This window comes from Triticum dicoccoides, chromosome 1A (assembly GCF_002162155.2).
Source record: "Triticum dicoccoides isolate Atlit2015 ecotype Zavitan chromosome 1A, WEW_v2.0, whole genome shotgun sequence".
Classification (NCBI taxonomy): domain Eukaryota; kingdom Viridiplantae; phylum Streptophyta; class Magnoliopsida; order Poales; family Poaceae; genus Triticum; species Triticum dicoccoides.
In genome coordinates, this window is record NC_041380.1 from 449,647,805 (window position 1) to 449,713,477 (window position 65,673).

Below are 65,673 nucleotides of genomic sequence, written 5' to 3' on the forward strand. Positions count from 1 at the left end.
TATTGGGCTTTATTATCCACTTTTATATTATTTTTGGGACTAACCTATTAACCGGAGGCCCAGCCCAGATTTGTTGTTTTATGCCTATTTCAGTGTTTCGAGGAAAAGGAATATCAAACGAAGTCGAAACGGAACGAAATCAACTGGAGAAGTTATTTTTGGAAGGAAACCCACCTGATGGACTTGGACCCCACATCAGAAGATACGGGAGGTGCTCACAAGGGTGGGGGGCGCGCCCACCCCCCTAGGGCGCGCCCCCTACCTCGTGGGGCCCCCGAAGCTCCACTGACGTACCCCTTGCACCCATATATACCTACGTATCGTAAAACTTCCAGAACAGAGATTAGATCTGGAGTTCCGCTGCCGCAAGCCTCTATAGCCACCAAAAACCTCTCGGGACCCTGTTCTGGCGCCCTGCCGGAGGGGGGAACCCTCACCGGTGGCCATCTTCATCATCCCGGCGCTCTCCATGACGAGGAGGGAGTAGTTCACCCTCAGGGCTGAGGGTATGTACCAGTAGCTATGTGTTTGATCTCTCTCTCTCTCGTGTTCTTGATTTGGCACGATCTTGATGTATCGCGAGCTTTGCTATTATAGTTGGATCTTATGTTTCTTCTCCCCCTCTACTCTCTTGTAATGGATTGAGTTTTCCCCTTGAAGTAATCTTATCGGATTGAGTCTTTAAAGATTTGAGCACACTTGATGTATGTCTTGTCGTGCGTATCTGTGGTGACAATGGGATATCACGTGATTCACTTGATGTATGTTTTGGTGATCAACTTGCGGGTTCCGCCCATGAACCTATGCATAGGGGTTGGCACACGTTTTCGTCGTGATTCTCCGGTAGAAACTTTGGGGCACTCTTTGAGGTTCTATGTGTTGGTTTGAGTAGATGAATTGAGATTGTGTGATGCATATCGTATAATCATACCCACGTATACTTGAGGTGACATTGGAGTATCTAGGTGACATTAGGGTTTTGTTTGATTTGTGTCTTAAGGTGTTATTCTAGTATGAACTCTAGGGCTGTTTGTGATACTTATAGGAATAGCCCAACGGATTGATTGGAAAGAATAACTTTGAGGTGGTTTCGTACCCTACCATAATCTCCTCGTTTGTTCTCCGCTATTAGTGACTTTGGAGTGACTCTTTGTTGCATGTTGAGGGATAGTTATGTGCTCCAATTATGTTATCATCGTTGAGAGGACTTGCACTAGTGAAAGTATGAACCCTAGGCCTTGTTTCCTATCATTGCAATACCGTTTACGCTCACTTTTACCACTTGTTACCTTGCTGTTTTTATATTTTCAGATTACAAAAACCTATATCTACCATCCATATTGCACTTGTATCACCATCTCTTTGCCGAACTAGTGCACCTATACAATTTACCATTGTATTGGGTGTGTTGGGGACACAAGAGACTCTTTGTTGTTTGGTTGCAGGGTTGCTTGAGAGAGACCATCTTCATCCTACGCCTCCCACGGATTGATAAACCTTAGGTCATCCACTTGAGGGAAATTTGCTACTGTCCTACAAACCTCTGCACTTGGAGGCCCAACAACGTCTACAAGAAGAAGGTTGTGTAGTAGACATCAAACATCACCCCCCCCAGTCTATTTCTTTTTATTCAAATTCATTTGAATTTACAGAACACTTCAAACAGTTATAACTCTTCAACCATAAGTCCAAATGAATTGATTCTTTTTGCATTGTGTTCTTTAATAAGAAATCTAGCAGCTCACCAAAGATGAGATTTTTCTGAGCTGTTTAGAATTTCTGGTGATTTTCAGAAGTGTTCTTGATATTTGCCTTTTGTGTTTAAATTTATTTTTCAGAGGGTGAGGCTTGTCTTGAGGATCACCAGAAGGCTTGTGAACCTCATCTGCACTAAGGCAAGCCACAGCAACATTTTCATGGTGTCATTTCAATATTTGTGATTTTCTTACTTGAATGAGATGATTAATCCATGCATTTAAATAATTATTGAGTTATTTGTATTCTGTTAAATATTGGTTAGTTGTTATGCTTGATTTACAGAATGATTGAAACTAGTTTAGTGGATAAAGCAAGTTAAGATTTATATGGTGATGTTAGAAATAATTTTGTTATGCATGTTAGTAATTATTTAAAGCTTTGTTTTTGCCTTCATAAATTGATAAAAATTTGTTCGAAAATATTATGTTAAATACTTGTTTAATCATATTACTTGTCTTACAGAATGTTTGAACCCAACTTAGTGATAAAGAAATTAAGAGTTGTTGATAGTGAATTTTTTTTGTCAAGTATATGAGAAATTTATCGGAGTTACTTTCTTGCATAAGAAATTAATAAAACTTGTTGCAAAATATTTTGGTTAAGTTATGAGTCATTTTGAGCAGTAGAGTAATATGAGCTGTTGACGTTTATGCTCGGTGTGTATATGGATGACATCGGTCATTTTTATCATTATATGATGCATGTGTTGTTTTGCATTTCATGGCATGCTATGACACCGGTCATTTTTAGTTTAAAGTTGAACCTGAATATAACTCAACTTGAATATACCGTTGACTGGGTCATGGTGCCGCTGAATCGAGTTTCTTTCCAGTGCAACCACATTTGCCTTTGTGGTAAGGCCTTGATTCGGTCCATTGACATGGCTCTGGTCGGTGCCTCCAACTAGGGAAGGTTATGTCGTGCTTGCCCTGGCCCGGTAAGCAGGCATAACCTTGTGTGCTCGTTGATGAGATTATGGTACCGAGTCCCCGAGTGGGAGTGCTTTGACCACGACGGTGGTCGGGGTGTCTTTGGTAGACACGGGGCCACCCAGGACTAGCCCGTTGGGGATTTGGGTCGGAGTGGCCGGGAGAGTGCTATGGCAATGGAAGGGTTTTGTCGGAATGCCGTTGGTCCACCCGAATGGAAGTGCGAGGCCATGGGTTCCGTGGTCTGGGTACAGTGTGCTACCTCTGTAGCGTGTGTAATCTATCGATAGCCGAGTCCATGGTCACGGACACCTCGTAGTAGGTCCCACCATGAGTCAATGTTTAATAAAAATTGCACACTAAGCTATGAACTTTGCATTGTTGATGGATGGCAGAAAGTCCATCGAGGCATTTGGGACCAAATGATGGTCTTGGTTGTGATCGCCGTAAGGATCACGAGTTGTTCTTGAGAAAGACCACTTTGGTGGTGTGTTTGTGATCCAGAGATGATCACAGTTGGTAAGCTGTCCCGAGGGACGTTCGAGCATGATCACAACATGTTGACATATAGTGTTGCATTATTAATAATTGGTTAAATATCATGATATTGTTGGTCATTATGATTATGTATGTTGTGAGCTTGCAAGTACATTCAATGTACTGACCTGGCGTGTCATGCCAGATTTCAGGAAAGTATCGTTGGAGAGGAGCGTTGTTCGAGTCTAGATCGTGTCCACATCAGTGTCCCTATGATATGGAGCTTCTGCCACGATGTTATTCCGTTGCCACGTAGTTGTTCGGATCGAGGCCCCTTTATGTTTACTAAATAATGTACATATTGTTCAGCCGCACCGAGTGTGCCGCTTGGCCTCGACAGCTGTTGTAATGTAAACTCTGTTTTGCTAGCATCAATAAAGCGGTTGTTTTTCTGTACCAAGATATTGTGTGTTGCCAGAAGACATGGTGTCTGGGCTGGCAATGCATGGTAAACCGGTCGCTCTGAGTCGGGGTGCCACAGAATTTTAATGCGTTCCTAGAGAAAGCTAAGTTGAAAGATGATGGTAGCAACTACATGGACTGGGTCCGTAACTTGAGGATTAGCCTCATTGCTGCATAGAAGAATTACGTCCTGGAAGCACCGCTAGGTGCCAGGCCTGTTGTAGATGCCGCCGATGACGTTAAGAACTTCTGGCAGAGTAAAGCTGATGACTACTCGATAGTTCAGTGTGCCATGCTTTACGGCTTAGAACCGGGACTTGAACGTCATGGAGCATATGAGATGTTCCAGGAGTTGAAGTTAATATTTCAAGTAAATGCCCAGATTGAGAGATATGAAGTCTCCAATAATTTCTACAGCTGCAAAATGGAGGAGAATAGTTCTGTCAGTGAGCATATACTCAAAATGTCTGGGTATCATAATCACTTGACTCAGCTGGGAGTTAATCTTCCAGTTGATAGTGTCATTGACAGAGTTCTTCAATCACTGTCACCAAGCTACAAGAGCTTCATGATGAACTATAATATGCAAGGGATGGATAAGACAATTCCCGAGCTCTTTGTGATGCTAAAGGCTGCGGAGGTAGAAATCGAGAAGGAGCATCAAGTGTTGATGGTCAACAAGACCACCAGTTTCAAGAAAAAGGGTAAAGGGAATAAGGGGAACTTTAAGAAGAACAACAAGCAAGTTGCTGCTCAAGTGAAGAAGCCCAAGTCTAGACCTAAGCCTGAGACTGAGTGCTTCTACTGCAAAGGGACTAGTCACTGGAAGCGGAACTGCCCCAAGTATTTGGCGGATAAAAAGGATGGCAAGGTGAACAAAGGTATATGTGATATACATGTTATTTATGTGTACCTTACTAATGCTCGCAGTAGTGCCTGGGTATTTGATACTGGTTCTATTGCTAATATTTGAGACTCGAAACAGGGACTATGGATTAAGCGAAGATTGGCTAAGGACGAGGTGACGATGCGCGTGGGAAATGGTTCCAAAGTCGATGTGATCGTCGTTGGCACGCTACCTCTACATCTACCTTCGGGATTAGTTTTAGACCTGAATAATTGTTATTTGGTACCAGCGTTAAGCATGAACATTATATCTGGATCTTGTTTGATGTGAGACGGTTATTCATTTAAATGCGAGAATAATGGTTATTCTATTTATATGAGTAATATCTTTTATGGTCATGCACCCTTGAAGAATGGTCTATTTTTGTTGAATCTCGATAGTAGTGACACACATATTCATAATATTGAAGCCAAAAGATGCAGAGTTGATAATGATCATGCAATTTATTTGTGGCACTGTCGTTTGGGTCATATTGGTGTGAAGCGCATAAAGAAACTCCATTCTGATGGACTTTTGGAATCACTTGGTACTTCCGAACCATGCCTCATGGGCAAGATGACTAAAACTCCATTCTCCCGAACAATGGAGCGAGCAATAGATTTATTGGAAATCATACATACTGATATATGTGGTCCGATGAATATTGAGGCTCGCGGTGGATATCGTTATTTTCTGACCTTCACAGATGATTTGAGCAGATATGGGTATATCTACTTGATGAAACATAAGTCTGAAACATTTGAAAAGTTCAAAGAATTTCAGAGTGAAGTGGAAAATCATCGTAACAAGAAAATAAAGTTTCTGCGATCTGATCGTGGAGGAGAATATTTGAGTTACGAGTTTAGTCTTCATTTGAAACAATGCAGAATAGTTTCGCAACTCATGCCACCCGGAACACCACAGCGTAATGGTGTGTCCGAACATCGTAACTGCACTTTATTAGATATGGTGCGATGTATGATGTCTCTTACTGACTTACCGCTATCGTTTTGGGTTATGCTTTAGAGACGGATGCATTCACGTTAAATAGGGCACCATCTAAATCTGTTGAGACGACACCTTATGAACTGTGGTTTGGCAAGAAACCCAAGTTGTCGTTTCTTAAAGTTTGGGGCTGTGACGCTTATGTGAAAAAGCTTCAACCTGATAAGCTCGAACCCAAATCGGAGAAATGTGTCTTCATAGGATACCCAAAGGAGACTGATGGGTACACCTTCTATCACAGATCTGAAGGCAAGACATTCGTTGCTAAGATGGATCCTTTCTAGAGAAGGAGTTTCTCTCAAAAGAAGTGAGTGGGAGGAAAGTATAACTTGATGAGGTAACTGTACCTGCTCCCTTATTGGAAAGTAGTTCATCACATAAATCAGTTCTTGTGACTCCTACACCAAATAGTGAGGAAGCTGATGATGATGATCATGTAAACTCAGATAAAGTTGCTACGGAACCTCGTAGGTCAACCAGAGTAAGATCTGCACCAGAGTGGTACGGTAATCCGGTTCTGGAGGTCATGTTACTTGACCATGACGAACCTATGAACTATGAGGAAGCGATGATGAGCCTAGATTCCGTGAAATGGCTTGAGGCCATGAAACCTGAGATGGGATCCATGTATGAGAACAAAGTGTGGACTTTGGTTGACTTGCCCGTTGATCCGCAAGCCATAGAGAATAAATGGATCTTCAAGAAGAAGACTGACGCTGACGGTAATGTTACTGTCTACAAAGTTGGACTTTTTGTGAAAGGTTTTCGACAAGTTCAAGGAGTTGACTACGATGGGACCTTCTCACCCATAGCGATGCTTAAGTCCGTCTGAATCATGTTAGCAATTGCTGCATTTTATGATTATGAAATTTGGCAAATGGAAGTAAAAATTGCATTCCTGAATGGATTTCTGGAAGAAGAGTTGTATATGATGCAACCAGAAGGTTTTATCGATCCAAAGGATACTAACAAAGTGTGCAAGCTCCAGCGATCCATTTATGGACTGGTGCAAGCATCTCGGAGTTGAAATAAACGTTTTGATAGTGTGATCAAAGCATATGGTTTTATACAGACTTTTGGAGAAGCCTGTATTTAGAAGAAAGTGAGTGGGAGCTCTGTAGCATTTCTAATATTATATGTGGATGACATATGTTGATTGGAAATGATATAGAATTTCTGGATAGCATAAAAGGATACTTGAACAAGAGTTTTTCAATGAAAGACCTAGGTGAAGCTGCTTATATATTGGGCATCAAGATCTATAGAGATAGATCAAGACGCTTAATTGGACTTTCACAAAGCACATACCTTGATAAAGTTTTAAAGATGTTCAAAATGGATCAAGCAAAGAAAGGGTTCTTGCCTGTGTTACAAGGTGTGAAGTTGAGTCAGACTCAATGCCCGACCACTGCAGAAGATAGAGAGAAAATGAAAGTTATTCCCTATGCTTCAGCCATAGGTTCTATCATGTATGCAATGATGTGTACCAGACCTGATGTGTGCCTTGCTATTAGTTTAGCAGGGAGGTACCAGAGTAATCCAGGAGTGGATCACTGGACAGCGGTCAAAAACATCCTGAAATACCTCAAGAGGACTAAGGATATGTTTGTCATTTATGGAGGTGACAAAGAGCTCGTCATAAAGGGTTACGTCGATGCAAGCTTTGACACGGATCCGGATGACTCTAAGTCACAAACCGGATACGTATTTATATTGAACAGTGGAGCTGCCAGTTGGTGTAGTTCCAAGCAAAGCATTGTGGCGGGATCTACGCATGAAGCGGAGTACATAGCTGCTTCGGAAGCAGCAAATGAAGGAGTCTGGAGGAAGGAGTTCATATGCAATCTAGGTGTCATACCTAGTGCATCGGGTCCAATGAATTTTTTTTGTGACAATACTGATGCAATTGCCTTGGCAAAGGAATCCAGATTTCACAAGAGAACCAAGCACATCAAGAGACACTTCAATTCCATCCGCGGTCAAGTCAAGGAGGGAGACATAGATATTTTCAAGAGACATACGGATCTGAATGTTGCAGACCCGTTGACTAAGCCTCTCTCACGAGCAAAACATGATTAGCACCAAGGCTCCATGGGTGTTAGAATCATTGTTGTGTAATCTAGATTATTGACTCTAGTGCAAGTGGGAGACCGAAGGAAATATGCCCTAGAGGCAATAATAAAGTTGTTATTTATATTTCCTTATATCATGATAAATGTTTATTATTCATGCTAGAATTGTATTAACCGGAAACTTAGTACATGTGTGAATACATAGACAAATAGAGTGTCACTAGTATGCCTCTACTTGACTAGCTCGTTGAATCAAAGATGGTTAAGTTTCCTAGCCATAGACATGAGTTGTCATTTGATTGACGGGATGACATCATTAGAGAATGATGTGATTGACTTGACCCATCCGTTAGCTTAGCACGATGATCGTTTAGTTTGTTGCTATTGCTTTCTTCATGACTTATACATGTTCTTATGACTATGAGATTATGCAACTCCCGAATACCGCAGGAACACTTAGTGTGCTATCAAACGTCACAACGTAACTGGGTGATTATAAAGATGCTCTACAGGTGTCTCCGATGGTGTTTGTTGAGTTGGCATAGATCGAGATTAGGATTTGTCACTCCGATTGTCGGAGAGGTATCTCTAGGCCCTCTTGGTAATGCACATCACTATAAGCCTTGCAAGGAATGTGACTAATAAGTTAGTTACGGGATGATGCATTATGGAACGAGTAAAGAGACTTGCCGGTAACGAGATTGAACTAGGTATTGAGATATCGACGATCGAATCTCGAGCAAGTAACATACCGATGACAAAGGGAACAACGTATGTTTTTATGCGGTTTGACCGATAAAGATCTTCGTAGAATATGTAGGAGCCAATATGAGCATCCAGGTTCCGCTATTGGTTATTGACCGGAGAAGTGTCTTGGTCATCTCTACATAGTTCTCGAACCCGTAGGGTTCGCACGCTTAACGTTCGATGACTATCGGTATTATGAGTTTATGTGCTTTGATGTACCGAAGGTAGTTCGGAGTCCCGGATGTGATCACGGACATGACGAGGAGTCTCGAAATGGTCGAGACATAAATATTGATATATTGGACGACTATATTCGGACACCGGAAATGTTCCGGAGAAGTTTCGGATAAAACCGGAGTGCTGGAGGGTTACCGGAACCCCCCGGGGCAACTAATGGGCCACATGGGCCTTAGTGGAGAGAGAGGGGCGGCTAGGGCAGGCCGTGCGCCCCATCCCCCTTGGGTCCGAATTGGACTATGGAAGGGGGGTGCAGCGCCCCCCTTTTCCTTCTCCCTCTCTCCCTCTCCATCCTTCCCCCTCTCTTTCCTTGTTGGAAACCTACTAGGAATAGGATTCTTGGTAGGAATCCCTCTTGGGGGCGCGCCCTAGGGGCCGGCCGGCCTCCCCCTTGCTCCTTTATATACGGGGGCAGGGGGCACCCTAGAACATAGAAGTTGACATTTGTCTTAGCCGTGTGCGGTGCCCCCCTCCACAGATTTCCACCTCGGTCATATCGTTGTAATGCTTAGGCGAAGCCCTGCGTCGGTAACTTCATCATCACCGTCATCACGCCGTCGTGCTGACGAAACTCTCCCTCGGCATCAGCTGGATCAAGAGTACGAGGGACGTCACTGAGCTGAACGTGTGCAGATCGCGGAGGTGTCGTGCGTTCGGTACTTGATCGGTTAGATCGCGAAGACGTTCGACTACATCAACCGCGTTACTTAACGCTTCCGCTTTCGGTCTACGAGGGTACGTGGACACACTCTCCCGCTCGTTGCTATGCATCACATAGATAGATCTTGCGTGATCGTAGGTAAAGTTTTTGAAATACTGCGTTCCCCAACACCCACCTAGCATGGAAGATACTGACAGCCCCCAGTCGTTACATGAGCGATGTGGGCATACAAAACAGATTATCATTTGAAGGTTTAGAATTTGGCACATGCAAATTTACTTGGAACGGCAGGTAAATACCGCATATAGGTAGGTAATGGTGGACTCATTTGGAACAACTTTGGGTTTAAGGAAGTGGATACACAAGCAATATTCCCGCTTAGTACAAGTAAAGGCTAGCAAAAAGATTGAGAAGCAGTATTCTCGCGATCTAGTGCTGAGGCCGAGTATCATGGTGTGGCCAATGCCGTTGCTGAGTGCACGTGGCTTCGGCAGCTTCTTCATGAGCTTGGTTATCCTGTTCACAAAGCCATTGTGGTCTATTGCGACAACGTCTCTGCGGTCTACCTCTTCGCCAACCCGGCTCATCATCGTCGGACCAAGCATATTGAGTTGGATATTCATTTCGTTCGCGAGCAGGTTGCTCTTGGGAAGATTCTAGTTCTTCATGTTCCCACGACGCATCAATTCGCCGACATCATGACCAAAGGCTTGCCGACGTCCATCTTTGAGGAGTTCCGGTTCAGTCTTTGCATCGCCAGGCATGACGCTTCGACTGCGCGCGGGGGAGGAGGATTGTATTTATTCCGTGTGTATACGTACATGTATTCGGTATAGTTGTCCCGCTTGTATCCCAAGTCTGTTCTCCGTGTAAGTGTTATATATGGGCACCCATGAGGTGAATACAATTCCCTTGCATCAAATATTTGTTCTACAGGTTGGACGGTTTTTTTTTTGAAAAAACGATGGGATGTAAAAACCTGCGTGATGGGACGTGGGATGAAATAAATCAGACGATAATAAAACCAATGTATCAGACTACCAACTGAGATTTTAGGAGTGGAGAAAAGAGAAAGGACGATGGGAGATCCTAACTTGGTTGTCGGTTGCTAAGGCAGGTAATTATGCAGCACATACATTGAGTATATGTTGGTGTATACCTACCAAGAAATAATGTGCGATACTGTCTGAACATCACTATATATATACAAGTATCAAAAGTTATCACCAGTCTCTTGCGCTTTGGTTTGCCAATTCTTGAAGGAACGCGCAAAAAAGTAAAGAAGCAGCAAGAGAAAGTAAGCTGTAGGGGAGACAAGCCAAAAATGAAAGAGAAAAGTGGTAGTGGTAAATTAGTACACTACTGAAGAGAAATCTTCTATAGGAATAGGAGAAGTTGGGGAAGAATCAACTGTTTGCGTGCAGAGTTAGGAAATGGCGTTCCAGCTTCGTCTAACCAATTGAATGTAAGGTGCAGAGTTAGGAAATCGCATCGGTTATAGTCGACGACTGGTGGGTTTAGTAGTTGCGCAATGCGCAGAGGTCAGGAGAGTGGTCGACTCTGCCCGGCATTACGCACGTGGCAGACGTCCTCGCCCAGCAGAGCTCGGGAGTCGGGACCCTGGAGCGTGCTCGACGATGTCCACCGCAACCCCTCGGCTCTGCAGTCCAGATGGATAATGTGTACTATTTGTTAGGAATTAATTAATTAGGTTAATTAACTATTAATCACTGCTATGTCGGTGCCACTTTTGGCAACTGCCTCCTTTTGTAACCGCCTTGTAAACTGGGTATAAATACCCCAATCTTCAATCAATAGAATAACTGTTCATTCCCATCATTCGCTCCTCCCTCCCTCTCTCGCTTTACTTTAACACGTTATCAGCACGCCTCTTCCAGAGAGCAAATAGGCCAAGAACTCGACGGCATCAGCGTCCCTGGCCATCGGCCTGATACACGGCTGTGGCGGCGACTCCCTCCGGCGCCAGGGAAACAAGGACCCTCGGCCTCGACAGCCCTCCAGGCTCCAGCGGCGCATCGGCGCAACGACGCTCCCCTCGGCCTGGCTCCTCTCGGCACGAACGCCTAAAACAGCCATAAGAGAAATCGATCAGGAAACACTAATTCCATTTAGTAATTAAGTATTTGTTTTCTTCCCGTGATCTCGAAATTAACTGCATTTTCTGCACCACATAGTGCATCGCTTCATCCGAGCATGTGAGCATGGCGAGATGAATAGGTGGCTGAAGCATCAACCGGAAGAAATCCTTGATCAGGAAGAGAAAGCTTCAATCAAGAACGTATCATCCAGTCATGCAAAGGGAAGAAGAAGGTACCATGTCTTTTTCTAATTTCTTGAACTGGAACTAGCGGCCACTGCTGCTCGCCGTCTCGCCGTCTCGCCATCACTGTAGCGGCAACAACCTCGTCGAGGACGCTCGCAGAAGCATCAGTCCTCCGGGCGCGGCAGACACCACAGCCACGACACGCCGCTCCTCCGAGCGGCCCTCGGCCCAGCTCTCCACAGCGCAGCCGCATCACGTGGTGGAGGTGGCCCGCGCTCAAGTCCGAGCAACGGCGGCGTCCTCGCGTACAAGGTTTGGTGGCGCCTGTATCCTCTCCCTGGCCCGGCGAGCCCTCGTGTCCGCCGCCGACGGCGGTAATTTTCCCCTCAGGAACCGCACGAGAAGAAGATTGGGGCAACCTTATCCATTCTGGCGATTTTCAGTTCGGTTCTCCAACTTCTTAGTATTCACATATTAGTATCTATAGTACATCTTCAGGCCACAGACTTTACTGTACTTTACGTCTGTGCAACTGGGATTTCTGAAATAATTTTTCAGGCCCTAACAACTACAGATTAGCCCAACATACTTTCTTCTTGGATCCTCAGATCTAATTATTATGGAGTTCAATCTATGTATCGTATTTACTATATGTAAATGATTATTCTAGACAAATTTTCTAGAATCTGTTACATGTTAAATCTGTTTGTTTTTCAAGCAATCCATATAACATGTTTATTTTAGTGAAACAATTATGTTTTGCAATTTAATTTGTTTCTCTATCTTGCAAATCTTGACGTAAATTCGAAACAAGGATTACGAGGTGTCATACTTAATATGACTACATAAAAAAATTGTGAATCACAAGGTATTGATGGCATCTACTGCACAATTTGCAGATTATCCATCACTACTATGAGGTCTACGTCTTGTCATTTTGATAGGATGACTACCTTCGATGTGTTCTTCCAAATATAAATGTGACTAGCCCAAATTTTATTTGTGAATCACAATGTATTGGTGGCATCTACTGCACCACTTGCAGATTATCCACCACCACTTTGAGGTCTACATCTTGTCTTTTTAACAAGATGACTACCTCCTAGGGCTCTTCCAAATATTAATATTATATGTGACTACCTCAAGATATCATAAGGTAATACTGGCATCTACTGCAAATTTTGCAGACTATCCACTATTACTACATGGTCTACATCATGTCATTTGATAGATGATTACCTTCAAAGTGATTTCATACATTTTGCATAACATAAGGTAATAGAATTATGAACATCTACTGACAAAAGTCGGACTATGTTTCTATTACTGTGAGATCTACACCACATCCGGTGATTATCTTCAAAGTGTTATTCTATATAAATTGAGGTCTACACATATGAGTGTATAGCATCAGCTATCATAAAATTTGCTCCTTTGAAGCAATTACTGTTGTTCACTAAAATTATTTACTATCATAGTAAAATAATAATAATAATGATCTTACATGTTAAAATGGCATTTTTCTTCCAGTATCAATTATTTAAGCATCATTTTGCTTGAATAAGTTGTGGAAAATTACACAAATATTACTATTTGTGATGATATTGTGGTCCATACATCAAGGTGGAGACCATAATTTATAGCAAAGATTGAGTGTCTGAAACACTTTTACAAGATCCACATCATTTTTTTGGTTGTTATTTTGTAGTGACTAACCCCCTGTTCTAAAAATGCCATGGCTATTCTCTTGATAGCTAAATATGTACATATTCATTTTATATGTCGCAAACTTCACTTAGTTCTCAAACTAAGTACATTATGGAGGAGTATTTATTCACTTTGAATATTTTCCTTAAGAGAAATACGCTGCCATGAGCACATCACGAATGATCACCCATTCGTTTTTCAAGACCTCAAGTATATTGCATCTCACAACTCTGTCACTTAATCAACTTCAAGTTGAGTTCTGGTGATCAAATATTTTCCTATATATAGATCTAGTTGAAAACCCCTTAATGCACTTTACATCCTCTTAAGATGGTACTACCTTTTTTTATGTTCAAGAAACATGGAATTTCTTAAAATCATCAGATTCACCCAATGGGTGCTATACCATAATTTAAAATTCATGCTAGTATCGAGAATAGTATGCAAGTTAGTTGTCACAAAATAGAACTATGAGGAATTCGAAGTAAAGTGGAGGCTAATAGACAACCAAAGACAGAATTATCTCTTAATAAGAATCGGTCATTTTCAAATGATCAAAAGACAACTCTCAAGTTTATCAGATGCGTGGCTATATAAATATTGTACCTATGATTACCAAACCCTCAAACATATGGTCGAACCACATCACAAATTTATTAAAAGGAAAATAAGTTCAATGGGATAAATTTGAAAATTTGCAAATAACAACCAGATTCTGGTAAAGAATTGTTCTCAGAATCTTCATCAGAAGGAGGACCAAAATCTAGTGCAGAAAATGGAGGATGAACTCATTTGCACTCAATAATATCAGAGACCTTAGGTAATCTCCTAATTATTCCCAAAAATAGCATTAACTTGTACTTGCACTACTACATGTAGCAGGATATTCAATATCCCATCACTTGGATACAATATTTAATAAATTTGATAGCATGGTTAAATTCATACTTAGTATTGTTGCGTACGAAATAATTTTCTAAATATTAATAAATTAAATGTCTATTTTGATAGACTTATCCATCCTGGTTTGGGGATGATTAGAAAATTATTGACAATTCTGTTGGTCACAACTTAACAAGTTGCAAAATATCCCAAATCATCAGATTTTATGCGCACTACATGTGCCTTAGGGGAAATCAGTTTTAAGGCACTCTCACCTTAAAATTCTAAATGAGCCACTCAATCTTCCTTGAATACATTAAGAAGACATATGTGGATTAGTTAACCATTATGTGGAATTATTTAGATACTTCATGGTACTCATAGGAACATTTATAAAATGATTTCAAGTGTGTCTCTTATCACACACAAACATGCATGATCTTACTAAATAAATTGCTCAACTTATCAAAGTAGGAGCAAATTCTCCTGAAAACAGGATCGAAAAACCCATTCGAATGGACAATGTCATTGAAATCATTTCACAAGCAATGTCCGATTATATTTTTGTACTCTATGTACATACCCAGAATGGTTTAACTAAATTTCTTATCAAAGATAGTGAAATGAATTACATGACCAATCTTAAAGAATTGTAAATTTACCAGCCTCTTGCTGGACACATACGGCCTTACACACCGTAAGTATGATCTAAATCATACCAACTGCATTTCATACTACTTTTCCCTTGTAGTAACTACGTGGAAATCAACAAAGTATTTCCCATCTGCGATAATTCGGTTACATACCGATATCACCACTCCAGCATACATCAATGGGCACTCACAGAAAATCGGGGATCTATGTGAGGAATAATAATTTATCCGTCAATCAAAATTATTCATAGTCCGTACACTGATTGCATCAGCAATAAGGATATTTTCGGCATTAGGGGGAGATAAGTACCACAAAGAATGCCGAAAAAATAAATTAGAAATGTTATTGACATTCAATCCTTATATCCATGTCTCAAAGAATCTGAACTAGAAGTTTAGAGAATTATATATTTGCAACACATTGCAAATCTGCCACATACATTTACTGATGACAAGGTGTTACTAAATTATATATTCCTGCAGTAAAGTGTCAGAAGAGTGGAGGTACCTGATAAACCACTCTTCTCCCCAAATGAGAGCAAGAGGGGAGAAAATCTGACAATATGAGATATAACTTCTCATATGCTTTCGCGGAAACAGAGGAAATCACATCCTCAACTAGTAAATGTAATTCAACATCAAGTTGAAAGACACCTCACTGGATGCTCATCATCCAATGCCCGGCATAAAGGTGCACAAATGTTTTGGTGCCGGGACATCGAAACGCCTTGACTCCATTTGTTGTAGGAAATCACAAGGAGTTAAAAAGGAGTACATATTTTATCCACAAACTTCAATGATTCCATCAGAATCATATAAACTAAAGACTACATTTGTCGACATATATTTCTTCTCAAATTGCTAAAACCTTTTGGGCCCAGAACCAAAATCCATGGTAGAGTGCCTCTTGCACTCATATTGGTTCACATAAAAAGGAAGCAAGTAATGAAGGATAGCACTCGCTCAACAAATGAGTGGTATTTACTGCAGTAATACTTACTCCTCATAAGTATCTTCCATATGGAATACTAAAAACTTCTCATTCATAGACAAAGTCAATGAGGTGGTGAGAAAGCGAGGCTTGTAGCAAAAGGGTTCACGCAGAGATCCGACATCGATCACGATGTGACATACCGTTCTGGTATTAGTGGAATTATGTTTCGATACTAAATATCATAAGCAGTACGAATAATACCATGCAGTTAATGGATGCAGTGACTACATACTCATATGGATCACTCATTTCGGATATCTATTTTAAAGTTCCCGAAGGGCTTAAAATTCCGAATCCAAAGATAAATCGTAGCATGTTTTGTGTAAAACTTCAAAGTCACTCTATGACTTGAAATAGTCGGAAATCATATGGTACTACCGACTAAATGAGTTCCTTCTTCAAAGGGATTACTCAAAGAATGATGATTGCTTCTGTGTTAATAAGGAAATCCAAATTTTTTTTCCTTATATCACTTAGTGTATATCAATGACTTCATCATCAATGTCTATACAAGACCTAAACATATACAAAATCATCTCAAGGCGGAAAATTTGGATTAAACTAAATTTAGCTTAAGTTTACAACTTGAGCATTCTCTCAAGAATACATATCAGTCTACATATATCCAAAACATATTTGAGAAGTTCAATGTGGATATATCACACCAACAAAACGTATATGATCGATATGAGGAATATTAACTTATATCTCAAGTTCATAATAAATCTTGAACAATTCCATCAGGAAAATCAAGATTTGACCATGATATTGGCTCTTTACTTGATCCCAACAAAGCCATATCAATGACTGAATTTGATGGAATAGCCTTCTTATGGAATTCATATAAATAGAATTTAATGGCTACTTCCCCTTATCATTCTGACATAATTACTTTATCTAAAGGCATTGAAAATATGGTTGGCTTAGTAGAATGATTAACCACACTCAAAACCATGTGGTTGAGATTCATTAGAGTAACATAACTTGATTTATCAAGATGCTACCACTTGTATTACTCAATACATACAGGTTATATGAAGAGCAATATCACAAAGCACATTGCTCGAGATCACTTATCCTCATGAATTATAGAAAAGTGATGAAACAGTTTGCAAACAAAATATTGGAAAAACCGACATATTATTCATAATGTCATGATCATGTCAATGTAATTGATATGAGACATCCTCCAGATTTGCAAAGTTTAGGGGGAGTAATCTCCCAAAGTATAACCTGTTAACAAACATCAGATTACATATATTGTACTCTTTTTTCCTTCACGAGTTTTTCTCTAATGGTTTCTCATAAAAGGTTTTTAATGAGACAATATAGATACAAGTGTTCATATATGTCATATCATTTTCTCCTTATATTTTTCCCATTGGGTTTTAAAGGAGTTTTCGATGGCATATATAATCGCACTCTTTTTCTTTATGAGTTTTCTCTCAAAGTTTCTCATAACGGTTTTTAACGAGGCATGTCATACTTTCTTTTTTCCCTATCGGGGTTTTTAAAGAAAGTACTCAAGACATATTAATTGTTCTCTAAACTCATCGATGATTTTTCTCCTTCTTCAAAGGTTTTTATCATATGAGTTATCAAGAGACAATAATCATTATATGTTGCATCATTTTCTCCTTATTATTTTTCCCACTGGGTTTAAAGGAGTTTTAGCAACATATCTGCACTATTCTCCTCATATTTTTCCCACAGGGTTTTTGGAGGAGACTTTCAAGATGAAGATGATGAACGTTCAAGGCAAATACATACTAGGAGGAGTCTATCAAGATGATGTATATTCACAAAGACAGGCATTGATTAGGGGGAGTGTTAGGAATTAATTAATTAGGTTAATTAACTATTAATCACTGCTATGTCGGTGCCACTTTTGGCAACTGCCTCCTTTTGTAACCGCCTTGTAAACTGGGTATAAATACCCCAATCTTCAATCAATAGAATAACTGTTCATTCCCATCATTCGCTCCTCTCTCCCTCTCTCGCTTTACTTTAACACTATTAAGAGCATCTAGAACCGGAATACCTAAAACGTGCCTAGTTAGGGTTTAAGCAGCCCCTTCTCCATGCTGCTTAGTGTTCTCTTTCTCGCCCCATAGCGTGTACGTTCCGAGTGTAACACCATCATCTTGTACTCTTTTTCTATCTATCATGAATGATACGTAAACTTTGCGTATTCGTAAAAAAATATGCCCCAACCGGGCGTGTGCCTGCACAGTTGCCTTTTTCCTCTGTCCACAACCATAAACCTCCAATTCACCTACTCTATTTTATACAAGAGTTAATTACACTATTAATACACAAACTTGCATGATGCGTATAAATTCACATAGATACTTGAAAATTTTGACTCAAATCGATCACTGAACTGTGGTTTTGGGTACGGATTCATGCAAGATAGTCGAATCTGTTCAAGGAATGACACCCGGTAATCTTTTCTTACAAAAAGCTACCTGGAACTTAAGAAATTTATAGGGTGTAGTCCTCCACGCCGCGCACCATCACACATTAGCAGACCCCCTACCTCCACACCTTTATGGAGCACCAGGCTCCTTCAACGGCGACTTCCTCGTGCCCGTCGTCTGCGCTATCTAGCCGGACAACTGCGTGCGCGTCGCGGTGGCTTACGGTGAGCATGCACGAACACTCGCACAACGCACGGGTCGGCTCTCCTTTGCAATGCGCCAGCATGCCAGAGGAAGAAAGCGAGGCCGCGAGGGCGAGTGGCTTCCTTGCTGACGATGCTCCGGGAGGCAGCGGGACATGGGCGAGCGCATCGTGTGCCACGTCCGCTTCGACAACCCGCTTTCATAGGTGGGTGGCCGACTCGCCGGGTTCCATAAGGCGCTCGCGTGCTGCATCCTGCTCTCCAGGCGTCTGTCCGCGCCTCCGCGGAATGGCACGCTTAGAACTCCTGCTCAATCTGCACTTGTTTTGAATCAAGCTCATCCATGGATCAGTACATAGTTACATACGCAAGAGAAAGTCAATGATTGATTCATATGATGTTGCCAATGTGCATGCAGCTGCCTGATGGCCCCAAAATACCCAGGGGCGGACCCAGGACAAAAATGACCCGTGGTCCCATGTCCATCTCATATATATGGATATCAAGTCATGATATAGATAAAAGTAACACACTTAATAATACAATATACCTAGAATACGATATGAATATGATTACCAAAGGTTCAAAATAAAGTGTTCACTTGAAATACTAGTTGATCGTAGGAAATTGAATAGTAAAGGAGAATCAAAGTGTTCAAATGATGAATAAAGTATAAACGATGACGAGAAAATGCAACACTAGATCCTAATTCTCTACAAATCAAAAGAAACAAAACCACTTAGCAACGCATTAATTACATTCGTGTAATAAATAAAGTTTTTTTTTGCGAAAAGTGTAATAAGTAAGTTAAAACAATTACCTTTCTAAAACGGTTTCCTATTTGCTTTCATGGCCTCAAGGCGATCAATTACTGCATCATTAGTAAATTTACCTCACACTTTGCCGGAGCTTCCAGCCGTCCTAGTCTCCTAGAGTACTGCAATATTGACATATTATTCTCCACTAAACACTACAATAGCCAATAAGATCAAAATTTCTACTTTTATCCTGTAGTCCTAATTTCCCAAGGTTAAAGAAACAAAGCAAGAATTAGAACAGAAATTGCAAGTTGCAATAGAGGCAGACGCACACCGAATTGGGGTCTGATGCAACATACATATTCTTTCATTTTTCACTGATTGGGAATTGGGGCGATCTGCCGATGGGCAGCAACCGCGAGCACGGCATACGGGGGCGCGAAGCGAAGCGGCGAGTAGACGAACAGCGGAAAAGGCGAGGAGATAGGAGAAGGCACGTATATATTGATTTTTTTTGAGACGTACGTATTGATGAATCGATCCATTGATCAATTGATAGATGTACTGGGCCTTCCGCTGGGCGTCACCCGCTCCTAATAGGCTGGCCCATCTGGGGCCTAGTTGGCTAGTTCCGGCCTTTTGGTCTGCAGGGGTGTCCCGTCAGGAAATTTAGGGGTGTCCCAGTCTTCGTGGGCTCTTTATGTATAAGGTAAAATGGTTTTTTACCCGGTGTCATGGGCTTCCTGCTGCGCCAACGTGGGCCCGCCCCTGAAAATACAACACGTGCGCGTGCAACTACGAGGTGCGATACTCCCATGGCGGTGTGGGTGTGAAACTGTGGATGTCGCCGAGGCACCAGCCGGCAGCCAAAATACTGGCATGGTTCGAGCCGTATGTGTGGTCGGCGTTCATGGACATCGCCACATGTCCGTGGTGCATGAGCCTCATCTTGATCGAGAACCTCATGGTCCTGGAGCCGGCCCACGTCTCCATCTCACACATTCGCACCGGCAAGCATTAGGACGCGCAGCTGCTCGCATTCAACGTCGCCGAGCACATCGTTCGTGGCTCGCGAACCACTAGTGGCCAATGTGCGCGCCACACCTCCCCAGCTTGCTCTGCTTCGAGGCGCCCTATGTCACTACGTGCTCGCGAACACGCTCGAGTATGTGGAAAAAGACGAGAGGAGCGGTGCTGCTTGACGTAGTTCCTGTGCGTGGTCGCCACGCTGGCACGAGCCATCACTTGGTGCCGACAAGGCGTACCTCTGCGACGCCGCTTGACCAAAAAAACCGGCCAGTTGCGCGACCATGGCAGCAAGGCAGTGCCCGCTGACGGTATGGTAGGTCACCGGCCATGTGTTGAGACATGGCAACGTGTGGAGGTGGCACCATGGTCCATGGCGGCGTCGACGGCGACTAGCTCGGCTCCGGTGTTGGAGCAGGCGACCTCGGAGTTGCGCGCTACCATCGCCACCCACCCGCACACTCCCAACGTGTCGCGTCACAACTCCCGCCAAGTTGCTCGCTATGCGGGCGCCACCTACAAAGCTCTTTTTACCGGGTGCCGGGATCTACCGTCAACCAGCTAGCCAATGAGCACATGACACCATATCAAGCATTCATATACAGAAAATGTATTTCACTTGTTTCTTCATATCTGTGTGTAGTGTATTTCCTGCACTAGGATCCACCATGTGCCATATGAAAGACACATGCATACGTGACCATCTCTTGCTGACACACATGTACCTACGAATCACACATGGATTTTATTTCGCTATGTCAATTTCAATCATGCATATCTTTTAATCTATAGTTTTATTTTTAAAACATTTTTATATTTAAACTCCTAGGGTCAAGACCTCTACAACAAGATCATTCTTGGATACATTTGAAATATGTTTAAATTTCAACATTTCAATTCACTTATTTCGTTCGATCTATTAATTCGGTGTTGGAAATCTGTTTTTGATTTTAGTGAAATTATTATTTTGAAATGAGCTAAACTTGTATTGAGTGAAATTATTTTTTGAAATGAGCTAAAATAATTTTGAAATTAGTTTTGTAATGGATGAAATATAGTATTTCACAAATTTAGAATTTCAATAGAGTTTTTGGGTGAAATATATTTAAAGAAGTGAAATATGTTTATTGAAATGATTGAGATCAATTTTTATATGAGTGAAATATCAGTTTTGCAAGCGCACCGTGAAATTAGTTTTGAAATATATCTTTTGCAATGAGTGAAAAGGTATTTTGAAACGAGTGAAATATATTATTTCAATTCAATGAGTGTAATGTGTTTTCTGAAATGAGTGAAATGTGTTTTTTAGTGAAATAAGTTTACTGAAACTAAAAAATTAAATTTGTATGAAATAGCACGAACAAACCTATTTCGTAAGAAATATGTGAAATAAACCTATTTTATAAGAAATGTGGTGAAATATATTTATTAAAATGATTGAAATCAATTTTTATATGAGTGAAATATCAGTTTCTCAAGCGCGCAATGAAATTAGTTTTGAAATATATCTTTTGTAATGAGTGGACAAGGTTTTTTGAAACAAGTGAAACATAGTATTTTCAATTGAGTGAGTGTAATGTGTTTTCTGAATGAATGAAATCTATCTTTCGTAAATGAGTGTAATGTGTTTTCTAAAATGAGTGAAATGTATCTTTTGTAAATAATTGTAATGTGTTTTATGAATCTAGTGAAATGTGAAACTGACTGAAATGCTTTCTCTGAAATGAGTGAAACGATAAAATTCAAACTAGCCAAAGTGCATCCAAGATTGATCTTGTTTTAAAGGTCTTGTCCCCCTGAATTTAAAAATATAAATATTTCAAAATTGGATATTTAGTTCAAAAGTTATCAACCTTTTTAAATGTGGCATGGAAAATAAAGTGCAAGTATTTAGTGTGTGCATGCAGCTTGTTCGTCTGGTCTCTCTCACTCCGCCACCTGACAAAAGGTACTGCTGTGGACCCCGTCCAACCCTGTATATTTGTTTGTATAAGATTTGTATTGCTAAAAGAGAGAAACAAAAGCATAGTGGGGTCTATCAGCCACACCAATCTCAAAGCAACGTTTTTTTAGCAAACACAGTAGGGTAAAAACCCTACTGTAACTCTTTTTCATTTATATTGGGGGGGAGTTATGTACATATGGAATTACAACAAAGGACATCATAAACTGAAAATCTACAAATAATCCAACCAGCTTTGCATTCCCTCCTTTAAACTAGGTCTGACTCTTTTCATGATGGTGCCAAAATGGTCCTTGAAGCAGGAGATACAGTAGCTCAAATCCCTTCTTTTGTTGTCAAAGATGATGCCATTCCTATGTTTCCAGATGGTCCAACAACCAGCAATTAGGCATTCTTTAAAGGGCTGAATCTGAGTTCTGTTTCTGGCTTCAATAAGCATCTCATTGCAGCTCAGATCAGTGTTCCATTGAAAACCAATTGATAACCAGAAAGTTTGGCTGAAATCACATGAAAAAATAGATGTTTCATGTACTCATTAGGCTCATCATCACATAACACACAGACAGTGCTTTCAATGTAGAAACTTTTCCTGGTGAGAAGATCTCTGGTGTTTAACCTGTCCAAAAGAAGTAGCCAGAAAAAGAATTTTTGCTTAGGTAGGCAACCAGACTTCCAAATCCATTGGAAAGGCTTGGGAGCTTTCTCTGGGCATCCCAAATACTCAAGGTAGACTTTCTTAGCATTGTAGTGTCCAGAAGCCCATTTAAACTTCCATGTGTCAGGATCTGTGTTACTCATCACACCATTAATGAGGGCTATTAGCTCAGTGCTTTGTTGGACAGCCACAGAAGACATAGGCAGATGGAACATGCTATAGAAATCATTCTCACTTTTAGTGCAAGCCTTCTGGAGAGAGATGTCTTTGTTTATGGCATAGGAATATAGGTGTGGGAAACTGTCTTTCATTGGATTGTCATTCCATTTGTCATGCCATAAAGAAATGGTGTCACCAATACCAGCAGAACAGGTTGTGAGGTTCTTGTACTTGTCAAGAATAGAGCAACAATCTCTCCACCAGAAAGATCCTAGCCTAGTTGGGAATTAAGGTAAGTCACCATTTCCATAGTATTTGCTCCAAATTAGTTGCACCCATGGGATATCCTATTTATTGAAAAACTTGTGCAAAAATTTGGTTAGCAGAGCTTTGTTGTGTGCTCTAAGATCTAGAACACCAAGACCACCAACATCCTTGGGTAAACATACTTGCTCCCACTTAACAAGGCACTTGCCAAATTTATTGATGTCCTTACCATACCAGAGAAAACTTTTGCCAGATTTTTCAAAATGATCCAGGATAGTGAGAGGAACTCTGATACAGCACATAGCAAATATAGGTAGAGCTGTGACAATGGCCTTTAGGTGGGTGAGCCTACCTGAATATGACATCATTGTTGCAATCCCAGATAGCCTTTTATCTAGTCTTGAAACCATTGGCATGAATTCCTCAACTTTTGGTCTGGTGGACCCCATTGGCAATCCCAGGTAGGTGAAAGGCATGCTTTCTTTTTTACAGCCCAAAATATTAGCAAGCTGAGTGGATTTTTCATCAGATATGTTAATGGGTACAAGGGAAGATTTGTGGAAATTCACCTGTAGCCCAATGAAATCTGAAAAGTTCTTAAGGGTTTCCATGACATGTGAGATCTGATGAGGCTCAGCTGGCATAATAATTAAGGTGTCATCAGCATATTGGACAATAGGATATGACATGGAAGCAGGTTGCTCAATGGGATTATTGATGTGGCCATTGTGCCAGGCTTGGTTGATCAGGATCTGTAGTAATTCAGCAGCAATAACAAATAAGAGAGGGGAGAGAGGGTCCCCTTGTCTTACTCCACATTTACAATTGATTTTTTTCCAGGAACACCATTTAAAATTACAGAAGCAGAAGCAGTCTGTAAGATGTTATTGATCCATCTAATCCATTTCTCTCCAGATCCCATGTGTTTGAGCATGAAAAGAATGGCCCCATAGTTGATTTTGTCAAATGCTTTCTCAAAGTCTACTTTGAAAATGACAATTTCTTTCTTTGATTTGTGGCACATATGGATGTACTCAAAAGACCAAGCAAGGCAATCCTGAATATTTCTGGTTTTGATGAAGCCATATTGATTCTTGCTTAACACAGGAATGATGCATTTTTGGACTTTGTTTGCAAGAAGCTTAGTAAGAATTTTGATAGGCATACTTACCAAGGAGATGGGCCTGAAATCATTGGGAGTTTCATGATTTTCTTTCTTAGGGATCAGGGCAATATAAGCAGTATTGATTGGAGCAAGATCCACACTCTCTGATTGGAAATCCTGAAGAAACTTATAGATGCTCTCTTTAATGATATGCCATCATTTCTTCATGAAAATGCCATTAAAACCATCAGGTCTAGGGGATTTGTCATTAGGCATAGAACTAATGATATCATCCACTTCTTTCATACAGAAAGGTTGTTCCAACTCCTCTTGAATAATTGATCTAGAAAGGTGACCAATGTTGAAATTCATCTGGGAAGAGCGAGCAGTGCCAATCCTGTTTTTGAAGGAATTCCACAAGATAGCTGCTTTCTGTTCATGATCATTAACAATGAGGTTATCAGAGTTAATTAGGAAAGTAATATAATTACTTCTGAAAACCTGTGTGGCTATAGCATGGAAGAATTTGGTGTTTTCATCACCCAGCTGAGCCCATCTAATGTTGGCTCTGATTCTCCAATATTTCCTTTTGGCCTCAAGAAGTTTATTGGTGTGCCTGATCAATAACTTCCTAAAGTTCTTTTCATGCTGAAAGAGATCTCTTTGATCTTCAATACCATCAAGGAGCTTAACATAAAAGTAGCAGTTTTCAATGGTTTTATTGAGTTGTGAAAGTTGCTTGCTCCAAATTTTCAGACCTTTTCTAATGGATTTAAACCTAGCCACCAAGTTCCTAGCTGAGTCAGCATAGAAAGTGCAGTTATTCCAATGATTAGAGACAGTATCAATAAAACCTTCAAAGTCCAACCAAAATTCCTCAAACCTGAATATATGGCATTTGGGGATCTTGCTGTCAATCTGAATATTTATAGGGACATGATCAGAGGAAAGCTTGGCCATGGGGGTTGCAAGTGTGTTTGGGAATTTGCTGGTCCAATCAGCACTTGTGAAAATCCAATCAAGTTTTTCCAATAAAGGGGTATCCTTCATGTTACTCCAGGTGAACTGCCTGCCTTTTAGTGGGATCTCAACTAGATCAAGATTGATAATGATATTGTTGAAATGCATCATATCATTGTGGTCACCTCCACCTCTATTCCTGTTCTCAGGCCCTCTAATATAATTAAAGTCTCCAACAATGAGCCACAACTGCATAGGTTGGATATTAACATTGAGAAGCCAGTTAGAAAATTCAACTTTGCCTTCCATAGAGTTTGGCCCATAAACATTGGTTATGTAGTAAACAGTATTATCCAGTTTAGATGTGAGCTCCACAGTAATCTGAAAAAAAATCTTTGGATATTTCTCTGCCATTGAAAAGATTACCATTCCAGATTGTAATCAGACCACCTGAATTACCAGCAGAGGGCATGAAGCTGTATTGATTGAATCTTTTAGGACATAAATTCCTAATATATGCCAGATCAAATTGTTCTCTCTTAGTTTCTTGGAAAGTCATAATACAGCAAGAACTTTCATTAATTTTCAGCCTAATATCATCCCATCTGTCATTTGAGTTAATCCCTCTAACATTCCAATTGAGAATATTCCAACTTCTATTCATTATACATGTGTAAGGGAGCATAAGACATGGCATGGCTAGCATGACATGGGGGCATTGTTTCATTTGCTTTCTTCACTGGGATATGAAAGCACACGAGCAGTGGCATATAAATCATCAAACAGGTGAAGCAAGAAACAACAAAATAGCAGGCATAAGTGGCATTATAGATCATAACTGACAGTCTATCTGAAGGGGTACAGAACCACACAGGGGCACACATGCCAAAGTACTTATTACAGACCAAAATAAGCAAAGGTGCATACAGGCACATAACATAGAGGAACATAAAGTAGGTAGTTTGATGGGAACTAAAAATAAACCATAGAAGACAATAGTTTGGGGAGTTGTCAAAACCCCATAGCAGAGCAGGCCATCTAATCATCTGAGCTATCATAGTTCAGGGCTGAGGATGACACTTCATGAGGTGCCATCTTGCAAGGTCCAGTCCCAATAGCCCGAATTGTTTCCAATGGCAACACAGGAGGTGGAGGAGCATTTTTTCCATCACCACAGCTTCAAATCTTGGCCCAAGGTTGATAGCAACCTCTGGATTATTCCCCATATTCTCAATTGATTTGTTTTGCATGGATGCTTGCCAGTTGGAGGAGCCAGCCTTGTCAATTGCAGCTACAACATCAGACTTGTCTTTAAAGCCCATCTTGATCTGAGCAATTCTATTGCTCCTTCTGCAAAAAGCCTCATCAACAATTGGTTTCTTCTTCCTCTTGTTGTGTCCAGATGGCTTGCAGACCTCAGCAAAAGCTTGTTCAGTAATCTTAGTAAGACTAGCAGAGCTGACAAGAGCAGGTTGGTTTTGGACAGTCATAATTTGCAGATAACACTTCTTGCTGAAACCCTGAGTGCCTTCAACATCCACAATGTTGCACTTAGCATTAACTATTTTAGAGCCACCCAGCTTGGGCAGGATGTCATGGGCATTTGACACAATATTGCCAACGAGGCCTTGAAGAGCAGATATGTCATTAGACACATAATTGTTTTGCTGCATGTTTCCTGTAATATGTGCATCCTCATAGTCCATAGATGCATTAGCCGGCACAAAAACTGGACTGCTAGCTTGGATATCCTAAGATCCATCAGCAGGCACAGGGATAAAATCCATCTGATCCTCTTGCACTCCCTCATTGGGCGCCTGTGCAGCAGTGGGTAACACCTCATTCAGATTAATGTTGGCATTGTCAGCAGCAGCAGGTGCATAAACATCCTCATAAAGAGCTCCAAGATGCTCATTGTGCGGATTGATAACAACCTGTTCCATGGGGATGTTGCTAAGAACATTATCGTGCCAAAAACCATCCTGAACATGCAGGAGAGGATGTGGGTTTCCTCCATCTGGGGGGAGGGGATCTTCATCACCACCAAGCTGGCCAATGAGCTCACGAGAAAGAATATAGGTGGGACAAGTCCAAGAATCACCATACCCAACATCATCCAGATTGCGCAGAACAACAATACTAACGGGTAAAGTATCCACATTCATCACTCTGACCTTAACAATAATCCTGGTTTTGTCTCTCGGGTCGTTGTTCCAAATTAGAAATCTGCCGTATTGAGATACAGTGCGGCTAACAACTCCAACCTCCCAGCATTCCAGTGGATAGTTCATTAACATGAGCCAAACATCATGGGTAAAAGTGATGCTACGGTAGTTCAAACTCCTATCATGCCTGGTAATGCAAAGAACAGAGTCTCCAATCTCATATGGACTATTATTAATGGCAGAATCTCTCGAACATGCAGTAGTAAATTGGATCAGAGCAGTACCCATACCACATCTGGAAGAGTAGTTGACCCTCCATCCCTTGGCTTCGAGGTACTTAATGATCATTGCATTGGCGGCAGGGAAATCTTCAGGTGGAACAGCCGGAACCAGAGTAGCTATCGCCCACTCATCACAGACCATGGGAAGCTCACCGCCGAGGATGACGTAGCCTCGCTGCGCTTGTTCAGGGCCCGGAGCAATGATTGTAGTGCATGCGGGGAGGTGAGGGTATGGGTTGCACGGGTAGCAAGCCATGGCCTTCGTGGTGGCGGAGCTGGCGACTGGTGGAGCGCGGCGGCTAGGCAGGGGGGTAGAATGCGAGGAGGCAAGGGGGGGGGGAGGCTCCTGGGATTTATTGCGCTCAACAGGTGCAGACTTTTTTATCAGATATATCAGCGTGCGGTTTTTCTTGTTGAGACAAAACCTGGCGATGTGATTATAACCAAAACACTTTTTGCATCTGATACTGTTGCAACAACCCGTTGGATAATGACCATTTCCCAAGCATTTCGTGTAGAAAATAAGTTCAGTTGGGATATTTGGAATTTGAAACGACTCATTAGCGGGCTCGCAAGTGGGCGGATAGGCGTTGCAGTCATTGGGTTCCCTAGATGGGCCAATAGGGCCCAACTCAGTGCGGCAATTTGAAATAGCGTTGGGCCCAGTAAGTAACGATCCACTATGCATGGGATTGGTTGAGAAACGTACCTCGTTCGACCGAAAGTTATGATCATCCAGCATCATTGAAGAAAACTGGGCATTGCCAATTGGTGTGGAGTTGGCACCAGAGAGAAACCGAGTAGGATTGGTGTCATTGGATCTGATACCTTGATTGAGCTGAGGCACGGAAGATATGTCATTAAGAATTCTTCGATATACATTGCTGACAGAGACGTGCCTATGAGGAGGCTTCTTTTTATAGCTCACACGAGTCCATTCTGCCTCTTGTTCTCTAATCCAAGTTTTCTCTTCATAGATCCAATTAGGGCCTCCACCGCTCCAAAGGTGAAAGAAACATTTGAACATATCACAAGAGAAATATTTCAAACGAACCAGATGAAAACCCACTGCCTTTGAACAAACCTTGAAACTAAATACGTTGCCTATGATGTGTAAGACATTGATAGCATCATATGCAGCACCAGTGCACGATGAGATAGCAAGACTTGCATTCAATGGATCAAGTCTGAATGTTGATCTTCCAAAAGAAATCACCAAGATAAAACCAAAAGAAGGAGAGACCGGGTTGACCGCCGAGGCAAATAGATCATGAACCTGAGATCTGAAATGATGCCCAAATGAAAAATCCAGTTGATGAGCAATGGAAAGTGGATCATTGAAGGGATCCATTGGAGAAGAAACAGATTTGTCTGGTTGGATTTGGGTGTGGTGGGTGGGATCATGGGAGTCGCCATGGGTGGGGGGAGAGAGGGGGGAGTCGCCATGTACACTTATGGAGATTCCTCAAAGCAACGTTTGTGGTACATTCTCCCCCGGTACCTCCCGCCACCGGGAAAAAAACTTTTTTGGGGCACCACCCCTCATGACTTGCTCCGTGCACACCCATCAAACACCTCATGTGCATTCCAAAAAAGAGTAGAATTCATGTTTGCAAACAGAAGAAGTAGCAGGGAGATTTTTGTAAAAGAAATTGTGACACGTGTCAGCCTGTGAACGATTTTGTATCAATTTGAACCTGCAACTTAAGTTAGATGCCCAATTTGTGTCATTTTTTAAGTTTTGTATGAATCTGTATGCACCGTGCAAGTTTATGTATCATAGGTGTAACTAACTCTTTATACAAACACACATACACACACATAATGCATTTTTCGAGACTGCCTTTGACTATTGATGAGATTAATAATATACGAAATGTTGATACATCCCAAATGTATCTACTTTTCCAAACACTTTTGCTCATGATTTGAATGGAACTAACCCGGACTGGCGATGTTTTCAGCAGAGTTGCCATGGTGTTATTTTTGTGCAGAAATAAAAGTTACTGGATTGAGCTGAAAATTTACGGAGAATATTTTCACAATACGTAAAAAATATTGGCGAAGAGAACTACTGGAGGGGGACACCCAGGAGCTGACAACGACATATACTTAGGGTAGGGTCATAGGCCTGACCTAGATGTCCTACCCAAGGACACAACCCTAGAATCAAGGACATTCGGAGTGCAACAGAAGAAACCGACTGAAATCACCTTGGAGTGCAATCCACTCGACCAGTATTTTACTTGGATACCCCAATTCCACTCGACCAAGATAGAGTCACTCGACCACACGAAGAATCACTCAGAGTTCAGAAGGTCTAAAGCCATCCCGGGATGGCAACGGTCAGGCGTTGACTCTGCAATCTTAAAGATCATTATAGTCATTTATTGCTAGCGTTACCAGTAACGCCCCTGCCTTAACATACATTGAACCCTGTGTAACTGAGGGCCGGAGGGGCTTGGCGCACTCTATATAAGCCACCCCCTCCTCTGGCACAAGGGTTCGCACCCCCTGTAACTCTCACGCATAACACAGTCGACCAAGCCTCCGGACACCGAGACATAAGGCTATTACTTCCTCCGAGAAGGGCCTGAACTCGTAAACCTTGCGTGCACAACCTCGCCGTAGCTAGGGCCTTGCCTCCTCCTACGTACCCCTTATTCTTACTGTCAGACTTGCTACCACGACAGTTAGCGCCCACTGTGGGGCAGGCGTCTTAGCGACTTCCGGTGAGGTTGCCGTTTTTCTGATCTCCATCAATATGTTTTTGGTCGTGGTTTGGCCTTGGGCCGCCAGATCCGTCTTGGTGCGCTCGTACTCGTCGCCGACGACTCCGCCTGGCTCCAAGAGGCCCCCTCGACCTCAAGGCACTTCCCATCCGCGAGGCAACGCATTTCCGCGCGAGTGCCCGCGGCGTCCTCCTGCACCAGCCGTTGACCCAGTATCAGTCAGCTCCTGTGTCATCTACTCTCCCTGCTTTACGCTGCCGCAAGCGATCAGGGCGTTCGCAGCTTCAGCGATGGGTGAAGCATGCGGTGGCTCATCAGTCGGCCACCCCTCAAGTTGCGGCTATCAAAATCTCTCTACGGACCATTTGATCTGTTGCCTGGTTCCGCAGATACTCTCTCCGAGTGCGGGAGCTGTGACCCTGCGGTGGAAGTCCTCATGGTCGACTCACCGTGCAGTCCGCCTGGCTTCCGTCGCAGTGGCAGTGGCGGCCCGTCGCATGGTCACAACGGGTACCATCCCCAAGCCCTCACTTCAGAGCAGAGGGAAGAGCTGCATCATCGCAACGTGGAGGCGCTCCATACCCCCATCATTGGGGAGACATCTGAGGCTCGAGCCTTAGAGGCTGCGCGCCTGGCTACTTTAGCTGAGCGCGCACGTCTGGAGAATCTCCAACATTCACTCGATGAACGCGCCCGTCGGCAGATCCCCGAATCCAGTCGACGGCCACGACAATTTCCCCCCCTGAAACTCAGGTATATCGCACTCCAGTCCAAAATCTTGTAGTTGTAGCACGTATAGCAGAGTCAATTCAGCCATCTCATTTAGAAGCTGGTAGAGGTTTGCTGCAGATCCGAGCACTGCTCCGAGCGGCGGGTAAGCAAAACTCAGTTGTTTCTCAGTCGCGCAACAGAATCCACAACAGATCTGTGGTTGCAGACACAGTTTAGTCGGCACACAGTCCAAGATCACCTCTGCGGTGTGATGGTCATGGTCACCACCAGGATCAGTACCTGGATTGAGGCCAGGGATAGTATGATCATCGATATGCCCGTGATGACCATCGTCGAGTGCCTACGCCCCCTCCGAGGGGCGGGTCATATGCGCCCCGGCGATTTGATGACATGCGTCCATATGGCGATCAGCGGAGAGCTCCAGTCGACCCAAGGGAGCCTGGGTTTGATGCAAGATCACTTCTCGTACAATGTTTCGTCGACAGAGGCCGGGAACATAGAGAGGGACAAGACAGAAACCGTCTGACTGGAGGCAGAGTACAAGTTTCTGGGCCTGAATGTTTCAGCGGAGCCATCCGAGCTGCTGAGATCCCTACAAACTTCAGGTTTGCGACGTGCGTAAGTAAGTTCACCGGTGAGTCGAAGCCCAACACATGGCTAGAAGACTACCGAGTGGCGGTACAGATTGGTGGAGGCAACGATGATGTAGCCATGAAGCACATCTCCCTGATGCTTGAAGGTTCAGCAAGGGCCTGGTTGAATCAGTTGGCCCCTGGAAGTATTTTCTGTTGGGAAGAGTTGGCCCGAGTGTTTATCAAAACATTTGAGGGCACCTGCAAGCGACCTGCTGGGCTGGCTGAGTTGCAGCACTACGTTCATAAGTAGAATGAGACTCTGAGAGACTTTATTCAGAGATGGACTACCCTTCATCATACTGTAGAAAACGTATCAGAGCACCAGGCAGTGTGTGCCTTCAAAGAGGGCGTTCGATACAGAGAGCTCAACCTGAAATTCGGCCAGACTGGGGATATGTCCCTGGGTCGAATGATAGAAATAGCCACTCGGTATGCTAATGGTGAAGAATAATATCGACTCCGCAGTGGCAAGAGCAAACCAGTCGCCCAAGACGCCGGAGGTGGAAATTCCAGTCGGAAGCAGAAGCGCAAAGCTGAACCTGCAGGTCCTGCTAAGGCTGCAGTTCTGAATCAAGGGGAGCTCAAAGGAAATCCTAAAGGTCCATGCACCCCTAAAAAAGTGAAAGATCAGTCGGGAAACGACGTTCTTGATTTATCATGTCACATACACACTAGAAAAGATGAAGAGGGTAACTTGATTCTGCCCAAGCATACCACTCGACAGTGCCGGCTCCTGATTCAGAGTTTCTGAGAGGGTCAGCCTAGCGAGAAGGAGAAATAATCTGATAAGGAAGAGGACAAAGTGGAAGATGACGGTTACCCCAATGTAAATGCTACTTTGGTGATTTTTGCTGATATCGAGAGCAAAAGTCGATTGAAAGTTATCAATAGAGAAGTGAACATGGTTGCTCCGGCAACTAAGACATGTTTGAAGTGGTAAAAAACTCCCATAACATTCGACCAGTCCGATCACCCAGCACACGTTGCTACCCCCGGGCAGCAAGCGTTGGTGGTCAACCCAGTCGTTGGGGGCACCTGACTAACCAAGGTTCTGATGGATGGTGGTGAAGGAAATATGCTCTAGAGGCAATAATAAAGTTGTTATTTATATTTCCTTATATTATGATAAATGTTTACTATTCATGCTAGAATTGCATTAACCGGAAACTTAGTACATGTGTGAATACATAGACAAATAGAGTGTCACTAGTATGCCTCTACTTGACTAGCTCATTGAATCAAAGATGGTTAAGTTTCCTAGCCATGGACATGAGTTGTCATTTGATTAACGGGATCACATCATTAGAGAATGATGTGATTGACTTGACCCATCCATTAGCTTAGCATGATGATCGTTTAGTTTGTTGCTATTGCTTTCTTCATGACTTATACATGTTCCTATGACTATGAGATTATGCAACTCCCGAATACCGGAGGAACACTTACCGTGCTATAAAACGTCACAACGTAACTGGGTGATTATAAAGATGCTCTACAGGTGTCTCCGATGGTGTTTGTTGAGTTGGCATAGATCGAGATTAGGATTTGTCACTTCGATTGTCGGAGAGGTATCTCTGGGCCCTCTCGCTAATGCACATCACTATAATCCTTGCAAGCAATGTGACTAATGAGTTAGTTACAGGATGATGCATTACGAAACGAGTAAAGAGACTTGCCGGTAAAGAGATTGAACTAGGTATTGAGATACCGACGATCTAATCTCAGGCAAGTAACATACCGATGACAAAGGGAACAATGTATGTTGTTATGCGGTTTGACCGATAAAGATCTTCGTAGAATATGTGGGAGCCAATACGAGCATCCAGGTTCCTCTATTGGTTATTGACCGGAGATGAGTCTCGGTCATGTCTACATAGTTCTCAAACCCGTAGGGTCCGCACGCTTAACGTTTGATGATGATCAATATTGTGAGTTTATGTGTTTTGATGTACCGACGGTATTTCAGAGTGCCAGATGTGATCACGGACATGATGAGGAGTATCGAAATGGTCGAGACATAAAGATTGATATATTGGACGACTATATTCGGACACCAGAAATGTTCCGGAGAAGTTTCGGATAAAACCGGAATGCCGGAGGGTTACCTGAACCCCCCGGGGGAACTAATGGGCCTCTATGGGCATTAGTAGGAAGAGACGAAGGGCCAGGAGGTGCTGGCCGTGCGCCCCGTGGGTCCGAATTGGACAAGGGGAAGGGGGCGGCGCCCCCTTTCCTTCCCTTCCCCCTCTTCCTTCCTTCCCCCTCTCTCCCTCTTGGTGGATTCCTACTAGGACTTGGAGTCCTAGTAGGATTCCCCTCTTGGGGGCGCGCCCTAAGGGGCCGGCCGGCCTCCCCTTGCTCCTTTAGATATGGGGGTAGGGGGCACCCTAGAACACACAAGTTGACAGTTGTCTTAGCCGTGTGCGGTGCCCCCTCCATAGATATCCACCTCGGTCACATCGTTGTAGTGCTTAGGCGAAGCTCTGCGTAGGTAACTTCATCATCACCATCATCACGCCGTCGTGCTGACAAAACTCTCCCTCGGCCTCAGCTGGATCAAGAGTACGAGGGACGCCACCGAGCTGAACGTGTGCAGATCACGGAGGTGCCGCGCGTTCGGTACTTGATCGGTTGGATCGCGAAGACGTTCGACTACATCAACCGCGTTACTTAACGCTTCCGCTTTCGGTCTATGAGGCTACATGGACACACTCTCCCACTTGTTGCTATGCATCACATAGATAGATCTTGCGTGATCGTAGGTAAAAAAATTTGAAATACTGTGTTCCCCAACAGTGGCATCCGAGCCAGGTCTATGCGTAGATGTTATATGCACGAGTAGAACACAAAGAGTTGTGGGCGATAATAGTCATACTGCTTACCAGCATGTCATACTTTGATTCGGCCGTATTGTTGGATGAAGCAGCTCAGACCGACATTACGCGTACGCTTATGCGAGACTCGTTCTACCGACGTGCTTAGCACACATGTGGCTGGTGGGTGTCAGTTTCTCCAACTTCAGTTGAATCGAGTGTGACTATGCCCGGTCCTTGCCGAAGGTTAAAACAGCACACTTGACAAAAAATCATTGTGGTTTTGATGCGTAGGTAAGAACGGTTCTTGCTAAACCCGTAGCAGCAACGGGAAATTTGCAACAACAAGTAGATGACGTCTAACTTGTTTTGCAGGGAATGCTATGATGTGATATGGTCAAGACGTGATGATATATAAATTGTTGTATGAGATGATCATGTTTGGTAATAGTTATCGGCAACTGGCAGGAGCCTTATGGTTGTCGCTTTATTGTATGAAATGCAATCACCATGTAATTGCTTTACTTTTTCACTAAGCGGTAGCGATAGTCATGATAGCAATAGTTGGCGAGACGACAATGATGCTTCGATGGAGATCAAGGTGTCAAGCCGGTGACGATGGTGATCATGATGGTGCTTTGAAGATGGAGATCAAAGGCACAAGATGATGATGATGGCCATATCATATCACTTATATTGATTGCATGTGATGTTTATCCTTTATGCATCTTATTTTGCTTAGTTCGGCGGTAGCATTATAAGATGACCTCTCACTAAATTTCAAGGTACAAGTGTTCTCCCTGACTATGCACCGTTGCTATAGTTCGTCGTGCCGAGACACCACGTGATGATCGGGTGTGATAAGCTCTACGTTCACATACAACGGGTGCAAGCCAGTTTTTCACACGCAGAATACTCGGGTTAAACTTGACGAGCCTAGCATATGCAGATATGGCCTCGGAACACTGAGACCAAAAGGTCGAGTGTGAATCATATAGTAGATATGATCAACATAGTGATGTTCACCATTGAAAACTACTCCATCTCACGTGATGATCGGACATGGTTTAGTTGATTTGGATCACATGATCACTTAGATGATTAGAGGGATATCTATCTAAGTGGGAGCTCTTAAGTAATATGATTAATTGAACTTTAATTTATCATGAACTTAGTACTTGATAGTATTTTGCATGTCTATGTTGTTGTAGATCAATGGCATGTGCTACTGTTCCTTTGAATTTTGATGCGTTCCTAGAGAAAGCTAAGTTGAAAGATGATGGTAGCAACTACATGGACTGGGTCCATAACTTGAGGATTGTCCTCATTGCTGCACAGAAGAATTACGTCCTGGAAGCACCACTAGGTGCCAGGCCTGCCGCAGATGCTGCTGATGACGTTAAGAACGTCTACCAGAGTAAAGCTGATGACTACTCGATAGTTTAGTGTGCCATGCTTTATGGCTTAGAACCGGGACTTCAACGACATTTTGAACGTCATGGAGCATATGAGATGTTCCAGGAGTTGAAGTTAATATTTCAAGAAAATGCCCAGATTGAGAGATATGAAGTCTCCAATAAGTTCTACAGCTGCAAAATGGAGGAGAATAGTTCTGTCAGTGAACACATACTCAGAATGTCTGGGTACCACAACCACTTGACTCAATTGGGAGTTAATCTTCTTGATGATAGTGTCATTGACAAAGTTCTTCAATCACTGCCACCAAGCTACAAAAGCTTCGTGATGAACTATAATATGCAAGGGATGGATAAGACAATTCCCGAGCTCTTCGCAATGCTAAAGGCTGGGGAGGTAGAATTCAAGAACTAGCATCAAGTGGTGATGGTCAACAAGACCACCAGTTTCAAGAAAAAGGGAAAAGGGAAGAAGGGGAACTTCAAGAAGAACAGCAAGCAAGTTGCTACTCAAGTGAAGAAGCCCAAGTCTGAACCTAAGCCCGAGACTGAGTGCTTCTACTACAAAGGGACTGGTCACTGGAAGCAGAACTGCCCCAAGTATTTGGCGGATAAGAAGGATGGCAAAGTGAACAAAGGTATATGTGATATACATGTTATTGATGTGTACCTTACTAATGCTCGCAGTAGTGCCTGGGTATTTGATACTGGTTATGTTGCTAATATTTGCAACTCGAAACAGGGACTACGGATTAAGCGAAGACTAGCTAAGGACGAGGTGACGATGCGCGTGGGAAATGGTTCCAAAGTTGATGTCATCGACGTCGGCACGCTACCTCTATATATACCTTCGGGATTAGTTTTAGACCTGAATAATTGTTATTTGGTGCCAGCGTTAAGCATGAACATTATATCTGGATCTTGTTTGATGCGAGACGGTTATTCATTTAAGTCTGAGAATAATGGTTGTTCTATTTATATGAGTAATATCTTTTATGGTCATGCACCCTTGAAGAGTAGTCTATTTTTGTTGAATCTCGATAGTAGTGTTACACATATTCAAAATATTGAAGCCAAAAGATGCAGAATTGATAATGATAGTGCAACTTATTTGTGGCACTATCGTTCAGGTCATATTGGTGTAAAGCGCATGAAGAAACTCCATACTGATTGACTTTTGGAATCACTTGATTATGAATCACTTGGTACATGCGAACCATGCCTCATGGGCAAGATGACTAAAACTATGTTCTCCGGAACAATGGAGCGAGCAACAGATTTATTCGAAATAATACATACTGGTGTATGCAGTCCGATGAATATTGAGGCTCGCAGCGGGTATCATTATTTTCTGACCTTCACACATGATTTGAGCAGATATGGGTATATCTACTTAATGAAACATAAGTCTGAAACATTTGAAAAGTTCAAAGAATTTTAGAGTGAAGTGGAAAATCATCGTAACAAGAAAATAAAGCTTCTGCGATCTGATCGAGGAGGAGAATATTTGAGTTACGAGTTTGGTCTTCATTTGAAACAATGCGGAATAGTTTTGCAACTCACGCCACCTAGAACACCACAGCGTAATGGTGTGTCCGAACATCGTAACCGTACATTATTAGATATGGTGCAATCTATGATGTCTCTTACCAATTTACCACTATTGTTTTGGGGTTATGCATTAGAGACAGCTGCATTCACGTTAAATAGGGCACCATCTAAATCCGTTGAGACAACACCATATGAATTGTGGTTTGGCAAGAAACCAAAGTTGTCGTTTCTTAAAGTTTGGGGTTGCGATGCTTATGTGAAAAAGTTTCATCCTAATAAGCTCAAACCCAAATCGGAGAAATGTGTCTTCATAGGATACCCAAAGGAGATAGTTGGGTACACCTTCTATCACAGATCCGAAGGCAAGATATTCGTTGCTAAGAATAGATCCTTTCTGGAGAAGGAGTTTCTCTCGAAAGAAGTGAGTGGGAGGAAAGTAGAACTTCATAAGGTAACTGTACCTGCTCCCTTATTGCAAAGTAGTTCATCACAGAAATCTGTTCCTGTGACTCCTACACCAATTAGTGAGGAAGCTAATTATGATGATCATGTAACTTCAGATCAAGTTACTAACGAACCTCGTAGGTCAACCAGAGTGAGATTCGCACCAGAGTGGTACAGTAATCCTGTTCTGGAGGTCATGTTACTTGACCATGACGAACCTACGAACTATGAGGAAGTGATGATGAGCCCAGATTCTGTGAAATGGCTTGAGGCCATGAAATCTGAGATGGGATCCATGTATGAAAACAAAGTATGGACTTTGGTGGAATTGCCCGATGATCGGCAAGCCATAGAAAATAAATGGATCTTCAAGAGGAAGACGGACGCTGATAGTAGTGTTACTATCTACAAAGCTAGACTTGTCGAAAAAGGTTTTGACAAAGTTCAAGGTGTTGACTACGATGAGATTTTCTCACTCGTAGCGATGCTTAAGTCTGTCCAAATCATGTTAGCAAATTGCCACATTTTATGAAATCTGGCAAATGGATGTCAAAATTACATTCCTTAATGGATTTCTTAAAGAAGAGTTGTATATGATGCAACCATAAGGTTTTGTCGATCCTAAAGGTGCTAACAAAATGTGAAAGCTCCAGCTATGGACTGGTGCAAGAATCTTGGAGTTGGAATATACGCTTTGATGAGTTGATCAAAGCATATAGTTTTATACAGACTTGTGGTCAAGCCTGTATTTACAAGAAAGTGAGTGGGAGCACTACAACATTTCTGACAAATATATGTGAATGACATATTGTTGATCGGAAATAATGTAGAATTTTCTAGAAAGCATAAAGGAGTATTTGAAAGGAGTTTTTCAAAGAAAGACCTCGGTGAAGCTGCTTACATATTGAGCATCAAGATCTATAGAGATAGATCAAGACGCTTGATAAGTTTTTTTCAATGAGTACATACCTTAACAAGATTTTGAAGTAGTTCAAAATGGAACATTCAAACAAAGAGTTCTTGCCTGTGTTGCAAGGTGTGAAGTTGAGTAAGACTCAAATCCCGACCACGGCAGAAGATAGAGAGAGAATGAAAGACATTCCCTATGCCTCAGCCATAGGTTCTATAAAGTATGCCATGTTGTGTACCAGACCTATTGTATACCCTGCCCTGAGTTTGGCAAGGGAGTACAATTTTTTATCTAGGAGTAGATCACTGAACATCGGTCAAAATTATCCTTAGTGGAATAAGGATATGTTTCTCGATTATGGAGGTGACAAAAGGTTCGTCATAAAGGGTTACGTCGATGCAAGTTTTGACACTGAAAGTGGGAGCAATTAGCTAGAGTAGCTCTGTGCAGAGCATTGTTGACATAGAAATTTGCAAAATACATACGAATCTGAATATGGCAGACCCGTTGACTAAACTTCTCTCACAAGCAAAATATGATCACACCTTAGTACTCTTTGGGTGTTAATCACATGGCGATGTGAACTAAGATTACTGACTCTAGTAAACCCTTTGAGTGTTGATCACATGGCGATGTGAACTATGGGTGTTAATCACATGGTGATGTGAACTATTGGTGTTAAATCACATGGCGATGTGAACTAGATTATTGACTCTAGTATAAGTGGGAGACTGAAGGAAATATGCCCTAGAGGCAGTAATAAAGTTATTATTTATTTCCTTATTTCATGATAAATGTTTATTATTCATTCTAGAATTGTATTAACCAGAAACTTAGTACATGTATGAATACATAGACAAAACAAAGTGTCCCTAATATGCCTCTACTTGACTAGTTCATTTATCAAAGATGGTTATGTTTCCTTACCATAGACATGTGTTGTCATTTGATAAACGGGATCACATCATTAGGAGAATGATGTGATGGACAAGACCCATTCATTAGCTTAGCATTATGATTGTTACAGTTTCATTGCTACTGCTTTCTTCATGACTTATACATGTTCCTCAGACTACGAGATTATGCAACTCCCGAACACCGGAGGAACACTTTGTGTGCTATGAAACGTCACAACGTAACTGGGTGATTATAAAGGTGCTCTACAGGTGTCTCCGATGGTGTTTGTTGAGTTGGCATAGATCGAGATTAGGATTTGTCACTCCGATTGTCGGAGAGGTATCTCTGGGCCCTCTCGGTAATGCACATCACTATAAGCCTTGCAAGCAATGTGACTAATGAGTTAGTTGCGGGATGATGCCTTACGGAACGAGTAAAGAGACTTGCCGGTAACGAGATTGAACTAGGTATTGAGATACCGACGATCGAATCTCGGGCAAGTACCATACCGATGACAAAGGGAACAACGTATGTTGTTATGCGGTTTGATCGATAAAGATCTTCGTAGAATATGTAGTAGCCAATATGAGCATCCACGTTCCGCTGTTGGTTATTGACCGGAGATGTGTCTCGGTTATGTCTACATAGTTCTCAAACCCGTAGGGTCCGCACGCTTAACGTTCGGTGACGATCGGTATTATGAGTTTATGTGTTTTGATGTACCGAAGGTTGTTCGGAGTCCCGGATGAGATTAGGGACATGACGAGGAGTCTCGAAATGTTCGAGATGTAGAGATCAATATATTGGAAGGCTATATTCGGACATCAAAAATGTTCTGAGTGGTTTGGGTATTTATCGGAGTACTGGAGAGTTACGGGAATTCGCCAGGGAGTATATGGGCCTTATTGGGCTTTAGGGGACAGAGAGAGGGGCTGCCTAGGGCAGGCCGCGTGCCCCCCAAGGCATAGTCCGAATTGGACTAGGGGGAGGGGCAGCGCCCCCTCCTTCCTTCTCTTCTCTCTTCCCCTTCCTTCTCTCCAACTCCTACTACTTGGAAGGGGGGGGGAATCCTACTCCCGGTGGGAGTAGGTCTCCCCAGGGTGCGCCATAGTAGAGGGTCGGGCCTCCCCCTCCTCCACTCCTTTATATACGCGGGAGGGGGCACCCCATAGACACACAAGTTGATCATTGATCTCTTAGCCGTGTGCGGTGCCCCCTCCACCATAATCCACCTCGGTCATATCGTAGTGGTGCTTAGGCGAAGCCCTGCATCGGTAACTTCATCATCACTGTCATCACGCCGTCATGCGGACAGAACTCTCCCTCGAAGCTCTAATGGATCATGAGTTTGTGGGACGTCATCGAGCTGAACGTGTGCAGATCACGGAGGTGCCGTACGTTCGGTACTAGGATCGGTCGATCGTGAAGACGTACGACTACATCAACTGCGTTGTCATAATGCTTCCACTTTCGGTCTACGCGGGTACGTGGACAACACTCTCCCCTCTCATTGTTATGCATCACCATGATCTTGCATGTGCGTAGGAATTTTTGTGTGAAATTACTACGTTCCCCAACAATGATGAGCCCAGATTCCGCGAAATGGCTTGAGGCCATGAAATTTGAGATGGGATCCATGTTTGAGAACAAAGTGTGGACTTTGGTTGACTTGCCCGATGATCGGCAAGCCATAGAGAATAAATGGATCTTCAAGAAGAAGACTGGCGCTGACGATAATGTTACTATCTACAAAGCTCGACTTTTTGCGAAAGGTTTTCGACAAGTTCAAGGAGTTGACTACGATGAGACCTTCTCACCCGTAGCGATGCTTAAGTCCGTCCGAATCATGTTAGCAATTGCCGCATTTTATGATTATGAAATTTGGCAAATGGATGTAAAGACTGCATTCCTGAATGGATTTCTGGAAGAAGAGTTGTATATGATGGAACCCGAAGGTTTTATCGATCCAAAGGATGCTAAAAAATGTGCAAGCTCCAGTGATCTATTTATGGACTGGTGCAAGCATCTCGGAGTTGGAATAAACGTTTTGATAGTGTGATCAAAGCATATGGTTTTATACAGACTTTTGGAGAAGCCTGTATTTACAAGAAAATGAGTGGGAGCTCTGTAGCATTTCTAATATTATATGTGGATGACATATTGTTGATTGGAAATGATATAGAATTTCTGGATAGCATAAAAGGATACTTGAACAAAAGTTTTTCAATGAAAGACCTCGGTGAAGCTGCTTATATATTAGGCATCAAGATCTATAGAGATAGATCAAGATGCTTAATTGGACTTTCACAAAGCACATACCTTGACAAAATTTTGAAGAAGATCAAAATGGATCAAGCAAAGGAAGGGTTCTGCCTGTGTTACAAGCTGTGAAGTTGAGTCAGACTCAATGCCCGACCACTGCAGAAGATAGAGAGAAAATGAAAGTCATTCCCTATGCTTCAGCCATAGGTTCTATCATGTATGCAGTGCTGTGTACCAGACCTGATGTGTGCCTTGCCATTATTTTAGTAGGGAGGTACCAAAGTAATCCAGGAGTGGATCACTGGACAGCGGTCAAAAACATCCTGAAATACCTGAAAAGGACTAAGGATATGTTTCACGTTTATGGAGGTGACAAAGAGCTCGTCGTAAATGGTTACGTCGATGCAAGCTTTGACACTGATCCAGATGACTCTAAGTCACAAACCGGATATGTATTTACATTGAACGGTGGAGATGTCAGTTGGTAAAGTTCCAAGCAAAGCGTCGTGGCGGGATCTACGTGTGAAACGGAGTACATAGCTACTTCGGAAGCAGCAAATGAAGGAGTCTGGATGAAGGAGTTCATATCCGATCTAGGTTTCATACCTAGTGCATCGGGTCCAATGAAAATCTTGTGTGACAATAATGGTGAAATTGCCTTGGCAAAGGAATCCAGATTTCACAAGAGAACCAAGCACATCAAGATACGCTTCAATTCCATCCGCGATCAAGTTAAGGAGGGAGACATAGAGATTTGCAAGATACATACGGATCTGAATGTGGCTGACCCGTTGACTAAGCCTCTCTCACGAGCAAAACATGATCAGCACCAAGACTCCATGGGTGTTAGAATCATTATTGTGTGATCTAGATTATTGACTCTAGTGCAAGTGGGAGACTAAAGGAAGTATGCCCTAGAGGCAATAATAAAGTTGTTATTTATATTTCCTTATATCATGATAAATGTTTATTATTCATGCTAGAATTGTATTAAATGGAAACTTAGTACATGTGTGAATACATAGATAAACAGAGTGTCACTAGTTTGCCTCTACTAGACTAGCTCGTTAATCAAAGATGGTTAAGTTTCCTAGCCATAGACATGACTTGTCATTTGATTAACGGGATCACATCATTAGTGAATGATGTGATTGACAAGACCCATCCGTTATGTAACATCCCAAAATTCTAAATTTTGGAATGTCATATTAAATATATAGTTTTGGTTGTTTGTTTGATTCTGGTGTGATTGCTTGTGTGAAATTGAGTGAAATTTGAAACTTTTGAAAGTTGAATGAGAGGGAATGAAATGATTTTCCCAAACTTTCACCTTGCATTTATGATCTCCATGAATTCAAATTTCATTTCATCACAAAACCCTAGAGAGAAGATGATATGACTTCTTCCATTTAACTAAATGAAAAGTTTAACTAAATGAAAAGGGTTTTGAAAATATTTGAATTTCATTTGGAAAATTTTCGAATTCAAAAAATTTAAGCAACTCAATGATTTTCATGAGAGAAGATAAAATGACTTCAAATCATATGAAATATGAGTTGGAAGTTTAAAAGAATCAAGTTTAAAGTCCCTTTGAAATTATTTTAAATTTGGAGTTATTTGGGTTTTATTCAAATTATTTTTCTCCAAAAATAAAATATATGGAAAATAGGGTAAAATGATTCCCTACAGTAGAAAATTGGAGAGAAATAAATTTGGAATCATTTTGGTATTTTTAAAATGATTTTTATTGGGTTTTATTTAAGCTGTAGCACTTTTTGCTTTATTTAAATTTTGGAGGATTTTATTTGACGCTAAGAAAATGTTCACGTTATAAAAAATAATTTTCTCAAAATTTTGGTATATTATATGCCTATAGTATATATTTATTTTGTACGGTTTATTTTATTTTTGGTTGTTTGTAAAATTGTTTTAAAAAAATGTTTCGGGCCGACCGAACTGGGCCGCGCCTAGCCCCGCCGGCCCAAGCCGCACCGCCGCCGTTCCCGAGCTCGGACAGAGTCCCGAGCGATCCCGCGCCGCCGCCATGACAAGGCCGGACTCCGCCGCCGCCTCGATTTCCCCCCTCCTCCACGCCTCTCGAGGCTGCTCGCCCCTCCCCCCTATTTATTGCGCCGCCCGAAGCCCGCAGCCTCACATCGCTCGCCGCCGCCACTGCCGCATCTCACCGCTGCGTCGCTGCTCATTGTCGTCGCTCATCCGCGCCCCGCCGCCTCTCCTCCCCGCGCAGCCGCTGCCGCCGTGTAGTGCCACCCGCGCGGCCATCGTCGCCGCACTCCACTGCGCCGCCCTTGCCGACGCTCGCCGCCGCGGAAAGCCGCCGGAGATCCGCCGCCATCAAACCGAACCAGTAAACCGCCCGGTCCAGTTTATTTCTTTTTAGAGTTTAGGTTTTTTTCGGTTTACCAATTAAAAAAAGCGAGTTTTTCTTATTAACCTAGTTAATTAGTGAACGCTCGCTGCTTATCTCTTCACAGTGAACAGATTCGTTCATTAGCGTTCGGTAGAATTCTTCCTTTTCTTTTTAATTTCTGCTAGGGACCTATCCGTAGTTTTATATTTACAGATTACCCCTAGTTTTCAAACGGTCACAACTTTTTGCTCGTTGGTCCAAATCCAACGAAACCAACACCCAGTTCTTCGTTATGATTCCCTCTATCCAGATAACCAACTTAAACATATTTTTGAAAGATTAAAATTTGATTTAAATTTTTTTGAATTCAAACTTCTTTTGTTTATAACTTGAGTTTTATAACTCCGATTTAATTGATTCTTTTTGCTAATTGAAGCTCTTGACCTAAACTTTCTGATAAGACCAAATCCACCTAATTTTGGTACTTTTAGAAATTGTTTTCTGTTGCAAGAGTTAATTGCTTGTTTTCTAAGTTTTCCGAGATCTTTTCTCCGATTCTTTTGCATGAGTGCTTATGTATGCTATTGCTTGCTTACGATAGATTGAACGGAGTGTGATGAGTAGAACTATCAGGAGTTATGAGTGTGAATCATCTTCATCAACAGTACAAGGCAAGTTCACACTTTGATCATATCCCTTTATTACCCAGTTTTTATGCATTAGTTTCAACCCTCAAAGATTGCATGAGTAGGATTGATACATGTGGGTATTGGGAAGTAGTTGATGAGGTAGGAACCTATTGTCTTGCATTCAAACCCTGGGTATTATTACGATATGCTTATGCTGCTATGCTATGATCGTAGACGTGGATTGGTTGTGAGATTCATGAAAGATGTGAGAGTTTTTTATATCTAAGGGTTAACTTAAGGTGGCTACTTTAATACACATCTGGGTGGATTGGTTTGGGGCACCCAGGGGATACCAGTGGATTGCCCGGACACCTGGGGAATCCAGTGTTGTCCAAGGAGATCCTGGGGTACCCGTGTGATCATCCTATGGTTCGCCACCCAGGCTCAAAGGGATCATAAGATTATTCATGATAGAAACTTCCGTGTGCAGCCACAAGCCATTATGGGCTCTGGCATAGTTGAGTATGTCGTGTGACCTCTTTCAGTGGTAAACTAGTAGATGTAGGGGATGTAGGTGGTACGGTTTACCCGTCGAAAGAGTTAATGCTTCTGAAAGACTGTGTCTCGGTCATCCGTTTCTCAAACATCATGTAATGCGAGAAATAAAATGGAGGAGATCGAGTCTTGTGGGGAAAAGTGCGCAAACCTCTGCAGAGTGTACAAACTAATCATGATTAGTCGTGTCCCCAGTTATGGACATCTTCAATAATTGGTACTTGAGTTATTGATTTGATCTCATCACTTTACTTAATTAATTTGTTGGGTTTGATTATTAATTTGGGATTCAGATTGGGTTACCATTCTCAATGTTTTCAACAAACTTCATAATTAAATAAAATATATTCCTTTGTTGTAGGGAAAAACTAGCTTTTATGCAAATGTTAAACTTAGAGCCTCCACCAGCCAAATATGCATGTAGTGATAGCCATTATTCAGCATTGCTCTACAGTGTGAAATTGTCAGTAAATTCAATGTACTGACCCTTTGCGGCTGTAATGTCTCATGTTGCAGGAATCTTACGACGAGTAAGTGATACGTTAGGGTTACGATTTCTACACTCAACTTTGCCGCTGGTGTTGATGGGAATCGACAACCTTGTTGTTACTTCCGCTATTTGGATTGAGGTAATAGTATTTACGTTACTTTATACATGTGATTTACCTCTGTTATAAATCCTGGAGTACTGTGTGTGTCAGCATACCGATCCAAGGATGACACTTAAGCACAGAGACTTGACCGTCTAAGGTCGGGTCGCTACAAGATGGTATCAGAGCACATGTTGACTGTAGGATGTGACCCCTAGAAACTGGCAAGCCCATAGGAAAGATTTTTTTCTCTAAAAATTTACTTTCAAAAGACCTCTCCTCTTTTCAGAGCTTTATCAAATATTCCCTTTTGGTTAGACTATACCCCTTTCCCTTTTTGACCACACGAAGATTGGACTGATGAGACCACTCCAAGAAGTACAAGATATCGGACAACTATGACCACTTCGGAATGAAGAAGATTTTACCGTGCATTATAATAATGGAAACTACAACGGTTGAAGACTCCGAAGACTAGGAGAATTTGAAGGCTCTGAAGAAATTCCAGATTAGTATGACCTAGGAAGGCTACCCCTAAGGAACTTGTCAGACTATTGAAGCTGTCAATACCCGAGATCAAGGTGTGTCGGAGAAAGATCGGAACATGGAGCGTTAAAACTCAAAGTTTTTTTCAAGAAAACCCTAAGGCAGGAGAAATAAACTATGGAATGATAGCCCATGGCAAAGATATGGGCATAAACATGGCTATCCATGATGTTATCGCCCGCTTATCTATTTTCACCATGCTGAGTTAAGTATGCATTTCTTAGGAAGGATCGGATGGTAGAAGGGAAAATGGAGCACCTACCAGCAAAGGATGAAGTTTTAACCTTAGCCGGTGTATCGCTAGGATCTGGAGTATTACTTGAAGAATTTTTAGGTGGACCTTTAGGAAGCCGTATTTGACAAGGAAGCATTTTGTGAAGAACTCAGGACCCAGAAGCTGAAAGTAGCCAAGCTGGAGGAGCAAAACCTCGAGATACCGGAGATTCGTCAGGAACTGAAGGACGGTAGGACCATGGTTCATGCCAAGGAGGTTGAAACCCAGAAGTTTGGAACACAACTCCAAAATATTAAAGGATGTCACGAGAGACTTCATGTCAACAGAGATGATCTGGCAAAAGAACTTGAGAAGGACTAGCACGATCGGAAGAAGCCATCGGAGACATGAACAAGACTTGAAGTGTTTGGCGACTTTGAAGATTTATTAACCTTTAGAAGACCAAACCCTTGTTATATACCTACGTTAGATGCGATGATTGTGAGCTATCATTTGTTTGATGTTTTTCCGACAGCCACAAAATAAAATCTGTCTTTTCAAAACTTTTTGTTTGTATTGTGTGTATCCCTCCCTATCTCTCTTATCTCACCCCAAAACCCTTGGAACCAATAGAGGATGAATGGAGATGAACTCACCCTTCCAGGACCGATAAGTCAATTAGAGACAGACCGATGGATCCAGAACATGGAAGATCACATGAGAAATAACACTATAGCCAGAAAGGATATGACCCAGCATGCTCTTCAATGCTTTGAAAGAGGTGCTGCTACTTGGTGGAGGATGTACCAAACCATCAATGGATGGCAAGGAGTAACCACTTGGAAAGAATTTAAGTTGACTCTGCTAAAGTCTCGGCTTGTGTCCCATAAGTTGAACCCTTATGGAAATGATATGAAGAAACCTTGTGCATGCAGGCTTTGTGGAGAAATAAGACACAACCATAAAGAACACAAGGATGAATGCCCTCATTCTCAAGAAAGTCACCCAGCTGAAGAATGCCCAACTAGGCAGATTACTTGTTTCTTGTGTGAAGGGACTACCCACTACCCTGCTCAGTGTCACATTTACCCCATGGTACAAAGAAATATCCAGCAGAAGAAAGAAGCAATGAAAGGAGCCCTCATGGAAATTTTAGAAGAACTTGTGATGAAGGAAGAGGTGGAGGACACACTCGAAGAAGACCCAATTAAACCTTGCACCAAGTCTTGCTATTCATGTGGAGAAGAAGGACACATCTCCCAGAATTGTCTGACGGGGGATCTAGTAGCATTCTCGACTGAGGAAGTAGAGTATGATCCACAGGAAATAGAAGCCCTGATTGGCACGGAAAAGTCCAGGAAGAGAAATAGATTGGATTCCAGGAAAGACCTGAGTCATATCACCTGTTTCAGGTGCAAAGAGTCAGGGCACTACTTCAGCGGTTGCCCAAAAAGAAAGCCGAGGACCCAAGGAGGCTATGTAATCACAAGGAAACCTCGAGACTTGTCCGAATTAATATGTTTTCGTTGTAACTGAAAGTGCAATCATGCCCTTAATCATATTTTGATGTTTATGACAACATGCATATATGGGACTAATCATGTTTATCAAGTATATCTTAGGATTATGTCTCAAAGGCCGTGTGTGGATCATGACTAGGGACAAATGCATATTGCTCAAGATCGGAGATACAAGACATTAGCCTTGCTGTTTGTTCTTGAGTATAGGGATCCCACACTATTAAGAGGGGATCGTTGGATCTAGTGAAAGATTTGCTCAAACCCACCAACTCCAGCTTTTCTCCGGACGTCCGGCACTCCACGGATGTCCGATCCCTCTCAGCTGTCCAGACGTCCGGCTCTCTACAGCGTCCGGTGATTCTCTTACAGAACAATATTTACGGATTTCCGAGCCCTCCGGATGTCCGTCACGTCTCGGACGTCCGGTGTTTCTTCCACAGAACAATATTTACGGATTTACGGGCCACTCCGGACATCTAGTCTCAGGACGGCCGACATGCCTCAGACGTCCGATTGCTATGTGCTGGTTCGTGGCTTATGAATTCCCAGCGGCCGGGCGACCGATGGCTGTCGGAAAATTTTCGAATTCAGAAACTTTAAGCAACTCAATGATTTTCATGAGAGAAGATAAAATGACTTCTTCAAATCATATGAAATATGAGTTGGAAGTTTAAAAGAATCAAGTTTAAAGTCCCTTCGAAATTATTTTCAGTTTGGAGTTATTTGGGTTTTGTTCAAATTATTTTACTCCAAAAATAAAATATATGGAAAATATGTTAAAATGATTCCCTACAGTAGAAAATTGGAGAGGAATAAATTTGGAATCATTTTAGTATTTTTAAAATGATTTTAATTGGGTTTTATTATAGCTGTAGCACTTTTAGCTTTATTTAAAATTTTGAGGATTTTATTTGACGCTAAGAAAATGTTCACGTTATAAAAAATAATTTTTGAAAAATTTGATATATTATATGCCTATATTATATGTTTATTTTGTATAGTTTATTTTATTTTTGGTTGTGTGTAAAATTGTTTAAAAAAATGTTTCGGGCCGACCGAACTGGGCCGCGCCCAGCCCAGCCGGCCCAAGCCACACAACCGCCGTCCCCGAGCTCGGGACAGAGTCCCGAGCGATCCCGCACCACAGCCGTGACGAGGCCGGACTCCGCCGCCGCCAGGACTTGCCCCCTCCTCCACGCCTACAGAGGCCGCTCGCCCCTCCCCCTAATTATTGCACCGCCCAAAGCCCGCAGCCTTGCATCGCTCGCCGCCGCTGCCGCATCTCACTGCTGCCTCGCTGCTTGCTGTCGCCGCCGCGCCCTGCCGCCTCTCCTCCCTGCGCAGCTGCCGCCGCCTAGCGCCGCCCGCGATGCCGTCGCCGCACTCCACTGCGCCGCCCTCGCCGACGCTCGCCGTCGTGGAAAGCCGTCGGAGATCCGTCGCCATCAAACCGAACCGGTAAACCGCCCGGTCCAGTTTATTTCTTTTTAGGGTTTAGGTTTTTTTTTGGTTTACCATTTAAAAAAGCCAGTTTTTCTTATTAACCTAGTTAATTAGTGAATGCTCGCTGTTTATCTCTTCGCAGTGAACAGACTCGTTCGTTAGCGTCCGGTAGAATTCTTCTTTTTCTTTTTAATTTCTGCCAGGGACCTAGCCGTAGTTTTGTATTTACAGATTAGCCCCTCATTTTCAAACGGTCACAACTTTTTGCTCGTTGGTCCAAATCCAGCGAAACCAACGCCCACTTCTTCGTAACGATTCCCTCTATCTAGATAACCAACTTAAACATATTTTTGAAAGTTTAAAATTTTGATTTCAAACAGTTTTGAATTCAAACTTCTTTTGTTCATAACTTGAGTAACTCCGATTTAATTGATTCTTTTTTCTAATTGAAGCTCTTTACCTAAACTTTCTGATAAGACCAAATCCACCTAATTTTGGTACTGTTAGAAATTGTTTTCTGTCGCAAGAGTTAATTGCTTGTTTTCAAAGTTTTCTGAGATCTTTTCTCCGATTCTTTTGCATGAGTTCTTATGTATGCAATTGCTTGCTTACGATAGATTGAACAGAGTGTGACGAGTAGAACTATCTTGAGTTATGAGTGCGAATCATCTTCATCAATAGTACAAGGCAAGTTCACACTTTGATCATATCCCTTTATTACCCAGTTTTTATGCATTAGTTTCAACCCTCAAAGATTGCATTAGTAGGATTGATAACATGTGGGTATTGGGAAGTAGTTGATGAAGTAGGAACCTATTGTCTTGCATTCAAACCCTGGGTATTATTACGATATGCTTATGCTGCTATGCTATGCTTGTAGATGTGGATTGGTTGTGAGATTCATGAAAGATGCGAGAGTTATTTATATCTAAGGGTTAACTTAAGGTGGCTACTTAAATACACATCTGGGTGGATTGGTTTGGGGCACCCAGGGGATACCAGTGGATTGCCCAGACACCTAGGGAATCCAGTGTTGTCCCAGGAGATCCAGGGGTACCCGTGTGATCATCCTATGGTTCGCCACCCAGGCTCAAAGGGACCACAAGATTATTCATGCTAGAAACTTCCGTGTGCAGCCACAAGCCATTATGGGCCCTGGCATAGTTGAGTATGTTGTGTGACCTCTTTCAATGGTAAACTAGCAGATGTAGGGGATGTTGGTGGTATGGTTTACCCGTCGAAAGAGTTAATGCTTCTGAAAGACTGTGTCTCGGTCATCCGTTTCTCAAACATCATGCAGTGCGAAAAATACAACGGAGGAGATCGAGTCTTGTGGGGAAAAGTGCGCAAACCTCTGCAGAGTGTACAAACTAATCATGATTAGCCGTGTCCCCGGTTATGGACATCTTGAGTATCTGGTACTTGAATTATTGATTTGATCTCATCACTTCACTTAATTAATTTGTTGGGTTTGATTATTAATTTGGGATTGAGATGGGGTTACCATTCTCAATGTTTTCAACAAACTTCGTAGTTAAATGAAATATATCCCTTTGTTGTAGGGAAAAACTAGCTTTTATGCAAATGTTAAACTTAGAGCCTCCACCATCCAAATATGCATGTAGTGATAGCCATTATTCAACATTGCTCTACAGAACTTAGAGATTTTCTATGTCAGCGAATCTCAGGTATTCCAGAACTGCAACGATAAAATTGTGACGACAACACCTCGGAGCTCAACTCCCCGGGACATTGCCACAACCCCTAAATGTCAGGAGGCACCAAGAACAATGTTCTCGTCACAAGAATATCAGAACGATCCCAAGATACCTGCGTGATCTTAAAAAAATTCATGAAATTTGAGGAGAGGAAAGACAAAACATCTACGTTTGTAGACCTCAACAGAGCGACAAAGGGACCGAGGAGTAAAAAGAATCCTACTCTCTGATATATATAATCGTAAGACTCAACACATTTTTGTTCTGGACTCAACAACGTCAGTGATTCGATCAAGCAGGGGGCTCCTAAGTCGGGTATGGCTCTGATTACCAACTTGTAACGCCCATGATCCGGCTATATCTCCCACGTGTCGAGGGACGACTTAGAGGCATAACCGCATTGTGGTTTTGTTGCAAGAAGGTTCATCTTCACACAATCCCATGTAATGAACAATAAAGGGATAAATAGAGTTGGCTTACAATCGCCACTTCACACAATGAACATATAATTCATACATCATCCAAGTACACACATAGACCGACTACGGTCAAAACCAAAAGAAAAGAAGATAACCCCAAATGCTAGATCCTCGATCTTCCCAACTGGGCTCCACTACTGATCATCGGGAAACGAAACATAGTAACAACCAAGGTCCTCGTCGAACTCCCATTTGAATTCAGTAGCATCACCTGCACTAGTATCCTCGGCACCAGCAACTGTTTTGGTAGTATATGTGAGTCACAAGGACTCAACAATCTCAAAACCCGCGAGATCAAGACTATTTAAGCTTATGGGTAGGATGGGGGTAATGAGGTGGAGTTGCAGCAAGCACTAAGAAAATATGGTGGCTAACATATGCAAATAAGAGTGAGATGAGAAGCTATGCAACAGACGTGAAGCTAGAAGTGATCAAGAAGTGATCCTAAAACTACTTACATACAACCATAACACAAACCGTGTTCACTTCCCGGACTCCATCGAAAACAGACCATCACGGCTACACACGCGGTTGATGCATTTTAATTAAGTCAAGTGTCAAGTTCTCTACAACTGGATATTAACAAATTCCCATCTGCCACATAACCGCGGGCACGGCTCTCAAAAGTTTATACCCTGCAGGGGTGTCCCAACTTAGCCCATCACAAGCTCTCACGATCAACAAAGGATATTCCTTCTCCCGGAAAGACCCGATCAGTCTCAGAATCCCGGTTACAAGACATTTCGACAATGGTAAAACAAGACCAGCAAGACCGCCCGAATGTGCCGACAAATCCTGATAGGAGCTGCACATATCTCGTTCTCAGGGCACACCGTATGAGACAGGCTATGAGTAAAACCAGCCCTCGAGTTTCCCCGAGGTGGCCCCGCAGGCGGCTCTGTTCAGACCAACACTCAGAGGAGCACTGGCCCGGGGGGCTTAAAATAAAGATGACCCTTGAGTCTGCAGAACCCAAGGGAAAGGTATATGTGGTAGGTAGGCAAATTGTAAAACCAAGGTTGGGCCTTGCTGGAGGAGTTTTATTCAAAGCGAAGTGTCAAGGGGGTCCCATAACCCCAACCACGTAAGGAACGCAAAATCAAGGAACATAACACCGGTATGACGGAAACTAGGGCGGCAAGAGTGGAACAAAATACCAGGCATAAGGTCGAGCCTTTCACCCTTTACCAAGTATATAGACGCATTAATTAAAATAAGAGATATTGTGATATCCCAACATAATCATGTTCCAACATGGAGCAATCTTCAACTTCACCTGCAACTAACAATGCTACAAGAGAGGCTGAGCAAAAGCGGTAACATAGCCAAACAACAGTTTGCTAGGAAGGTGGGTTAGAGACCTGACATGGCAATATGGGAGGCATGATAAACAAGTGGTAGGTAGCGCGACATAGCGATAGAACGAACAACTATAAGCAAAGATAGAAGTGATATCGAGGGTAATGGTCATCTTGCCTGAAATCCCGCTAGGAAGAAGAACCAGTCCACGAAGAAGACAAACGGACGTAGTCGAACGAATCCTCACAATCTCAACGTAATCGGAACTATAAAGGAGAAGCGCAACTGGAAAGAAGGAAACATCATGGTAAACAACCATCACATAAACATGGCATGATGCACAACCAAGGATGATGCGTGTCCGGTTTAGATATGCATGGCATGGCAAAGTGCACAAACAAAACTACAAGTTAAGTGGAGCTCAATATGCAACAAGTTGCATATTGAAGAAACACCACATCAATTATTTAGTTCTCTCTCGATTATGTAAGCAACAATTTTAAATGTTGTTAAACATGGCAATTGGTGAAACATATATAAACTATCTATTTAGACAAGTTTAAATGAGTCCGGAAACAACAAACAACAATTCTGGAAAATCCCCATATGTATATTTTGAATTTGTTATTGTTCTACCCTAAACCATATATTGATTTGTTAAACAGTAAAATAAAGAGCACAAATCTATGCATTATTCCACCCCATTTACATATAAAGTTTATTAAATTCGGAGCTACAGTTAATTAGCTATGAAATAAATCATTTTAACATGGCATTATGCAAAATAAACACAAATAACATGTTAAACATTTTTAGCATAGATGAAAGTAGTAGATTATGAAACTAGATGAAAAACTAAGCATTTTACATGTTTAAAACATTTTAATCCGATGCATGGTTTGTGAGATATTAAATGCATGAACAAGAAGGACTGTTCTGTAAATATGCAGTTTTTGGATAATTGGACAAATTTGCAGCAGCAGGAAAAAAAACTACGGGCCGAAACTAAGGCGGACTGGGCCTCACCAGAGGGACTCAGCCCACGCGTTGAAGAGGAAGGCCGTCTGGAGGGCGGCTGGGCCGGCGCGACTTGCGGGCCACACACAGAGGAGGCTGCTTGAGGCGATGCAGCTGGATCGAACGGGCAGATTCATCAAGTCTTATCTTGCGGACATTGAGTTTCTACAAAGGAAGAAGGGCAGGCCACATACGATGCCGAAAGCAAGGCCAAGGTCTTGGATATTGCCACCACCTGAGCACATGAAGATCAACATGGATGCTGCCGTTTCCAGGACAGGGAGGTTTGGCGCTCCTAGTGCTATTTGCAGGGACGAAGCAGGAGGTTTCTTGGGGGCATCGACACTTGTTCTTAACAACATCTTTGATCCCCAGATTCTCAAAACCATAGCAATACGAGAAGCCCTGGCCCTTGCTCAAGATCTCTATATCAGCAAGATGTCCATAGCATCCGACTGCAAGGTGGCCATCGATGCGATCAAGGATGGGAGTGCTGCAAAATTTGTTGCAGTAATCACAGAAGTTAAAGATACCTCTAGTAATTTTTCTTCCTACATTTTTAGTCATGAGTATAGGACCTCGAATGAGGAGGCCCATAATCTCGCAAAGTACGCTTTATCCTTAGGGTTTGGCCGCCATGTTTGGCTAGGTCAGCCCGGAGATCTTGTAATCGTCCCTACAAACATTGTGACGCAATAAAGCTTTGTGAGATTTAAAAAAAGCTGGATCGAACGGGCAGGTGGGGGAGGCGCGGTCAACGCAGAAGAAGCAGAGTCCTCCCCGCGGCTGCGATACAGAGGACGCATGGAGCGGGACTTGGCGCTGTCGTCTCTTGCGGCGGCTGCAACAGAAGCTTGGCACGCGGCCATGGCTTGGCGTCGGCGAGGGACGGCGGGGAAGGTGGGGACGACCGGATCTTTGACTAGCACGCGAGAAGAGGCAACTCCGGCGTGACGCTCATCCTTGCGGCAGCGGGGTTGGAAGCATGCGGTCACCGCGAAGCGGAAGAGGCCGGGGCTTGCTGCGACTGACGAAGAGGCATGGCGGCGCAGGTACGGCGAGGTGGGACTCGCAGGCGGCGGATCTGAGTGGAGGCGTCGAGGAGCAGGGCGCGGGCGCGGACCCAACGGAGACAAGCTTGAGGCGTTGGCCATGGGAACGATGGGGCTCCTCGGGCTTCCTCTGAACACCGAGAAAGAGACTGAGAGATTAGAGGGAGAGAGAGACAAGGAAGAAACAAGAAGAAGGGAGAAGCTGCGTGACCTGGGACTCCAGTGGCCAACTGCTCGAGGCTGGAGGTGACTGGCTACTCGGGATCGAGCTCATCTCGATCTGGAGCTCGGGGATGGGGCTCCTGGCTGACGAGGGGAGCGAGGTGGCGGCACGCGAGGTCGGGCTCCAGGAGGTTCTCGGACACCGCGGGAGGAGAGAAAGGGAGTGGCGTGATGGGTTCCTGGAGCTGCTGATGCGGCTTGATGTGGTGGTGGATCGGGCAGGCGTGCCGCTCGAGGAAGGTGGGTGGCGGCGCTGGGTTGGCTTGGCAAAAAACAAAAATTTGACCTCAGGACCAAACTATTTCACAAACTAAACTATGTTTGAAAGTATTTCACCCAGCTGACCTCTAATGTGCAGCGCCCAACAGCAAGGCGTTACACTCTTACTGTGCAGCGCCTAACACACAGGCGCCACACTGTGCAGCGCCTAACTATAAGGAGCTGCACTACACTGTGCAGCGGCTAACTGTAAGGAGTTGCACAGTAGAGTGCAGCGCCTTACTGTTGGGAGCTGCACAAAAGGGTCAGCGGTGTGAAATATTTTCAAAAATAGTTTAGTTTGTGAAATACTTTCGCTTTGAGGTCAAATTTGTCAATTCTGCCAGTTGGCTCGGGAAGGAATGAGGGGATCCCAAGGCAGGTAGGTGGCGGCGGGCAGGAGGATGGATGGGACAAGGGTCCTTAATTTTAGGGTTTGTCCATATTTAGAGAAGGAGTCTCTTATATAAGAAAAGAGGAGGAGTTTAGGGTAGATTCGGACCCTCCGATCGAAATCGGGCGGTTGAGAAAAATAGACTAGGTGAGTTCAATAAATAAACTGATGATATTTAGGGGATGTTTGGGGATGATTCGGACCTGTTGGTCATGATCGTGCGGGTCGGTTCGGGAAGCATTCGGACGCGCGTGAGGGGTCTGAGTAAAGTGCAGAGAGGGTCAAACGGTCAAACAAGAGGGGCTCAAAAACCCGGTTGGACTCGGATCGGTCAACGAAGGCAAGGGGGGAACGCGGCAACTATGAACGGATGCAAGCTTTATGAAAACATGGAGATGCAATGCGCATGATGCTATGAGATGAGATGCAACAAACAAAAACAAAACACACGGCGACAACAAAATAGCTGGAAGACTTCTGCAGCGTCGGTCTTGGGGCGTCACAACTCTCCTCCACTTACAAGAGATCTCGTCCCGAGATCTAAGGATGGAACCGGAGAGAAACAGAAGGGGAAGAGGTAAAAAAAGTTGCTTCTTCGACAAATGAGTGAAACCATGAACCTTGAGAGGTTGGACAACTTGAAAGAAAGAATACAACAGAGATGAACGAGATTGAAAAGCTCCGTTAGAAAAGGGGAACAAGGAACATTATGAGAACCTTGTGGGTTGAAAGACATGAAACAAGGGCTTAACGAACCAAAAGAATATGAAAACCACACCGGTATAACAAGACGGCCAAGGAACAAGAATGACATAATTTTGATAGCACTCCGGTTGAACATGGAATGAATAGAACAATAACTTGACAAGATGGGAAGATACTTGACGAGAGCAACAACACAATGCCTCCGGAACAAAAGAACGAATGGAATTAAAAGAACGGAGAAGACAATAACATCTTCTACCTCAAATGAATTTGATATAGCATTCTTACAAATAAGGATTGAACCCCGGGTTGTTGAAAAATCAACAACGAAAAGGGGTAAGCTTGTTGTGGGCTTATGGAAAACAACTCAAAATTAAGGTGAAATTCTGCCACCAACTAAAACAATGATTGATTGTGAACAACGAAGAGATGAAAAACTTCTTCACCGAGAGGATAAGGAATACCTGGATCATAGATAAGCACCACAATAGCAACATTCCCAATGGAAGGCTTTAGGTGAAACCTATACCAAGATAACTCCAAGGAAGAAAGTGGTGGGTTTAAATATCTCATTCCTGACGACTTGTCAATCATGAAACATGAAGGAAACTGTCAAAATGGCGGATCTTAACTTCAAGAGAAATCTTGAAGAACAAATCAAGAATGAAAGGAATCCTTGACGAACCATCATGTAGAGCCTCCATGAAGAACTCCGTTAATAAAAGGATGATAGAAAGAAAGAGAAGTTGAAACACAAGGTGAAGCATTGCGATGATTTAGATGGAGCTTCGCGACGAGATAATTGAGAGCTTGGTACTCCGAAAAAGAAAAGATGAAGGATCTCGAACCGAGAAATGTGACATGATGAACAACTCTGGAAAGAAGAAACTAGATCACTTGGATGAAACAATAATAAGAATTATGTTATGCGTATCCTTCACCAATTTAAATTGATGACAAGCAACGGATTTGGCATACTACTTATTCTCGTAGAAGGGATTAAGAGAGTTATAGCTAAACTTCAGGAAATCTTCAAAGAACCACCGGTATGATTTGGGAAGGACGAATGAATTGAAATGATAACTTAGGAAGACAACTCTTCAACAAACTACCGTAAGCATCTGAAACGAACGAAGAAAAGAGAACGAAACACCGGGGAGAATCAAAGAACGAACAAAGATACTTGAGGGAATTTAGATACGAGGGCACAAAGAGACCACAAGCTGACTAGAGAATACTTCAACAAAGCACCGGAAGAATATGGAGACGAACAAAGAGGCATGAATTGAGAAGAATTGCGGAAATGAAGTTGAAAGATGAGAATGAAGAAATCTTCTGAAATAATGTCCTTTGGATGATCAAGAAACGAAAACAACCCATGAAATGCCCCGGATGGGTATGAAAAGATTTTATCATGATCAGAACAAATATGAGGATGGCATGAAGCTAGAACCATGAATCTTCAAGAGAACGGGCCAAGATTCAAGAGAAAATCTTTTGTCGGTGTAAAAAATTAGGGGCACTCCTTTTTTACCCCTTTACTTGTGCACGAGCAGTCGGAGCCGTGCCCACGGCTACACTAAGCAGGGCAGAGGAGGGGAGCCATGTTGGGGAACGTAGTAATTTCAAAATTTTCCTACGCACACGCAAGATCATGGTGATGCATAGCAACGAGAGGGGAGAGTGTTGTCCAACTCCCTTCGTAGACCGAAAGTGGAAGCGTTATATCAACGCGGTTGATGTAATCGTACGTCTTCACGATCTGACCGATCCAAGCACCGAAACTACGACACCTCCGAGTTCTAGCACACATTCAGCTCGATGACGATCCCCGGACTCTAATCCAGCAAAGTGTCGGGGAAGAGTTCCGTCAGCACGATGGCGTGGTGATGATCTTGATGTTCTACCATCGCAGAGCTTCGCCTAAGCACCGCTACAATATTATCGAGGAGTATGGTGGAGGGGGGCACCGCACACGGCTAAGAGAATGATCACGAAGATCAACTTGTGTGTCTAGAGGTGCCCCCTGCCCCCGTATATAAAGGAACAAGGGGGGGGGGGGTGCGGCCGACCCTAGGAGGAGGCGCGCCGGAGGAGTCCTACGTTGTTCCCTTTGTCATCGGCATAACAACATACGTTGTTCCCTTTGTCATCGGCATGTTACTTGCCCGAGATTCGATCGTCGGTATCTCAATACCTAGTTCAATCTCGTTACCGGCAAGTCTCTTTACTCATTCCGTAATATATCATCTCGTAACTAACTCATTAGTTGCATTGCTTGCAAGGCTTAAGTGATGTGAATTACCGAGAGGGCCCAGAGATACCTCTCCGACAATCGGAGTGACAAATCCTAATCTCGAAATACGCCAACCCAACATGTACCTTTGGAGACACCTGTAGAGCACCTTTATAATCACCCAGTTATGTTGTGACGTTTGGTAGCACACAAAGTGTTCCTCCGACAAACGGGAGTTGCATAATCTCATAGTCATAGGAACATGTATAAGCCATGAAGAAAGCAATAGCAACATACTAAACGATCGGGTGCTAAGCTAATGGAATGGGTCATGTCAATCACATCATTCTCCTAATGATGTGATCCTGTTAATCAAATGACAACACATGTCTATGGTTAGGAAACATAACCATCTTCGTTTAACGAGCTAGTCAAGTAGAGGCATACTAGTGACATTTAGTTTGTCTATGTATTCACACAAGTATTATGTTTCCGGTTAATACAATTCTAGCATGAATAATAAACATTTATCATGATATAAGGAAATAAAATAATAACTTTATTATTGCCTCTAGGGCATATTTCCTTCAGTCTCCCACTTGCACTAGAGTCAATAATCTAGATTACACAGTAATGATTCTAACACCCATGGAGCTTTGGTGCTGATCATGTTTTGCTCGTGGAAGAGGCTTAGTCAACGTGTCTGCAACATTCAGATCCGTATGTATCTTTCAAATCTCTATGTCTCCCACCTGGACTAGATCCTGGATGGAATTGAAGCGTCTCTTGATGTGCTTGGTTCTCTTGTGAAATCTGGATTCCTTTGCCAAGGCAATTGCACCAGTATTGTCACAAAAGATTTTCATTGGACCCGATGCACTAGGTATGACACCTAGATCGGATATGAACTCCTTCATCCAGACTCCTTCGTTTGCTGCTTCTGAAGCAGCTATGTACTCCGCTTCACATGTAGATCCCGCCACAACGCTTTGTTAGAACTGCACCAACTGACAGCTCCACCATTTAATGTAAGCACGTATACAGTTTGCGATTTAGAATCGTCCGGATCAGTGTCAAAGCTTGCATCAACGTAACCATTTACGATGAGCTCTTTGTCACATCCATATACAAGAAACATATCCTTAGTCCTTTTCAGGTATTTCAGGATGTTCTTGACCGCTGTCCAGTGATCCACTCCTGGATTACTTTGGTACCTCCCTGGTAGACTTATAGCAAGACACACATCAGGTCTGGTACACAGCATTGCATACATGATAGAGCCTATGGCTGAAGCATAGGGAACATCTTTAATTTTCTCTCTATCTTCTGCAGTGGTCGGGCATTGAGTCTTACTCAACTTCACACCTTGTAATACAGGCAAGAATCCTTTCTTAGCCTGATCCATTTTGAACTTCTTCAAAACTTTGTCAAGGTATGTGCTTTGTGAAAGTCCAATTAAGCGTCTTGATGTATCTCTATAGATCTTAATGCCCAATATGTAAGCAGCTTCACCGAGGTCTTTCATTGAAAAACTCGTATTCAAGTATCCCTTTATGCTATCCAGAAATTCTATATCGTTTCCGATTAGTAATATGTCATCCACATATAATATCAGAAATGCTACAGAGCTCCCACTCACTTTCTTGTAAATACAGGCTTCTCCAAAAGTCTGTACAAACCCAAATGCTTTGATCACACTATCAAAGCCTTTATTCCAACTCCGAGAGGCTTGCACCAGTCCATAAATGGATCACTGGAGCTTGCACACTTTGTTAGCTCCCTTTGGATCGACAAAACCTTCCGGCTGCATCATATACAACTCTTCTTCCAGAAATCCATTCAGGAATGCAGTTTTGACATCCATCTGCCAAATTTCATAATCATAAAGCAATTGCTAACATGATTCGGACAGACTTAAGCATCGCTACGGGTCTCATCGTAGTCAATCCCTTGAACTTGTCAAAAACCTTTTGCGACAAGTCGAGCTTTGTAGACAGTAACATTACCGTCAGCGTCAGTCTTCTTCTTGAAGATCCATTCATTCTCAATTGCTTGCCGATCATTGGGCAAGTGAACCAAAGTCCACACTTTGTTCTCATACATGGATCCCATCTCAGATTTCATGGCTTCAAGCCATTTTGCGGAATCTGGGCTCACCATCGCTTCTTCATAGTTCGTAGGTTCATCATGATCTAGTAGCATGACTTCCAGAAAAGGATTACCATTCCATTCTGGTGCGGATCTTACTCTGCTTGATCTACGAGGTTCAGTAGTAACTTGTTCTGAAGTTTCATGATCATTATCATTAGCTTCCTCACTAATCGGTGTAGGTGTCACAGAAACCGGTTTCTGCGATGTACTACTTTCCAATAAGGGAGCAGGTATAGTTACCTCATCAAGTTCTACTTTCCTCCCACTCACTTCTTTCGAGAGAAACTCCTTCTCTAGAAAGGATCCATTCTTATCGACAAATGTCTTGCCTTCGGATCTGTGATAGAAGGTGTACCCAACAGTCTCCTTTGGGTATCCTATGAAGACACATTTCTCCGATTTGGGTTCGAGCTTATCAGGTTGAAGTTTTTTCACATAAGCATCGCAACCCCAAACTTTCAGAAACGACAACTTTGGTTTCTTGCCAAACCATAGTTCATAAGGCGTCGTCTCAACGGATTTTGATGGTGCCCTATTTAACGTGAATGCGGCCATCTCTAAATCATAACCCTAAAACGATAGCGGTAAATCTGTAAGAGACATCATAGATCACACCATATCAAGTAAAGTACGATTACAATGTTCGGACACACCATTACGCTGTGGTGTTCCGGGTGGCGTGAGTTGCGAAACTATTCCGCATTGTTTCAAATGTAGACCAAACTCGTAACTCAAATATTCTCCTCCACGATCAGATCGTAGAAACTTTATTTTCTTGTTACGATGATTTTCAACTTCACTCTGAAATTCTTTGAACTTTTCAAATTTTTCAGACTTATGTTTCATTAAGTAGATATACCCATATCTGCTTAAATCATCTGTGAAAGTGAGAAAATAACAATATCTGCCACGAGCTTCAACATTCATTGGACCACATACATCTGTATGTATGATTTCCAACAAATCTGTTGCTTTCTCCATAGTACCGGAGAACGGTGTTTTAGTCATCTTGCCCATGAGGCACGGTTCGCAAGTACCAAGTGATTCACAATCAAGTGGTTCCAAAAGTCCATCAGTATGGAGTTTCTTCATGCGTTTTATACTGATATGACCTAAACGGCAGTGCCACAAATAAGTTGCACTATCATTATCAACTCTGCATCTTTTGGCTTCAACATTATGAATATGTGTATCACTACTATTGAGATTCATCAAAAATAGACCACTCTTCAAGGGTGCATGACCATAAAAGATATTACTCATATAAATAGAACAACCATTATTCTCTGATTTAAATGAATAACCGTCTCGCATTAAATAAGATCCAGATATAATGTTCATGCTCAACACTGGCACCAAATAAAAATTATTTAGGTCTAATACTAATCCCGATGGTAGATGTAGAGGTAGCGTGCCGACCGCGATCACATCGACTTTGGAACCATTTCCCACGCGCATCATCACCTCGTCCTTTGCCAGTGTTCGCTTAATCTGTAGTCCCTGTTTCGAGTTGCAAATATTAGCAACAGAACCAGTATCAAATACCCAGGTGCTACTGCGAGCTCTAGTAAGGTACACATCAATCACATGTATATCACATATACCTTTGTTCACCTTGCCATCCTTCTTATCCACCAAATACTTCGGGCAGTTCCGCTTCCAGTGACCAGTCTGCTTGCAGTAGAAGCACTCAGTTTCAGTCTTAGGTCCAGATTTGGGTTTCTTCTCCTGAGCAGCAACTTGCTTGCTGTTCTTCTTGAAGTCCCCCTTCTTCTTCCCTTTGCCCCTTTTCTTGAAACCAGTGGTCTTGTTGACCATCAACACTTGATGCTCCTTCTTGATTTCTACCTCCGCAGCTTTTAGCATTGCGAAGAGCTCGGGAATTGTCTTATCCATCCCTTGCATATTATAGTTCATCACGAAGCTCTTGTAGCTAGGTGGAAGTGATTGGAGAATTCTATCAATGACACAATCATCCGGAAGATTGACTCCCAGTTGAATCATGTGATTATTATACCCAGACATTTAGAGTATATGCTCACTGACAAAACTATTCTCCTCCATCTTGCAGCTATAGAATTTATTGGAGACTTCATATCTCTCAATCTGGGCATTTGCTTGAAATATTAACTTCAACTCCTGGAACATCTCATATGCTCCATGACGTTCAAAACGTCACTGAAGTCCCGATTCTAAGCCGTAAAGCATGGCACATTGAACTATCGAGTAGTCATCAGCTTTGCTCTGCTAGACGTTCTTAACGTCGTCAGTTGCATCAGCAGCAGGCCTGGCACCTAGCGGTGCTTCCAGGACGTAACTCTTCTGTGCAGCAATGAGGATAATCCTCAAGTTACGGACCCAGTACCTGTAATTGCTACCATCATCTTTCAACTTTGCTTTCTCAAGGAACGCATTAAAATTCAACAGAACAACAGCACGGGCCATCTATCTACAATCAAACATAAACAAGCAAGATACTATCAGGTACTAAGTTCACGATAAATTTAAGTTCAATTAATCATATTACTTAAGAACTCCCACTTAGAAAGACATCCCTCTAATCTTCTAAGTGACCACGTGATCCAAATCAACTAAACCATAACCGATCATCATGTGAAATGGAGTAGTTTTCAATGGTGAACATCACTATGTTGATCATATCTACTATATGATTCACGCTCGACCTTTCGGTCACAGTGTTCCGAGGCCATATCTGCATATGCTAGGCTCATCAAGTTTAACCTGAGTATTCTGCGCGTGCAAAACTGGCTTGCACCCGTTGTAGATGGATGTAGAGCTTATCACACCAGATCATCACGTGGTGTCTGGGCACGACGAACTTTGGTAACGGTGCATACTCAGGGAGAACACTTTTATCTTGAAATTTAGTGAGAGATCATCTTATAATGCTACCGTCAATCAAAGCAAGATAAGATGCATAAAAGATAAACATCACATGCAATCAATATAAGTGATATGATATGGCCATCATCATCTTGTGCTTGTGATCTCCATCTCTGAAGCATTGTCATGATCACCATCATCACCGGCGCGACACCTTGATCTCCATCGTAGCATCGTTGTCGTCTCGCCAATATTATGCTTCTACGACTATCGCTATCGCTTAGTGATAAAGTAAAGCATTACAGGGCAATTGCATTGCATACAATAAAGCGACAACCATATGGCTCCTGCGAGTTGCCGATAACTCGGTTACAAAACATGATCATCTCATACAATAAAATTTAGCATCATGCCTTGACCATATCACATCACAACATGCCCTGCAAAAACAAGTTAGACGTCCTCTACTTTGTTTGTTGCAAGTTTTACGTGGCTGCTACGGGCTTAAGCAAGAACCAATCTTACCTACGCATCAAAACCACAACGATAGTTTGTCAAGTTGGTGCTGTTTTAACCTTCGCAAGGACCGGGCGTAGCCACACTCGGTTCAACTAAAGTTGGAGAAACTGACACCCGCCAGCCACCTGTGTGCAAAGCACGTCGGTAGAACCAGTCTCATGTAAGCGTACGCGTAATGTCGGTTCGGGCCGCTTCATCCAACAATACCGCCGAACCAAAGTATGACATGCTGGTAAGCAGTATGACTTATATTGCCCACAACTCACTTGTGTTCTACTCGTGCATATAACATCAACACATAAAACCTAGGCTCTGATACCACTGTTGGGGAACGTAGTAATTTCAAAATTTTCCTACGCACACGCAAGATCATGGTGATGCATAGCAACAAGAGGGGAGAGTGTTGTCCATGTACCCTCGTAGACCGAAAGCGGAAGCGTTATATCAACGCGGTTGATGTAGTCGTACAAGCACCAAAACTACGGCACCTCCGAGTTCTAGCACACGTTCAGCTCGATGACGATCCCCGGACTCCGATCCAGCAAAGTGTCGGGGAAGAGTTCCGTCAGCACGACGGCGTGGTGACGATCTTGATGTTCTACCGTCGCAGAGCTTCGCCTAAGCACCACTACAATATTATCGAGGAGCATGGTGGAGGGGGGCACCGCACACGGCTAAGAGAACGATCACGAAGATCAACTTGTGTGTCTAGAGGTGCCCCCCTGCCCCCGTATATAAAGGAATAAGGGGGGGGGGTGCGGCCGGCCCTAGGAGGAGGCACACCGGAGGAGTCCTACTCCCACC

General features: G+C 42.7%; 1 protein-coding gene across 2 annotated transcripts; it reads right to left on the reverse strand.

The window, feature by feature from the left end:
- Positions 1-10,972: 10,972 nt before the first annotated feature.
- On the reverse strand, positions 10,973-11,946 carry LOC119278097. Of its 2 annotated transcripts, none has more exons than XR_005137573.1 (2): positions 11,409-11,946; positions 10,973-11,318 (listed from the first exon to the last, which is right to left on the reverse strand). XR_005137573.1 is itself a non-coding variant. In XM_037559460.1 (2 exons), exons 1-2 carry the CDS (start codon positions 11,769-11,771, stop codon positions 11,104-11,106), a joined length of 417 nt encoding a protein of 138 aa, XP_037415357.1. In that variant the 5' UTR covers positions 11,772-11,946; the 3' UTR covers positions 10,973-11,103. The 2 variants fall into 2 exon arrangements, 1 of the variants encoding a protein (XP_037415357.1); XM_037559460.1 differs by having other exon boundaries at positions 11,570-11,946.
- Between the last annotated feature and the right edge of the window lie 53,727 nt (positions 11,947-65,673).

What these genes read in the sequence shown, in the direction of transcription:
- LOC119278097 (XM_037559460.1), bottom strand. Translation starts at nt 11,771, where the DNA reads ATGCGGCTGCGCTGTGGAGAGCTGGGCCGAGGGCCGCTCGGAGGAGCG. An exon ending in AGAAATTAGAAAAAGACATG is followed by an intron (nt 11,319 to 11,569) that starts GTACCTTCTTCT and finishes TGGCTGTTTTAG; the next exon opens with GCGTTCGTGCCGAGAGGAGC.